General features: G+C 42.9%; 3 protein-coding genes across 6 annotated transcripts; 2 read left to right on the forward strand and 1 right to left on the reverse strand.

Moving 5' to 3' along the window:
• The first annotated feature begins 14,767 nt into the window (after positions 1-14,767).
• On the forward strand, positions 14,768-21,482 carry HSBP1L1 (heat shock factor binding protein 1 like 1). The gene is made up of 4 exons (XM_065397639.1): positions 14,768-14,812; positions 18,307-18,373; positions 19,506-19,600; positions 21,445-21,482. The coding sequence occupies exons 1-4, from the start codon at positions 14,768-14,770 to the stop codon at positions 21,448-21,450; spliced, it is 213 nt and encodes a 70-aa protein (XP_065253711.1). The 3' UTR covers positions 21,451-21,482.
• A 4,632-nt stretch (positions 21,483-26,114) lies between these two features.
• TXNL4A (thioredoxin like 4A) lies at positions 26,115-44,679 on the reverse strand. 3 transcript variants are annotated; one of them, XM_065397784.1, is made up of 4 exons: positions 44,595-44,679; positions 42,110-42,282; positions 28,583-28,686; positions 26,115-26,719 (listed from the first exon to the last, which is right to left on the reverse strand). In XM_065397784.1, the coding sequence occupies exons 2-4, from the start codon at positions 42,260-42,262 to the stop codon at positions 26,548-26,550; spliced, it is 429 nt and encodes a 142-aa protein (XP_065253856.1). In that variant the 5' UTR covers positions 42,263-42,282; positions 44,595-44,679; the 3' UTR covers positions 26,115-26,547. The 3 variants fall into 3 exon arrangements, with proteins under 3 accessions (XP_065253856.1, XP_065253855.1, XP_065253857.1); XM_065397783.1 differs by lacking the exon at positions 44,595-44,679 and adding an exon at positions 43,560-43,736; XM_065397785.1 differs by lacking the exons at positions 42,110-42,282; positions 44,595-44,679 and adding an exon at positions 40,705-40,784.
• On the forward strand, positions 43,746-58,819 carry LOC135873351 (glyoxylate/hydroxypyruvate reductase B-like). 2 transcript variants are annotated; one of them, XM_065397781.1, is made up of 6 exons: positions 43,746-43,811; positions 50,386-50,770; positions 51,883-52,054; positions 54,793-54,971; positions 57,701-57,797; positions 58,465-58,819. In XM_065397781.1, exons 2-6 carry the CDS (start codon positions 50,389-50,391, stop codon positions 58,619-58,621), a joined length of 987 nt encoding a protein of 328 aa, XP_065253853.1. In that variant the 5' UTR covers positions 43,746-43,811; positions 50,386-50,388; the 3' UTR covers positions 58,622-58,819. The 2 variants fall into 2 exon arrangements, with proteins under 2 accessions (XP_065253853.1, XP_065253852.1); XM_065397780.1 differs by lacking the exon at positions 43,746-43,811 and adding an exon at positions 44,818-44,863.
• Positions 58,820-60,948: the final 2,129 nt, after the last annotated feature.

Raw genomic sequence — 60,948 nt, forward strand, 5'->3', positions numbered from 1 at the left:
ATCTCTCTATCAGTGTTATAGAGGGCGAACAATTTATGAGTTTACCCTGTATAAGCTATATACAGGGTAAAACGGATTTATTTGGGGTTTAGACCCCATTGGGAGTTGGGCATCTGTGTGTTAAAGACAGGAACACTTCTGTAAGTTGCTTTCAGTTAAGTCTGCAGCTTTGGGACAGCAGGGACATGCTGGCCGCTGTTTCCCTCAGCTCCCACTGGCCAGGAACGGTGAACCGTGGCCACTGGGAGCTGTGGGCGGCCATGCAAATGTAAACAAAATGTCTGGCGGCCCGCCAGCAGATTACCCTGATGGGCTGCAAGGAGCCCGGGGGCCATAGGTTGCCCACCACTGCTTTGCATAGACCTTTGTTCTATAAATAGCTGTTAAAAGACATAAATTAGGCCCCAGTCCTGCAATGGGATCTAAACATACTCCTGGCAGAAGCCCATTAAAGCCAGTGAAGTACAAGAGTCAGCCCACATGAATCCAAAAGGCAAGATCAGGGCCTTAGTTAACTCATTACACTGAATTTTTATATACTTCTTATGGGACTATGCTTCAGATAGATTCTTTATAATAGCATGGATGGTAGGCTGCTGCAGGACACTGAGGGTATGTCTTCATTGTATTGTAAATCCAGGTTTGTAGGACCCACACCTATGGACTCAGTATTTCCAAGCCTGCACTTCAGTGTCCACAGTGCATTGCAAACCTGGGTTTACAGGTGCTGAAGCTAAGTCTCACAACTATGCCAACATGTCCATACTGCACTATGCAGACCCAAGTCAGACCTTCTGCCTCTGGAAGCATATCCCAGGCTTCCTAGCACCTTCACCAGCTGTAACCTCCCCAATGCCTTAGTTCAGGGTGTGTTGTGGGAAAACTTGTCTGTCCATCCCGCAGCACTTGAATGGAAGTTGTCTTAGCCCACGAAGACATCCAGCCAGCCATTTCTGGGTCTGCATACTTCCAGCAACGGGAGCCACCAACATGGATCCAGCACCACTGGAAGAACTTGTGCAGTTCGTCCCTTGAATCCTATTTCAGGAGTCAAGCAGAGCATCCCTGAGATGCTTGTGGACGTGTAGGCAGCAGTTTTTGGCTTATCAAAGGCTACGTCCTCACTACGGGGGGGGGGGGGTCAATTTAAGCTACGCAAATTCAGCTACGCGAATAGCGTAGCTGAATTCGACGTATCGGAGCCTACTTACCCCGCTGTGAGGACGGCGGCAAAATCGACCTCCGCGGCTCCCCGTCAACGGCGCTTACTCCCACCTCCGCTGGTGGAGTAAGCGCATCGATTCGGGGATCGATTGTCGCGTCCCAACGAAACGTGATAATTCGATCCCCGAGAGATCGATTTCTACCCGCCGATTCAGGCGGGTAGTGTAGACCTAGCCCATGGCACCTCTTGGAGGGTGATACAGACTTGTCAAATGTCAGCTGGTTGATGCTGCTTAAGCCTGTTTCCATAACCACATATTATGTAGACTGGCACTTTTGGAGCATGGTCACGAGCTCATCCTGGTGGGATTGCATTGTCATGTAGACCTGGGTTGAGCAGCAGTGGTTCCAGACTTTCACACTGTGAAAGTGAAATGAATGATATTAAAGAAATAGAATGAATTAAAAAATGCTGTATGTATCTTTAAATTTTGCTCTCTCTGTCCCTTTGTTTAGTTCGCACCCTTTTATCTGTATAAATAAGACTGTTTGAATCTTGCATGGGGGCTCACATTATCTGAATGTATTAGCAGAGCGCTGTGCTAATAAAACAGAGTGGTCTGACAAACTATGAGTCCTGAGTCTAACTTTGACAATTTGGAGGTTCCACCGAGATGGCAACCGTCTTCACTGGGGCCATGTGATTTCTGACCATTTTTGTAGGATGACCGTGGCAGCCGGCACCTGGGCATTTGGCCCGAGCGGTCCTCCTCCTGAACGGAAGGGCGCACGACCACTGTGAGGTCTACGCCATCGAACCTGTTGGTTCCCACTCTGTTCTGGTAGGGATCCCAGGATCTGACATCAGGAATCTGGTCAGGTAATTATTTCTGTGTTTTGTCCGGACTGAGGACTGTCCTGTCTCTGGGTCTATCCGTCCTCCTGTGGAGTGTTTGAGTCTGGGTGCCATCTCCGTCCGGGGATCGGCCGACCAAGGGGTTCCTGTCCCCGCGGTCTGAGTGAGTGAAATCTGCACAATCGCAGCCGCACCGCACCGCACCTTGGGTAAAACCCTTGGTGTGAAAGCAAGGGCGATTGAGGCAGTAGCCTGTGGGCTCCTTTTGTGTGTTGCACTGGGCATCGCTCTGACGAACCCGAATTTCCTTCTTGTATGATTGGTGTGTGTAAAGTCCTCCTGTATTGGTAACCAGACGTCTAAGTCAGGACAGTTCCCTAAAGGAACGCTGGCTCAGTTTTAGGAAGGGTCCGGACTCCTGTAAATTTCTGGAAAAATGGTCTAGGCTAACTCAGGGAGATCCCAAAACTCAGTGGCCACTGTTAAAATCTTGGAACAAGGACCGAGTGGACATATTAAAAGACAAACTCAGCCAATCTAAAACTAAATTGGAAAAGGAGAGGTTAATTGTTTCATGCAGTGGTGGGAAGAGGCAAATCGTAGGTGGACAAAATCAAAACTCACCTCTCTCAAATATTCAAATAATAAGTTAAAAGCTTTATTAAAAGCCTCCTCTCCCACCACCAGACCGAGTGCTCCCCTTTACCCCGTTCTCTGAAAAAAAAACCCAACAACCCCGGATCGATCCCAACCCCCTCCATACTCCCATCTCAATGTAAAAAGGACAAAAAAAGCCCCTTGTTCTGTTCCCCTTCATTGTCTGCCTCAGAAACTGATTCTTTAGTGTTCCACTACCAATTCAGCAAGGAGGGTGGGCTCCTCAACTAGCCCCCACCCTTCCTGGTCCCTTTCCTTAAACATTTCTTTCAAAATTGTGAAATGACCACAATATCACTCACAAAAACAGTTAATTGGAAAAAGCAGGATCAGGCCCAGACAAGCGGGCAAGCAACAGATAAAGAAACTGAAAAACAGGTTGGAAGCCCTAAGGGCATAGTGTCAGGAGTAAGTGCAAGCATGAACCCCTGGAACAATACTTAAAATGGTGAAATCTGAGTTGATAAAGGTGTCATTTTGGGAAATAAACAAGTGATTTAAGGAAAGAGAGTGATAAGTTAACTCTACAGAGGCTGAAAAGAATTAAGCAGTTAAACCTTGTAAAAGTGTTTAAAAGGACCTTGTTAAAAGAATTCTTGGTTTCTTTGCAGCCATTCTGAAGGGAAAATGGGCCCTTTTCCAAAAGAATGTCTGTAAATAATCCAGGTAAAGAGACTATCTAATTAAAATCATTTGACTATGGACAATTGAGTCAAATTTGCTAAAAGAACATGGGGGGATTCTATTGGAACTTAACTGCCCCAAATGTATAAAGGTAATGTAATCTATGTACAGCTATGTAAAAACAAAGCAGTGTAAAAGGAATGTTAAGGAAAAGAAAATGTGTATGTATCCAGGGCCGGCTCTGGCTTTTTTGCCGCCCCAGGCAAAAAAGCCTCCCGCCTCCCCCGCCCCCCCCCCCCAGAGCGCGGCAGGGGAGGGCGCCGAGCCTGGCCGCGGGTCGCTCTCCCCGACCGGCCGGAGCGCCGGGGGGAGGGTGGCGAGCCCGCCGTGGCTCCGCTCTCCCTGGCGGCCAGAGCGCCGGGGGGAGGGCGGAGTGCCCGCCGCGGCTCCGCTCTCCCCGGCAGCCGGAGCCGGAGCACCACACTGCGCCGCCCCCCTCCAGGTGCCGCCCCAAGCACAAGCTTGGTGGGCTGGTGCCTGGAGCTGGCCTTGTATGTATCCGTCTGTCTGTGGGAATATGTGAGGTTTGTAAAACTCCTGTTTTGTAGGTTTGAGATAAATTGGTTTTGTTTTGTTTATAATGCCACTAAAAATCCATTTGACTCTTTAATGCAAAGTTGCAAAACTGACAGAACTTTTTGCGAGACACAGGTAATCAGTGTTGGTTGGCTTTGAGATTTGGTATTTAACCCTTAAGGGGTAACTTGATTCTTTACAAAATTTAAATGTTTTCAAATAAAGACCAAGTCATGACTGCAGCAGGGCAGTCAAAATCAGAAGAATAGGGAGAGATTCTGGATTCTTTTTGTTTGTTTGTTTGTTTGTTTGTTTTTGTAACAAAATAGCAGATGAAAGCTGTAGTAAAAGAATAAAGACAGTGCCCCTCTGAAGCAACAGCAGGGGTGAGGTGCACAAAACAAAAAGAAGCAATGTTAGACAGGGCCAGCTCAAGCAAAAAAAAAAAAAAACGGGGCGGCCAGAACGGCAAAGCAAAAAAAAAAAAAAACCTGCGGCGCGGCCGGAGCGCGGGTCCAGGGGGACTGGCTGGGGGGGCAGGGGGAGGGAGCGGGCGGGAGAGAGAGAGAAGGGGGCAGCCAGGGCTACAGCGGGGGCGCTACCACACGGCCCCTCCCGCTGCGCTGCCTCCTGCCGCCTGCCGCGAGGGCTCCACTCCGGTCGGCGGGGAGAGAAGGAAGAGGACTGCCCTGGTTCTCCGCGCTGCCGCCCCCTACAGGGCGGCCGGAGCGGAACAAGAACAAACAAACAAACAAACAAAAAAGCAGCCGTGCCGCTCTAGGATTGGGCAGAATGCCGCCTCGAACAGTCTCCCGCCCCAAGCACCAGCTTGCTCAGCTGGTGCCTGGAGCCAGCCCTGATGTTAGAAACACTGAGCCTTAAAATGGCTCTGTGTAATCAGACTGTCACTTTGATAAGGGTACATAAAGCTCTGTAAGAACAAAAGAAACAGTTATACCTTATGTAAAAATTAATATGGCTAATGTTTTAAAAGTTAAAGTATAGAAGGAATGTGCAGACATGTGCAGTGTAAATTAAAGAGGGGGGTAAAAGAAATGCAAACGAAACATGCTACTTAATTAAAATCCTATTAGGGCTCCAAAGGAGCCACAATAGACTGTGTTTTCTTTTTCAGATCTCTGTGTCTTTTGGAAGCAAGAGTTAAAAGTAATCAAAACTCTGGTAAAAGTTAATTGTGTTCCTTTTAAGACAGAGTCTCTGAGCTCTGCTGATGGCTTTGAATCCAAAAGCCAAGCCTGTGTTGATGCAAATTACCTAACTGATAAAGGAAGTGAGAGAACTGCCAGCACAAAGAAGTTGCAGATAAAGAACATACCTGGTCAGCAAACAAATTGTCTAAATAAAAGGCACGGTATAACAAGATACCTTTAATTAAAATAAATTTAATGTTAATAAGTACCCCTGTAACAATGTATAGTGTGTATGATTTTTAAAAAAAAAATCCTTTATGGTAATGATGCTTTTCAGCTGTTACCTGTGAACAAACTTAAAGCTTAACACAGCAGGAAAGACATTGTAAACTTGGCCTGCTGTAAAGGAAAAACTGAGGTACACCACCTCATGGATTTAATGACTGAACAGTGGGATAATTTCCCCATAACTCTTAAAAGATAGAACCCATTGAAACCTGGCCTGCCTATAGAACAAAAACACAGGAAAATATGGAGGTAATTCCTCTTGTTTTGCCTGCAATCAGCAAGGGTATTTGTGAAAAAAGGAATATTTTAAGCAATAATGAATGCCACCCCAAAAGGGGTAGAAAAATGTTACTTTTTGTCTTTCAGAAAAAGCTGATACCAGCTACAGGACAACCTAATACAGAAACAAATAAAAGTGGGTATGATTATCCATGCCTGTTGCTCCAAAGCCCTGTAGTAAAGACATCTCACTAGGATCCTGTATGTGGGTAAAATGAATAATGAGACCAAAGTACTGTATAATGGGCTATGTGTATGTGTTAATTCTTGGGAAAAAGTGTTTTAAAAGAATGGAAGTGTTAGCAACCTTCCAATAGACAAATTTAAATGTAATGTAAGTACTGTGTTTGCAAAAGGTAAAAAGGTAACATAGTTCCTAAAACAAACAAAAAGGCAATGTGGGAAACCAAACCATTCATATTATACATGCAAATGGCAACATGTTAAGAATTGCCACTGCAGAAAGACATAACAGCTTACCATTGGTATAACATATTTTCTGAATGGTCTCCCACAACTAATGGCATAATAATGTTACTAACCCTAATTGTTTTTGGTTTTAAATTGTATGTGGGTTTAATTGGAATGTTTGAAATGTGTTGTTGGATAAAACAAATGTATGCAAAGCTAGAGCCACAGGCCCAAATCACCTCCCAGTATTTTCTATTACGTGGACTAAATCAGAAGTGACACTGGCGATTAATAATCTTAGTGTCAAAAGGAGGATATGTAGGAGCAGGATTTTATAATGTCCCATAAGAATTAATGTATGATTTGATTTCATCCTGTCAGCCACCCTTTTTGAATAGCAGAAAGGAATGACAGACCAGAACAATCCTTATAACTGATTATGGTCACCCTTTTGTTTTATAATGTCTACTATGGTTTCCTATATGTATTACAAAGTAGGCACTCTAGTTAAATATACATTTCTTTGTTTTAAGGTTTAGTAAGTAAGAAACAGGATTCTCTATTGTGTCCATGTTAAGTAGATTAGAGGAACATTAAAGGCCTGGATCTCAATGTAAATTGTCTTGGTTATTGATTGTAAAACTTAGCAAGGTTTTAATTTGCAATGCCTTTTTGCTCGATATAAAATACTACTGTTTGTATTCTCAATCTGTTTGTGTGAATGAGGAATGTATGCATCAGGAAAAGATAAGGTGTGAAGGCCATTGTTATAGCCAGAGTCAAGGAAGAAGAAGTAAAGAGACTTAAAGGACATCAAAGAATCATCAGGTACTGCTTACTATCCAGACGGCTGTTAAACTGTCTGGCATCACAGCGTGGATACACGCTTCGCAGTGTAAGAAGGCACCACCCCCAGCAAACCAATCATCACCTCAGGACCACGCAGAGTCAATTTTGACTCCAGAAGAAGATGTAGAGGAACAGCCGGCAATACCTTACCATCTACGCTCTCGTAAGGGTTGCCAGAAACAGACGACAACCTAAAGCAAGGCCCAAAAAGAAGCAGTAGTGAGCCTAGTGCCTGCTGCCTGGTGGATGTAAAACCGTGACTGCAGTTCCCTCAGTTGAGGTTGTCAGAAGCAGAAGGGCCTTGCCTCCAACATGCGCCTCTGGTGGCGCCTGTTCCTCGTGTCTTAAGGTCTGGGGAATCCACAATGACAATTCTTTTATCCAGCAGCAAGTGTGGATAGCTCAGACCCTTAATATTTCTAATTGCTGGATCTGCAGCCACATCCAAGCCCACTCTCAAGCTGGTGTTCCTGTCCTGGCAATCCCACTCAATTCCCCAGACCTCACTGGAGGACCTCGTCCATTTAACAAAACATGGAACAATAATGACACTTGGGAAGCAGTGGGAATAAATGTATCTAAAAGGATAAGTGTGGTGGAGGGAAAAGGTCATTGGTGTTGGGTGTGTAATGGGACAGGGCTGGATCTGGGAAAAAGCTGTTGCCTTCAGCATATTGTGGCCAATCATGTATGGGATTATTCGAACAAAACTAAAAAGTGGCGGGCTGGGTATGGGGATATGAAATTTTTTCTTGACCTGATGATCAAACAGAAAAATCAATTTTATGTTCCCCCTACAGTAACCTTATTGAAAACAATACAATCTTTCAACACCATGCAAAAAGGCTCCTGAGGTTACAAGCAGTAGTTGAAATAATGGCAAATGAAACCGGAGAGAGTTAAAAAAACCCTGGCCAAAGAAACAGAGGCGATCTGACAGATGGCCCTCCAAAACCGTCAGGCATTGGACATAGTGCTGGCGGCCAAAGGAGGGACCTGTGATCTCATTGGAAAAGAATGTTGTGTGTTCATACCTGACGACACCAATGAGGTAATAGATCGCGCTAGTCACTTAGAACAAATTGCATATCTTCCCCAGGAAGAGCCAAGTTCTTTATGGAAGTGGCTAAGTAACCTGTTCAATTTCTCTGGCATAGGAAACTGGTTGTTTCAGGGAGCCCTGACTATCCTGTTTGAAATCTTAATGATTTTTGAATGTTTTCAGCTAATCTCCTGTTGTATCCAGAATTGTGTAAGGTATGCCACCCAAGTGACTGCCCCAAAACAGAATGCTAATATGATGATTTCGAAATATCACTGATGAACGAAGAGATAAAGAATGATTAATATGTGGAACCCAGTAATTGTTGGTCTTTGCGTAAGCTTGACCAAAAGGAGGGATTGTGAAAGTGAAATGAATTATATTAAAGAAATAGAATGAATTAAAGAATGCTGTATGTACCTTTAAGTAGAAATGCTGCAAGCCAGGGGGCAGGAAAGCAGACATTAACTGCTTAATGAATTGCCCCACTTAAGGGCAATTGGTGAAGCATTAGCCTTAGATCGATAAGAGTTAATAAGGAAGCAGGATATGCATATTGTGCCCTATGCAAATTTTACAATTTTGCTCTCTCTGTCCCTTTGTTTAGTTCGCACCCTTTTATCTGTATAAATAAGACTGTTTGAATCTTGCATGGGGGCTCACATTATCTGAATGTATTAGCAGAGCACTGTGCTAATAAAACAGAGTGGTCTGACAAACTATGAGTCCTGAGTCTAACTTTGACAACATGAAGAAGCAAACGTTCTTGGAGCTTTGTGAGCAGCTTGCCTCAACCCTGTAGCATCAGGATACACGCATGAGGGAGGTCATGCTAGTTCAGAAGCAGATTGCTGTAGCCATCTGGAAGCCAGCTATCCCCCATTGTTACAGGTCCATGGCTAACTTGGTGTTGGCAAATCCACTGTTGGGATTATGGTGATGGACGCTTGTGAAGTGTGAGGATTGTGATTTACTTAAAGGTGGTGGGAATAAACAATGTCCATCAAATAACTGCTGTTTTTTGAGAGAATGGGCTTTCCAAACTGCATCAGGGCCATTGATGGGACTCATGTGTCCATGGTTGGCCTTCTGCAAGAAACTTGAGTACAAAAAACAAAAAAGCTACATACTCCATCATTATGCAAGCCCTGATCGACCAGAGTGGCAGGTTTATGGACACTAATGTGGGATGTACTAGCAAGGTGCGTGATGCCAGGGTTTTCCAAAGTTCCGGACTTCACCTTCATGGACAAGCTGGGACATTATTTCCACTGAAGGCTATTGTTATAAATGGAGTCATTGTCCCCACTGTTATTCTAGGGGACCCCACTTACCCTTTTCTGCCATGGCTTATGAAACTTAACCTTGATTTCAGAGTGTGATGGGTTGGATCACAAAAACCCCCTTGGGAGCTGCCACCTAATGTACCAAGACTACCCCTGCTCCTGTTTTCCCTGCCAGCTCAGGACTCCAGCACCCTGTCTTGCTGAGTCAGACACTCCTGTCTGGCTCCAACACAGACCCAGGGTCTCAATCACTTGTCCCAAAGCTGCAAGTTTACCTGAAAACAGCTCACAGTAGTGTGCTTGTCTTTAGCACTCAGATGCCCAACTCCCAATGGGGTCTAAACCCAGATAAATCCATTTTACCCTGCATAAAGCTTATGCAGGGCAAACTCATAAATTGTTTGCCCTCTATAACACTGATAGAGAGATATGCACAGTTGTTTGCTCCCTCAGGTATTAATACATACTCTGAGTAAATTACTAAATAAAAAGTGATTTTATTAAATACAGACAGTAGGATTTAAGTGGTTCCAAGTAGTAGCAGACAGAACAAAGTAAGTCACCAAGCAAAATAAAATAAAATGTGCAAATCTATGTCTAATCAAACTAAATACAGATAATCTCACCCTCAGAGATACTTCAGTAAGTTTTTCTCAGACTGGACACCTTCCAGGCCTGGGCACAATTCTTTCCCCGGTACAGCTCTTGTTCCAGTTCAGGTGATAGCTAGGGGATTCTTCATGATGGCTCCTCACTCCCTCTGTTCTCTTCCACCCCTTTATATATCTTTTGCATAAGGCGGGAACCCTTTGTCCCTCTGGGTTTCCATTCCCCCACTGGAAAAGCACCAGGTTAAAGATGGATTCCAGTTCAGGTGACATGATCACATGTCACTGCAAGACTTCATTACTCACTTGCCAGCACACACATATACAGGAAGACTCACAGGTAAACACAACCATCTGCAGACAATGGGAGTCATCAAGATTCCAAACCATCATTAATGGCCCACACTTTACATAATTACAATAGGCCCTCAGAGTTACATTTTATATTTCTAGTTTTAGATACAAGAGTGGTACATTTATACAAATCAGATGATCATACTCAGTAGATTATAAGCTTTGTAATGATACCTTACAAGAGACCTTTTGCATGAAGCATATCCCAGTTACGTTATATTCACTTATTACCATATTTTCTCTAAAACTATCCCAGTTACATTATATTGACTTATTATCAAGTTTTTATAAAACCATATAGACTGCACAACGTCACCTTATGAAACTTAACCTTGATTTCAGAGGACCTGGCAAAAGAAGGTTCAGCTCCACACTCAGTAGTTGTAGGATGGGGATGGAATGTGTGTGTAGCAGATTGAAATCCTGGTGGAGATGCTTACAGAACCATTTGGATGCCAGTGTCATCAGTGTCATCCACATTATTATTGCATGCTGTAGTCTGCATAGTGTCCATGAGGACAAAGGTGAGTCATTTTGCCTAGACTGGATTCAAGACACTGCTGGACTTCTAGACCAGTACACACAGTCAGAAAGTCCCCTTGTCATTACTGTTGCACAATCCATACGCACAACCAAAATCAGGGATGCTTTGTGCGCCCCCATCATGGGTTTGCATGCTACAATGGGTGTGGGGGAATTAAATAATATATGTGCGTATATGTACAGAAATATGAATGAATAGCAGTATTTGTAATTATGCCACAGTTATCCTGTGGATGTAGGCCAAATCCGGAAGGCGGTTTTTATGATTTTGTATTATGCATTTTGTATATTCAGGCCATGTACCTCATCATGCAGTTTATACTGTACTGTTATATGTATGAAAAATTTTATGCAGTTTATAAAAACTGGCCATACACAAACACACAACTTAATTGTGTGACATGTTTTGAAATTAATGTGGTGGAGGTTATGCATGTTATTTAAACTTGTCATGTACTTCAAAGCACAGCTTATGAATTACTGTGATGAAGTTCCTCTGAAATAAACGTAATAAACTGCAATTATACTTTGTGTGCACATGGAATGCTTTATTTGTAAACAATCATGTAATAGAAACTCTCAATGTTAAAAATCTGATAGGCAGACAAACTTACAACACAACAAACAAAAGTAGTGCAAAATCCAGGGAATAGTGGATGTGAGGAAACGCAATGCACACCAGTGCAAAACACTCAAGTTCTGTTCAGTGCCACCCAATAACTGTAACTATTTCTTTACGTCCACTGTCTCTTCTCCTTGCCCCTTCTAGGCTGCTGCTAGACTAGAATGGAGAACTGCAGAGGATACATCTGGAGATTCCAACTATACAGTTCTCAACCCCAGTATTGTCTAAAGAGAGCATGGTCTGCAGGACATGGTAGCATTGAGGTGACTCAGGGCGTGAGGCTGGAGGAGGTGTTGCAGCTGGAGCAGCAGGACCTGGAGCCTGCAGTCTTATTATCATGAGCACCATTATCCTCTCAAACAGTTCTTTTTGATGTACTCTATCATCCTCCCTCAACTTGTGTTCCTGCTCCAAAAGCGCTTCTACCAATCTCTCTTCACACTGTCCAGCCTCTCTCTTTCCACCTGTCCTGCATCTTTTTCTTGCTGGTATTCCAGCTGCTGGTTTGCCTTCTGTTGAATCTCACCCATTACTTCATGTCAGATCCGCTTCCTCCTTACCCACTGCATCACAGTTCACACCCTAAGGCTCCTGTTTGTCTGTGTGTGCGCTGTAGAAGTGGAAGGGCCTGGTAAGGCAAATGAAAGAACAAGCTATTGTTTGAGCATGAGAAAAAAATTACAACTGCTACACAGTGAGTGACCAACTCAAGGTCAAAAGATGCTACTTTTTATCATTGGGTTTTATGTTTTTTCACACACAACATTTCTTGGCTCAGAGTCCTGTGAGCTCTACTCAGCAGGACTTCAAACATCATGGTAAAATGCACTTTACAAATTCCCTTTAAATTATTTATAAATCCTCACTATTTTCCCCACTCACTATGTTTCACTACCGATGGTTTTACTATCTTTCAGGCAAGAGAACATTATAGTTCTGGAGATTCCTTACTGGTAGCATGAATTTCTGTTCCAAGTCATTGGAAGCCAGCCATCCGTCTATGCGAAAGACCTTTTATACGCAGTGGTGTTGTAGTCCCAGGATATTAAAAAGACAAGGTGGATGAGGAATTATCTTAGCTTCTGTTGAAGCTAGTACAATAAAATATTTTACCTCACCCATCTTGTCTCTTAAAAGACCTTTTTAGATGTTTGGGACTGACCAGCACATCTCCAAACGAAGGGGCTCGTGAGCTACAGAGGCAGACCTAATAAATATGCTCTGCACCAAAATCTCAACAGCCACCTGAAGTTCATACTATGTGAGACAAACCAGCCAGGAGTGGCTTAAAATCCATGGGAAAATCAACTGTGATTAATCTCTGAGCAAAAGTATTGCCAAGCTTAAAATTAACAAAGGTATTGTCAGTGTTAGGCCTCAAACTTCCGCTTTGCAAAGGTAAAAAGGGTACACTTTGCGGAGGTGAAGAGGGCAAGCTTTGCAGAAGTAAGCTAAGACTTGTGGTCAAAACGCGCTGAAACCAGATAACACATTCTATCTCCTATAAAAGGAGATAAGTTGTGCCCCCGGGCACAGGTACTACACATTACAGGTACATACAGGTACTACACATTACCCCCTTGGGACAGTTAGGACTGAACGCATGGACTATACACACACCCTTCTGCCTGGCAGAGTTTGGAATACTCGGGTGACTCAGGACAATCTGGCATGGCTGGTTTATACTGTGCAGCATACTGACAGGGAAGGCAATGTAAGGCATTTCATTTTATTGCCCCAGCCCATCATGTAGACATAGTCATTGATTTCATTTGGAATTGTAGTTACTCAGGACCTCAGAAAATCAAGCCCCTACTTCATTATTTGGTTATTACTCTGCTGAATGTTTTAGCCTCAGTGTGGATTACTGCAGGCATTCTCAACCTTTTTCTTTCTGAGCCCTCTCCAACATGCAATAAAAACTCCACGGCCTACCTGTGTCACAACAACTGTTTTTCTGCATATAAAAGTCAGGGCCACGTTAAGGGATAGGAAGCAGGGCAGTTGCTCAGGCCCCACATCACAGGGGGCACCGCAAAGTATTTACCTGACAGAATCTCTGAAGGCTGCAAAACCTGATGAGCCAGAGGTTTCAAATGATAAATGGGAGGAGTGCCTGAAATTCCACTGTGGAGGATAATCTCATTAATTCATTATGCTGAGCAAATAACAAAGGTAAATTCAACAGTTCAGTTACCATCTAATTAAATTCACACCCTTTTGCAATGTTCAAGCCACTTCCTACGGAGATTATCTTCTTCCTTGTTATCTCAAGTAAAATAAAATCTCTCCTTTCAAAGGCATGACCTGCCCGCCGCACAATTTTTTTTTAAACGGATTTTTTTTAAGTGTTTTGTTGTACTTCACTTTTTTATGCTGCTTTGTATTAGCAGGAAATTGATTTAATAACTCAGATGGCTGGTTTACTTGGATGTAATTCACAGATTTAAAATGACTGTAGTTTATATCCAATGCTATTTTATTTAATTTTGTAATTTTACCAGCTTCATTTTTAAAATATTGTAATAATGTCCTAAATATCCACCTCCATATTTAGAGTCTTGATTAAATAGGAGGGGGCTCTTTGCAAAATATTTTGGCCTATCTTTTTAAACATTTGAATTTAACACTGATAAAGACATAAATGAACTTCATTAGGAAATATTCCAGCTGACATCAGTAATGGAACGCAGAGTCTTTTTAACACTCATTTTTAAAGTCATTTGACATTAAAAAGTTCAGCAAGATACTTTTTCTTTTTGTGTGTGTGAGTGTGTCTGTTGGCGGTCCACTGCCAGCGTTGGTGATCAGGCAACATCTAAATCTCATGCATTGTGTTTATTCACTGTGTACGTGTGTGTCAGAGACAAAGAATTGGGCAGTGTCTCCCAGGTATTTGTCAACGTTTGCATGTTTGTCCAGGGTGTCTGACATTGTTCCTGTGTGTGGGTGAAAATGTTTGTGAGGGTGTGTCCTGTGTGTCCATTTCCCATTGGTTAGGGCCAGGGAGACCATCTGATCATCTAGTCTGACTCTGACCTCTTATGTATGTCAGTGAGCTCGTGTGTTGTTTGGTAGTGTCCCTGGGGCAAGCAGTGTACCCAGTGGTGGAGGTTGGTGTGGCAGGGTGTGTCTGGCTGCGCATAGCTAGCAGTCTGTGTCAGCAGGTGGAGTGAGAAGTGCGGGAAGGAAGGGCTTTGCGGGGGTGGCCCGCTGCGCTGCGGGCATTGCGGCGCGATGCGGGGCTGACAAGACCCCAGGTCCCTCGAGGAAGCGGTGACCTCTTTTTGCGCGCGTGTCTCTCTGCCCGGGCAGGCTCCTGCTCAGCGCCTCTTGGCGCGCTAGGGAGGCGGGAGGTGGGAGCGGGTCCGTGCTGTCTCGCAGGCCGCCGCCGAAGGAGGAGGGAGGAGTAGGACAGGGGCCGGCGCGGGGGCAAGGCGGCAGCTGGCGAAGGATGGCAGATAACGACCCGCGGAGCGCGCAGGAACTCTCGCAGTTTGTGAGTGCGGGTCCCAGCAGGGCGGGCCGGGCGCAGGGGGGGGGGGGGGGGGGATCACAGCCCGGGAGCCGCCCTGCCACACGCGGGCTGCCGCTCTCCAGCGACTCTCCCTCTCTGGGTCACGGTCAGTAACCCAGAGAAGCGGCTACAGGGAGGGAGGAGGTGCCGGTTCCTCTGCAAAGCCCCAGCACACTGCCGAGTCCGGTAACAGTAGTGGCAGCTCCTTCCTAGCGCCCCACGGCTAGGGGGCAATAGCTCTGCCCCACGCTGGATTCTCACCTTTTGGAGTCAGTGGCATAAAGCGGAGTTTCCCCAACAAGAGGAGGGTGATAGAAGAATGTTCTTTGTAAACCGCAACAGCTAGTCAGGCTAGTTCAGCTTATCACGCGTTTAAACAAGGAAACAGGTAAGGTTCTGTCCCCGTCAGCAGCTCTTACTGAGACACCACCGGAAAATGTAAAGCACTGGAAAGTTTGTTACCCAAGTTGTGTTTACACTTAAAGTTTCCTTAACTAATCTTGTTATTTGGCCCTCTGTGCCTGTTTTCCCACCTCTCAAATGAAGATAATGCTGTTTCACTTCTTCTGTAAACCCACCTTGAGATCTAGGGATGAAAAGAGCAATTACTAATATAATATAATCGTAACAAACAGTATGGTAATATTGTATTAAGGGCTGGTGTACACTGGCAGCGCTTTAAGTGGCTTGTGGGGTCACATCCCTAAAAAACCCACCTCCACGAGGGGCGCAGCTCCCAGCCCTGGTGCACTGTCTACACCAGCGCTTTACAGGGCTGAAACTTGCTTCATTCAGGGAGGTGTTTTTTCACAGCCCTGAGCGAGAAAGTTGCAGCACTGTAAATTGCCAGTGTAGACAAGCCCTTAGTGGTACTTCACATTTATAGTGCCTTCCATCCCAGGAGTTCAATATGATTTACAAACATATCGGAGGGGTAGCCGTGTTAGTCTGTATCCACAAAAACAATGAGGAGTCCAGTGGCACCTTAAAGACTAACAGATTTATTTGGGCATAAGCTTTCATGGGTAAAAAACCTCACTTCTTTAGATGCATGGAGTGAAAATTACAGATACGGACATAAATATACTAACACATGAAGAGGAGGGAGTTACCTTACAAGTGGAGAACCAGTGTTGACAAGGCCAATTCAATCAGGGTAGATGTGGTCCACTCCCAATAATTGATGAGGTGTCAATACCAAGAGAGGGAAAATTGCGTTTGTAGTGAGCCAGCCACTCCCAGTCCCTATTCAAGCCCAAATTAATGGTGTTAAGTTTGCAAATGAATTGGAGCTCTGCAGTTTCTCTTTGAAGTCTGTTTTTGAAGTTTTTTTGTTGAAGGATGGCTACTTTTAAATCTGTTATCGAGTGTCCAGGGAGATTGAAGTGCTCTCCTACTGGCTTTTGTATGTTACCATTCCTGATGTCTGATTTGGGTCCATTCTTTTAAGTAGAGACTGTCTGGGCTGGCCAACGTACATGGCAGAGGGGCATTGCTGGCACATGATGGCATATATCACATTAGTAGATGTGCAGGTGCAGGTGAATGAGCCCCCGCTGATGTGTTTGGGTCCTCTGATGGTGTCGCTAGTGTAGATATGGGGACAGAGTAGGCAATTGTGTTTGTTACAGGTATTGGTTCCTAGGTTAGTGTTTCTGTGGTGTGGTGTATAGTTGCTGGTGAATATTTGCTTCAGGTTGGGGGGTTGTCTGTAAGAGATGACTGGCCTGCCTCCCAAGGTCTGTGAGAGTGAGGGATCATTTTCCAGGATAGGTTGTCGATCGTTGATGATGTGCTGGAGAGGTTTTAGCTGTGGGGCTGTACAAGATGGCCAGTGGTGGTGTTATTTTCCTTTTTGGGCCTGTCTTGTAGAAGGTGACTTCTGGGTACCCATCTCGCTCTGTCAATCTATTTCCTCACTTCCGCAGGTGCCTGCATCTGTAATTTTCACTCCATGTATCTGAAGAAGTGGGTTTTTTAACCCACGAAAGCTTATGCTCAAATAAATCTGTTAGTCTTTAAGGTGCCACCAGACTCCTCATTGTTTTTACAAACATAGTTAGCCTCACAACACCCATGTGAGAGAGGTATCCCCATTTTGCATACAGGAAACAAACATGAGATATAATTGTGCAGAAGGCAAAGAAAATATATTCAACTTTTAATTACTTGATTCATCATCGGTTGGGAGTGGGTACCTGAGTGATACCTTCAGTCTGTGTGATTGTGTCTCAGGATGATCTTCTTACTAATTAGATTGCTAGTTACAGCTCCTCTAAGCCAATCTGGAAAAGAATAGTTGTATTTGTTCTTTCATGTGTTCATACATAGAATCATAGAATATTAGGGTTGGAAGAGACCTCAGGAGGTCATCTAGTCCAATCCCCTGCTCAAAGCAGGACCAACGCCAACTAAATCATCCCAGCCAGGACTTTGTCTAGCTGGGCCTTAAAAACCTCTAAGGATGGAGATTCCACCACCTCCCTAGGTAACCCATTCCAGTGCTTCACCATCCTCCTAGTGAAATAGTGTTTCCTAATATCCAACCTAGACCTCCCCAACTGCAACTTGAGACCATTGCTTCTAGTTCTGTCATCTGCCACCGCTGAGAACAGCCAAGCTCCATCCTCTTTGGAACCCCCCTTCAGATAGTTGAATGCTGCTATCAGATCCCCCTTCACTCTTCTCTTCTGCAGACTAAATAACCCCCGTTCCCTCAGCCTCTCCTCGTAAGTCATGTGCCCCAGCACCCTAATCATTTTCGTTGCCTTCCGCTGGACTCTCTCCAGTTTGTCCACATCGCTTCTGTAACAGGGGGACCAAAACTAGACACAATACTCCAGGTGTAGCCTCACGAGTGCCGAATAGTGGGGAATAATCACTTCCCTCGATCTGCTGGCAATGCTCCTACTAGTACAGCCCAATATGCCGTTGGCCTTCTTGGCAACAAGGGCACACTGCTGACTCATATCCAGCTTCTTGTCCACTGTAATCCCCAGGTCCTTTTCTGCAGAACTGCTGCTTAGCCAGTCGGTCCCCAGCCTGTAGTGGTGCATGGGATTCTTCCTTCCTAAGTGCAGGACTCTGCACTTGTCCTTGTTGAATCTCATCAGATTTCTTTTGGCCCAATCCTCCAATTTGTCTAGGACACTCTGGACCCTATCCCTACCCTCCAGCGTATCTACCTCTTACCCCAGCTTAGTGTCATCTGCGAACTTGCTGAGGGTGCAATTAATCCCATCATCCAGATCATTAATAAAGAGACATCAGTAAGATCCAATGAACTTCTTAGCCATGCATCTTTCACACACTGCTTTTCTAATTTGATTTTCCTTCTATTTCATCACAGTATTGTTAGTGAAATTATCACACCATGTTTTATTTTTCACAGAACAGAAAGTGCTTCTGAAGTGTCAAGACAGTATATTCTTTGCTGATTTGGGTGGATGTCTTAATTAAATAGTTATTTTTTACAGGCAGAAAACCTACTACAGCAACTGCAGGAGAACTTTCAAGCTTTGACTGAAAAGTTAACTCTGAGAAATATCCTTTTTTATTATTCTGTATGTTACTAGATTAATAGAGCAAGTTCAGTAGGATTTTAAATAAGCTTATATAAAAAACACTAACTGTTTCACCTGGTTGGTTTATCTGGTATTTTACTTTGAGAAATCAAGATCTGGATACACTTACACTTCAGTTTGGTATTCAGAAAGATCCTGAATACAATTAACCACCCATTTATACAGAAATCCAAATTGTACCATAGTTAAATATTTTACCTTTCCTAAGAAGAATGCTGATATTTTATGGTAAAGACTAGCCAGCGTACAGCAGTTCTTGCTGAGGGAAATCTATAAGAAAAGGTGGTAAGTTGTCTGCAATATCCTGAAGGCCAGGTACAATCACCTCGGCAAGAACCGTGAAAGAGGAAAAAGAGAGGTCTATAAGAACTGCTTTTTAAATTAGTGTATCATGCATAACAAATAGAAAGTACAAACTTTCTTTTAGCCTTCCATGTATAGGGAAAGGAGAATTGGACCCAAAGAGAGAGAAGCTGAGAACAAAAAGGGCTCTGAGGTCTCGCTCACTAATTAACAATACAGAAACTGGGTCACAGGTATCTGGAAACTTGTTACAGCTTATCTTGTGCAGCAACCAACCTCCTATCTTATTCCCCCCCTGCCCCCCCCACCACATTTTTGTAATTCAGCTTCTGTGTACATTTTGATTGCATATTTATGTTGTTCATGGTTGACCTTACAGGTAGCATTAGTAGATGCAGCTGTAATTCACTATGGCCTCCTAGGTAATAGGGTGTTATACAGCATAATTTCTCTCTTTCAGAGCAACTTCTTGAGGCACATTTCTCACAAAAAAAAAAACAGTCTGTTAGGAAGAAAGCTATTCTAACTCCACTGAGTAGGTAGGCATTCAAGTAAGCATTCAAAACACTCACTGAGCACGGCCCTTTTCAGATACTATAAGACTATTATTGCAATACAATTTTGTAACATTCCTTCCAGCTTCAATTTTACATGAGATAGATGAACAATGAATGGATATGATACGGAGACATCTGGAAGAGGAACTTCTGACTGGTAAACATTTCATAGAAGTGAAAGTCAGCAAAACCGTACTCTTGCTATACATAATGTTCTCTTTAACTTTTTACTGAAAGAAATGGGTGAACGTATTGATGACCTTGAAAAGCATGTCACTGACCTAATGGCACAGGCCGGGATAGAAAATACCAATGAGGATCTGATGGTGAGAGTTACTCTGTAAAACAAAGTTGTGTGTAGTTATGCTGTAAGCTGCTTCCACACTAATGGGGAGGAAGGCTTGGTGCCCACGTTCTCCATCCCTTTTAAAGGTGGGCATGTGAGTTTCAGTTTGTGACTATGAAGGTTGGAACGGAAGGAGTCTGTCCTCCCACTCTAGCATCTCTCTTATATCAAGCTCATTAAGGGTCCATTAAGAATTATCTACACTGTCTGAACCAGTTGTCAAACTTCACTAGTAGACAAAGTCCTGGTGCAGACAAGGCTTAACACAGATGAAAGATTCTCTAAATCACAGAGAGCATTATTTAGAGAAATTAAGTTTTTGGTGCTTTGTTTAACAATGAAGGCTTCCTATGCATTACATCTTTCCATTTGGTCTGGATACCTGAAGCTCCACTAAAATGCCAAAAATAAATGCTTTGGAGTGCATATATTCCCTCAATGGGAACTGCACACCCAGATCCACAATATATTCTAATAGACTATCACCTTGTAGATTCAATTTAAATGCTTAATATTAAACTGAATATCTCGTAAGTAACAGTTTGAGACTAACTCAGAAACAGAACTTATGTAAGTTTACACTACGTATTTTCAAATCCTGAACTCATTTTAGCAAATTTCTCAGGTGACATCCCAAGAACACAGAGCAAAGTTAATGCCTAAAATTGCCTTAGTTTAGGCTCCCATTATATCCTGAATTGTAGTGTATGGAGGGTAGGGGCAGAGTCAAACATTGTAATTTTGCATCCTGACAGAAGATTAGCACCTGATTTTCAAATATTGTTAAAATATTTTGCCATGTAAGTCTGCATTTATTTGGAATCTAAATTGTATTTAAAAAAGGTTGAGGTCATTTTAAATAATTTGATATGCCTGGGATTTGATTCTGCTAACAGCATGCACTATAGCAGGGATCGTCAACCTTTGGCACGTGGCCCATCAGGGAAAACCGCTGGTGGGCTGGGACGGTTTGTTTATCTGCAGCATCTGCAGGTTCGGCCGATTGCAGCTCTCACTGGCCACGGTTCGCCGTTCCAGGCTAACGGGGGCTGTGGGAAGCAGCAGCCAGCACATCCCTCGGCCCACGCCGCTTCCTGCAGCCCCCATTGGCCTGGAACGGCAAACCATGGCCAGTGGAAGTTGCGATTGGCCGAACCAGCGGACGCTGCAGGTAAACAAACCATCCCGGCCCGCCAGTGGATTTCCAACGGGCCGTGTGCCAAAGGTTGCCAATCCCTGCACTATAGCATGCTGCATTTTTAAACTATTTATTTTTCAGCTAGTTGTATATAAAATTAACAGGAAAAATTAAGACTTTATCACATACCTGAACTATCACAATGACCCTAATTTGTAACTAAAGAATTGATGAACCAATGAATGGTGCCTAGATCTCTGGACAGAAGCCAGAGAAATAAAAATAAAATTTAAAAAACTAACACCAATCAGCATACTTCATAGTTATATAGTTGTCTCACTTTAATTGTCCTGTAGTATTTGGTGATATTTTCCTTCTATTACCATGATTTTCCTTTAACCCATCTGAAAAAAAAATCCCTGAATTTGAGATAAATGAGTTGATTTTTGTGATTTAAAGGAACCCATATTAAACAGAGCAAGGAAGTGCAGTAAATCATTATGTGCACTATATTCTTCTGTCACTTCTGATGCCTAATTTCTGTGGAAAAACAAAAAATATTTCATAACATTGAAACCACCATCTCAAATCTTAAATTAAGATGTTAATTGTACAAGGATGCTCCTATTTTATTGAACCATATTCATTAATTGAATAAGCCAATAACTTTTTTTTTTTTGGCACAGCACTGAAAATGAGAACATACTGATCAAGAAATACAGACTGATTCTGTATTACATTCTATTGAAAAAGAGGAAGAATGTCATTTACAAACAGGATGTGTATTTCTACAAAATTCAAGTGAAAATACCACACATTGTAAAGGACTTCAAAGGGTAAAATTTTATTCTTGCACCATGACTGAAAACAATAACATCTATTAATATTTCAATCACAAAGAATAGCTCCAGTGAAAGAAAAGTATATAATCAAATTATGTCATACAAGATATGAAGTCTCCACTTTTTATTACTGATCCAATAAAGGAGGAAAGATGAGTTATGACCATCAGACTAATGACACATTTTACTTAAGATTGCCACAGAAGAAACACTATCTTATCAAGAGATAAGACTAAATTTGTGTACAATATTCATTGCAAAAATCCAAAAGTATATATAATGAATCTACCCAGCCATGTAATTTTTAAAATGATAAAGATTAAATAAAAAGCTATTCATTTTCAAAATAAATGTTTACATTTGTTTCAGAATTTCCTTGTTTTTGAGTTTAATAGTCCCAAAATAACTGAATCCTGTTGTGGCAATGTATTTCCACACTTGCAATAGTGTATGTGTATGAACCCACATTCTTTTGTCACTCTCTTAGATTCAGTGTGTGCACGAGCTCTCTCTCTCTCTCAGAATATGTACCCATACTATTAATGCTGAAATATAAGATTTTTATCTTTTTATCTGAGTGATATAGTCTACTTTGGTGCATAGACGATATTTACACTACAAGCTAGGGCTGTGATTCCTCTGCTTGAATATGCACGCTCTCACTAACTCTCATCAAGCTAGTGAAAATATAAGTAGCAGTGTAGCCATGTTAGCATGGGTAGAAGCACCTGTTGGTTCAGGAGGGTTTGTACTAAGCACGGCTAAGCCGTGCCTCTGCTGCCATTACCCACGCTACATGTCTATTTATACTCACACTAGTTCAGTGAGAGCTACCATGAGTATGTGTACATAAGCAGGAGAATCGCACCCCTAGCTTGTAGTGTAGACATTAGCCAAAGATGCATCTTGGAAATTCATCTGTACTTACACACCTCTGAATACAAGTTGCTTTTTCAAAGTTATACACAGAAAAGGACTGTGCACTTAAATAGAGCCCTCAGTTCTGTCTTGCTACATACCTCTTTTCAAAACCCCACCAAAATAGTGCATACCAACACTGAGGTATGCATACATCTCACCATACAATTTGTAGTAGGAAAACACAGCTCACCCACATACTTTCCCCAGCATGAGGGGTTGAGCTGAGACAGGATCCCATTTTGAATATAGGATAGGTTTTGGAACATGAGATAATGCTATCATACATGTACTTAACAAGATAGACTTGACAGAATACATTAAAGAAAACTAATGAACTTCAAGGATATAAGACTCCAAAAGGATACTATTACCAGGCAACATCTTGCTGGAAATGGAATTTAATGGCATTTGAACACATCTTTTACAGGGTACAAAAACAAAGGTATGAGTAGGTAAATAATATTGTTTAGAAAAATGCTACTTTATTTGTAATCCAGAAGCATGCACTGAGCATTGTTCACACAAGGAAAGACTGTCCCCATCCCAAAGAATTTACAGTCTAGGAAATAATTTCCCAATTAAGATATTTACAATGCAGTTTATATCTGCCTTTTCTTGAATGCACCCAAAATTAACTCTAGTAAAGGAAACAAACAGGAAAAGACCAATGAAGAGAAGCAAGTTAATCATTCTCAACAATAGTGTTTCAGGGAGGAGTGCACACTTAAAACTACTATGGATCTTGTTTCTTCACCCCACCTCCCTTCCGCTGGCTTGAGACAAAAAGCAGGAATGCAGTAGTACAGGAATCAGTCTTCCAAAAGTGGAACACTAGAATAAAGCAGTTATTTCTGAGGGCTTCTTTAAAGTAGAAAAGTTGCATCAATCTAAGAATCTATTTAAAAAAAAATCAACCTAGTTAAACAAGTTCTAATCCCTAACAGACACATGTAAACCAGTTTCATTGTCACATAAATCTGTTTGTGCTTTGGTAATACCAAAACAAGCTGAAATTATTTAAGCATGGATTACACAGGTTTAAGCAAGGTAGGAGTTTCACCTCAGTCTAACTAGATCTATTTAAAACACTATCTCACTCCTGCTATATGGACAAGAAAAGGCTAAGCTAAATAAGCATACTAAACCACTGATCAACTAAGCATCTACCCCTCTCCTGCACCAACTGGTCAAGCCAGTTTTATTTAGTGTAGCAGGAAGAACAAACAAAAATAAAATGATCAACTGCTTTTCAGCTGTTAAATTGTTAAAATTAGTTTCTCAACTATTTAGTGAAAGGCAGAGTCCAGGATGGACCCTGAGAGTCAGTGAACAGTTGACCAGGCTTTAAAAAAACCTTGTAGCCCCTACTAGTTCATGTTTATCTTTGACATTACCTGGGACACTTCTCTTTCCCTTTATAATGCAAGTGCCTCACTTCATTGTATCTAAAAAATTATAAAATTTAATGAGCAGTATCAGTTGTGAACTCTCCCACCAGCATAATCAAGTTTTGCAGATCTTTCCAACTACATGGATGCCTGAAAACCCCCGTTCTTGAAACCACTTCAGAATCTTCATACCCATGCTCCAGATTATTGGAAGCATTTCTGCTAGGTTGCTTCAGCCTTTCTGGGAGTTCCCAACAAACCTAAAAGAGCAATAAGACACCCCCATCCTGTAATGGTTTTTCCCCTAAGCCAGTGGTTTTCAAGGGTCACGGAATATAAGGCACTGGGTCGTAGCGGCTCTGGTCAGCACTGCCAACCGGGCCATTAAGTCCAGTCAGCGGTGCTGCCCGACTAAGGCAGGCTATTCCCTACCTGTTCTGACACCGCGCTGCACCCTGGAAGACAGCCAGCAGCAAGTCCAGCTCCTAGGCGCGGGGAGATATGGGACTCCGTGCGCTGCCCCCGCCCCAAGCACCAGCTCTGCACTCCCATTGGCTGGGGGGGGGGGGGACGGTGCCTGCAGGTGAGAGCCACACAGAGCTGTTTGTGCGCCTCTCTCTGCCTAGGAACCGGACCTGCTGCTGGCCGCTTCCAGAGTGCAACGCGGTCCGCAGCGCCAGGACAGGCAGGAAGCCTGCCTTAGCTCCCCCGCTGACCGGGAGCCACCTGAGGTAACCCCGTGGCCCAATCCCCTGCCCCAACCCTGAGCCCCCCCAAACCCAGAGCCCCTTTCAGCACCCCAAACTCCTCATCCCCAGCCCCAGCCCAGAGCCCTGACCCCCTCCCGCATCCCAGCCTGAGCCCCCCCAAACACTGAACCCCTCATTCCCAGCCCCACACCACACCCCAACCCTCTGCCCAAGCCCCGAGCCCGTCCCATGCCCCAACCCCCTCATCCCCAGTTCCATTGGGTTGCAGGCATCAACAATTTTCTTCAACTGGGTCGCCAGGAAAAAAGTTTGAAAACTACTGGCCTAGATAAAGTGACTCATAGTGGAATAGTGTCATATGGGAGAGATGCTCCTAAACTATATTTGGGTGAAGATGAAGTATGTTGTTCTTAGGACCCCAATGAGAAGGCACGGAATTTCTAGTTAGTACAAACAAGGTCAGAGGCAAAAGGATGGTGAACTAGAAGTGTGCCTGTGGGCTATATGCAATGGTCTAACAGAGTTTTAGTCCAATTTGAAAATGTATCTGAGGACAGGTGAATAAGGAAAAAAAGGTTTATGATGAGGGTGAAATTAGCCAGGGATATCAGGAAAAAGTTATGGATGTTTATGGAACCTGAACTATGAACTTCTTTAGTTCCAATTTTAATAAAAACAAATTTTATATTTTAAATTATTGAGATAACATGTTATATCTAAGTCTTGGGCATTTTCTTAATATAAAAGGTGGTTTGTTTTTTAAAAATAATCTTCATGTAGATGAATCACTACAATGTCAAGCACAGACAGTGTGGCGGGGACTCCTGTAGTGCTGCTTCTAAGATGCCCAATAGTCTTGGCCCTGGATCCCTGTTCCTACAGTGCTTATAAAATTAGCAGGACTTTTCATATAATTTTTAATATTTTGTATAGCACCTAGAAATACATTCTTACATAGCAAACAATCAATCATTCACCATAGTTAAGTATGTTAAGTATTCACAGCCATATGCACTAGTTCTTGAGGATAAGGGAATGCAACAAATTCAGAGTTACTAGAACAAGCAGTGGAATACCAGTTCAACCTGCATTTCTCAAAATGGCTGGTGCATTTGCCCACAAACAATAAACAAATAAAAGACCTTTTCTGGTTTAGTTAGAAGTGGTTTTCAGTCTGTTTTATAATGAAAAATGCATATAATGATGTGTCTAAACTTTAGTTGTAGAATAGTAATTCCATAATCATAACTTTATAGTGAAGAAATCACACTTAAAGCCTCTTCTTTTTTCCAAACATAGGAATTTTTTTTTTTTTTTTTTTTTTAAAAGATATGCAACAACTGTATTTCCAGAGAATTTTGCTTGCTTAGTATTTCACCCTCTCTTTTCAGTGCTAATGGTTTCTGGTATCCATTACCAGACATGAACAAAATATCATGAATATGAGGACTCTGACAAAAGTGACAAGCCAGTAACTTCAAGAGGTGTACCTTAAAAGGCAAATACTTTTATTATTACTATTATTAAAGATAATAAGCTAAAGGCAAGAACAATACAGCACTACTTTTTATCCATTAAAAGGCTACACTAAAAGTTTCTCGTGTACATTTGTTTCAACTTCTCATATTTTTTACATATTTTTCTAAGAATAGAATTGTGTTAAAAAAATATATTATACCGAGAGGTTGACATTTGCAGAGTTAAAGTCCTTTAATTCAAAAGGAATGATCCAGCTATTGCATTTCTGAAATCAAATGGTTCCAGACTTCATGTCTTCTATTTTTTCAAATGAAATTTCACAAAGTTTTTTAAATAAGAGTTCAAAACACATTCATAATAAAAAAATGTAAATCATCAACTTTTATATACAAAGGGTAATTATGTGTATGTGGAGGTGGACTAAAAGAGAGGGTAAGTGTCACAGAATGTCAATATCTGTATTTGGTAGAATAGTCTTTTGGCGACACCACGAGACCTCTACCTTTACGAGCTCCTCTATAAACTGTTTCTATAATGTCGATCATCTCTTGCTTGTCTTCCATCGCCCAGTTAATCTTGTTGTTGTTACCTGTACCTAAATCAATCATGATGTGTTTATTCCTTTAAGAGGAAAGAAAAACAAAACAAAACAGGTCAATATGCTAATCTACTCTCTTTCCTAATATTTCACAGGACTCAAGCGCCCTGCAATATGTAGCTCTACCACCATATCCTTGTAGGTCAGCAAATAAGTATTACACTAAATGGCAGAATACCAGAATGGCATTTATGGTCATGCTCAGGTTGAAAGTTGATAGACCACCTGTTTTAAAATAGTATTTTTCTGTTCTTAAAGTTACATTAAAAAGATACAAAGATGACCTGCACCAAGATTGTAACATTCAGAGATTTATGTTTATCCCTAGGAATAGCAGTCTTCATGTTTTCCTCCCACTGCCTCCCCCTACAAAAAAATAACATTTCTGAACAAAGTCCCTTGCTAAAAAGCTCTAGACGTATTTGTCCTTTAACATATTTTATCAATTAGAAGTAGACCTAGTGGTTCAAGAACTGAATAATGTGGATAGTTATCTATTATGAATATTTTATCTCTGTGTTGTTTATTTAATTGGCATGTGAACGAGATGTATTTTTTATTTCTTAGACATTCAAATTTGAAAATCCCTAGGGTGCCAAGAATTCAAATGTTGTGCTAGTCTATGAGAACAACAAAGTGAAGTGGATCAGTGTACTTTTATTTCCCCAAGAAACCAAAAAGTACAAGCACAAGTAATTTGAGGTGTTATTCGTAATTACAGTAAAGATTTAATTTTATGTTGACAGTGTCTTTAAATGTTGCCACACTTCAAAATGTGAAGCAAATACAGAGGAATGAATGCAAAAAGTTTAGCAGTTCTACCTCTCTAGGAAATGTAAGACATTTCAACTATGAGATATGGATATTGTTATAAACTTACACATTTGATATTTAAATGTAAATATTTTAATTATATTTAGGGCTTGTTTCTGTAAATCTAACTTCTACAATCAGCTACTGTGCATATTCAAACATGCAAAATTGCTGATTTCATAGGTAGTGTTGTGTGCAGCTGCGTAGCAGGAAGGAAAAAAGCTCAGAATGCTTTTTTAAAAACTCTGCTTGAGAGGTGAATGCAATAATGCTTCCTGTGTGCAGTGGGCCTCCTCCAAGTCAATGGAAATACTCCATTGACTTCAATGGAAATACTCCATTGACTTCAATGGGTCTAATGTGAGGAAAATTATCCAGACTGATTAAGCCAGATGGCATACATTAATACACAATAAGATATAAAACAATGCCATTTAACTTCCCACTGTACTTTGAGATGAAGATGGCACTAGAGTGAAAATTCAGCTCACAGTCAGGATCTTAGGGTTCATCTACATTTAAAATGCTGCAGCTGCCGCACTTCAGTGAAGACCTATGATGATGGGAGGGGTTCTTCTGTCAGGGTAGGTAATCCACCTCCCCGATGGGTGGTAGCTAGGTCAACAGGATAATTCTCCCGTCAATTTAGTGCTGTCTACCCGGGGGGTTAGGTGGGTTTAACTGGGTTGTGTAGGGGTGCAGATTTTTCACACCACTGAGTGACATAGTATTACTGACCTAACTCCCTAGTGTAGACCAGGCTTTATTTGCAGTATCATCTTGGTTCATAACAGTGCTGTTTTTAATTCTCAGGCCTGGAAGTGCTAAGTGGCAATGGGTCAGAGCATCAATATTACTGAAGAATTGGTACAAGGTGTTAAGATGTATTAGATTAATTGGGGAAGAGCTACACTGAACTTGAATGCAATTACTTGTACATAAGCACAATACCCTCTTAAATATTTTTTTTAAATACATGAGCATATATAAAATGCATACAATACACTGCCTTTAATTATAGCATGTAAGCCCCAATACACCAAATTAAATTATATAGTAGAAATAAGGCATACCTAAAGAAAAACATGACTGTACAGGGATCATACAACTCATACATCTTGTTGAAGTCTGGTACTTCTGTGATATCCACAAGATAAATAACAGCAAAATTTTTTACCTGAACAGGAGAACAAAATTAAAATGACTGTAAACAGAGCAAAATACACGAGCAAGCCTTTAATAACTATATAAAAGACTGACCTTTTTATAGAATGTTGACAGATTTTAGAAAAAATAATATGCTTAAGTTATTACAATAATAATGCTGCAAGATGTTCATTACTAAGTTAAAGTCAAGCAAATATTAATTCACTTTTGCCATTTCTAACTGGCTCTTAAAAGTTTGGAAAATAAAGATATTTTAAAATAATACAGACAAGACATTAATTTTATAGAGAAAGGGAATTCACATCCAGTAACAGAAAAATGGTATGTATTAAAATAGTGGCCAAGTCACACACTGTTGTGCCTTCCTCTCAATTATATGTCCGACCCTAAAAATATTTAAGGTGAGAGCGCTAGCAAATGCTATTATTAAGGTTGTTGAAGGGTTAGAATTTAAATGCTTAATTTTCAGTTGCTTATGACTTCCAGAATCTTTCACCCCAAAAGCTGAAATTTTCCATAATTTGTGTCCAAAGCAGAAAGTTTTTTTTAAAAAGTTTGAGCAAAGATGGATTAGCTATTATTTAATAGAACAGTAGGGGAAAACAACACTAACCTCAGAATTAAAAAACCTTCAGGCTTTTTGGACAGCTATGAAGTCCAAATGGCAGGGGTAGAAAGTTTAAATTTGGCATGTAAATATTCCTCATTGAGAAATGCTTTTGAAAGCTCTGACAAAAGTAGGATTTGATTTTGCAGTTATTATGCACTGAAGATTGCACTTTGTACATGCACAGTACATTTTGAAAGGGGTTTCCTTACTAAATTCATGGTTAATTTCTTAAGTTGATGAAGAAAGCTATGCTGCCAATTGAAAAGAAAACGTACAGTCCACAGGCACTGAGCGAATTAATAAAATAATCTTAAAAAGAAGAGAACTGATATGAACATTTAAGTCACTAAACATACTGGACAATGATAATGAAAATATCCATTTACACAAGGATTAGATACACATGTAGCATCTATAATATTTTTAAGTTGCAGAAACAACACACAGTTTTGAGAAATGTTTATATGATTATAGGTTTCAGAGTAGCAGCCGTGTTAGTCTGTATCCTCAAAAATAACAGGAGTACTTGTGGCACCTTAGAGACTAACAAATTTGTTAACCTTTCCAGCTATACTCTTAGCCCAGCAGAAGAGTCTGTCCTATCTTGGGGCCTCTCCTTTTGTCCCTCCAGACCCACGAACATGATACAGTTCTGCGGTGACCTAGAATCCTACTTTCGACGTCTCCGACTCAAAGAATATTTCCAACATACCTCTGAACAGCATACTAACCCACAGAATCCCCCCTACCAGCACTACAAACAAAAGGATTCTGCGTGGACTCCTCCGGACGGTCGAAACAACAGACTGGATTTCTACATAGATTGCTTCCGTCAACGTGCAAAGGCTGAAATTGTGGATAAGCAACATCACTTGCCCCATAACCTCAGCCATGCTGAACACAACGCCATCTACAGCCTCAGAAACAACCCTGACATCATTATCAAAAAGGCTGACAAAGGAGGTGCTGTCGTCATCATGAATAAATTGGAATATGACCAAGAGGCTGCTAGACAGCTCTCTAACACCACATTCTACAGGCCATTATCCTCTGATCCCACTGAGGATTACCTAAAGAAACTACACCATCTGCTAAAAAAACTCCCTGACAAAGCACAGGAACAAATCTGTACAGACACATGCCTAGAACCCCGACCAGGGACATTCTATTTGCTACCCAAGATCCATAAACCTGGAAATCCTGGACGCCCCATCATCTCAGGCATTGGCACCCTAACATCAGGCTTGTCTGGTTATGTGGACTCTCTCCTCAGACCCTACGCTACCAGCACTCCTAGCTATCTTCGAGATACTACTGACTTCCTGAGGAAACTAGAATCCATCGGTGATCTCCCAGAAAACACCATCCTGGCCACTATGGACGTAGAAGCCCTCTACACCAATATTCCACACACAGATGGACTACAAGCTATCAGGAACAGTATCCCCGATAATGTCACAGCTAACCTGGTGGCTGAACTCTGTGACTTTGTCCTCACCCACAACTATTTCACATTTGGGGACAATATATACCTTCAAGTCAGCGGCACTGCTATGGGTACCCGCATGGCCCCACAGTATGCCAACATTTTTATGGCTGACTTAGAACAACGCTTCCTTGGCTCTCGTCCCCTAACGCCCCTACTCTACTTGCGCTACATTGATGACATCTTCATCATCTGGACCCATGGAAAAGAAGCCCTTGAGGAATTCCACCATGATTTCAATAATTTCCATCCCACCATCAACCTCAGCCTAGATCAATCCACACAAGCGGTCCATTTCCTGGACACTACTGTGCTAATAAGCGATGGTCACATAAATACCACCCTGTACCGGAAACCTACTGACCGCTACACTTACCTACATGCCTCCAGCTTCCATCCAGGACACACCACACGATCCATTGTCTACAGCCAAGCTCTAAGATATAACCGCATTTGCTCCAATCCCTCAGATAGAGACAAGCACCTACAAGATCTCTATCAAGCATTCTTAAAACTACAATACCCACCTGCTGAAGTGAAAAAACAGATTGACAGAGCCAGACGAGTACCCAGAAGTCACCTCCTACAAGACAGGGCCAACAAAGAAAATAACAGAACACCACTAGCTGTCACCTTCAGCCCCCAACTAAAACCTCTCCAGCGCATCATCAGAGATCTACAACCTATCCTGAAAGATGATCCTTTACTCTCACAGATCTTGGGAGACAGACCTGTCCTCGCTTACAGACAACCCCCCAACCTAAAGCAAATACTCACCAGCAACCACACATCACTGAACAAAAACACTGACCCAGGAACCTATCCTTGTAACAAAGCCCGATGCCAACTCTGTCCACATATCTATTCAAGTGACACCATCATAGGGCCTAATCACATCAGCTATACCATCAGGGGCTCGTTCACCTGCACATCTACCAATGTGATATATGCCATCATGTGCCAGCAATGCCCCTCTGCCATGTACATTGGCCAAACCGGACAGTCTCTACGCAAAAGAATTAATGGACACAAATCTGACATCAGGAACCATAATACTCAAAAACCAGTGGGAGAACACTTTAACCTGTCTGGCCATTCTTTGACAGACCTGCGGGTGGCTATCTTAAAACAGAAAAACTTCAAAAACAGACTCCAACGAGAGACTGCTGAGCTGGAATTGATATGCAAACTAGACACAATCAACTCAGGGCTAAATAGGGATTGGGAATGGCTGAGCCATTACAAACATTGAATCTATCTCCCCTTGTAAGTATTCTCACACTTGCTTCTTATCAAACTGTCTGTACTGGGCTATCTTGATTATCACTTCAAAAGTTTTTTTTTTTTTTTTTTTTTCTCCTCTCTTACTTAATTGGCCTCTCAGAGTTGGTAAGACAACTCCCACCTGTTCATGCTCTCTGTATGTGTGTATATATATCTCCTCAATATATGTTTCACTCTATATGCATCCGAAGAAGTGGGTTGTAGCCCACGAAAGCTTATGCTCTAATAAATTTGTTAGTCTCTAAGGTGCCACAAGTACTCCTGTTATTTATATGATTATACTTGCTCGCTTTTGTAACACACATGTATAACAGGGAAGAGTTAATGTAGTGCAAACACCCTTATGTTTTTGTTTCCTGACTTTTCAGTGCATAACTAGGCAAATTTAGCATTCTCTAAAGGTAATACTTGTAAAATTTTAGAATGTAACAAGCTTAATATTTTTAAAGTACTTTTAACTATTTAATTTTCTGTCAAGTACAACTGAAAACAAAATATGATTAAATAGAAATGTTAACAAATAAACCAATACAGAATTATGCAGCATCAGGCAAGCACCTTTTTTGTCTAGTGTAAACAGCAATTGGTCATTTTAAAAGTCTGCAAATGCATACACAACAGTAGGGACTTTAAGAAAGTATCTTGATTTTTCATGTATTTACAAAGTGACAGAACTATTCGGTATACATCATAATCCATATGTCTGTCAAAAACGTAAATTTATGTATAGACAGTATCAAACTTCAAAATTTGTGTACATATAGTCAGTCCCAAGAACTCAGTTCACATTACCTATGAAGTTAACTGTATTATAGGATCAAATTAGATAATCTTCTGAAGTAATTGATTGCTTCCAGGTTGATTTGGCAGGAAAAGACTTCTCCAGCACAGTGAAACTAAGACAACATTATTTTCACTCTACTGCGGCTTCTGTAAGAACTACCAGGTGACTGACATGTACAATACCAACAGCTCAGGTGCAATTCTCCTGCTGGGAAATTTCTACAATGCACATTTGTGAGCAAAAACCTAAAACTCTTATGACACACTAAATTTAGTCCTTGAATAAAATATCAGTGTCTGGCTAACCTTGAGATCACATTGTCCACAATTTTTAAAATATACTTTGTTTCATGAAAGAGCATTACTGCAAAAGGAAGAATTTATTATGAATCAAAGCACAAGCACAAACATTTCTATTTTTGAAGTACAAAAGAATACCATTACAATTTTGAGAAATGTAAGTAAAATATTTTTACATACAAAAATTGTTTTTATTCAATGCAAGAAATACTAACTTAGCACCTACTATGTGAGTGGCTTAAACTTAAGTTTTTTTTATTTTCTCTATTTAAATGAACTGAGCAATTACAGCTCCTATTGAATATAACTACAGAATTTTGTATGTCATTAGCAAGGGACCCAAATAGCCTCACACTTTAGGAGAGGAAGCCACAGTGAGGGTACAAATATTAACTTTTCTTTGTTTTACAAAACTGAGAAGTTTTACATAGTTAATATTCAATAAATAACATTAGCTGAATCTCACTTTGAAAATGAGATTGTTCTGATCATGAATCAGAGGGGTAGCCATGTTAGTCTGAATCTGTAAAAAGCAACAGAGGGTCCTGTGGCACCTTTAAGACTAACAGAAGTATTGGGAGCATAAGCTTTCGTGGGTAAGAACCTCACTTCTTCAGATGCAAGTAATGGAAATCTCCAGAGGCCAGATCAAATCTGATCTGATACATACTTTGGTAGAGATCTTATCACCATAATCTAAGCACCTCCCAAACATTAATGAATTTACCTTCCCAACATTAGATTATAAAATTAGTATAACAATTTATTTCCAAATGGCAGACTGAGACACATGCATTTAGCAACTTGTCCAAAAATCACACATGAAATCTGAGGTAGTTAGGAACTAAATCCAGAACTCCTTCCTTTCCTCTTGCTTTCTCCGTGCCCTTTGTTTCAATTCTGAAAAGATTTTTAATGAGAATTCAATGCTTTACACCATTTGAACACTGGAATCACTAGCCATGTTACTTAGATGGCTCTTTGGGACATCTTTTTGTTCCGTGTTTCTACAGCACCCAGCAGAATGGGACATGGTCAACAATTGGGGCTCTTAGGCACTAATGCAATACAAACAACAAATGTTCCTATATAGAGCAATGGTGCCCAACTTTTCCTGTAGTGCCTCCTCTTTCCAGTAATGGAATCTGTCTGCGCCCCCACTCCGTTACTGGCTCAGCAGAGGAGTTTCAGCTGAAGGTGGAACTGGGGGCAGAACTGGAGATGGGGGAGGAGCTGGGGCTAGAGGAGAGCTAGCCTGGGGGCGGAGAGGGAATGAAGGCAGAGCTGGCTGGGGGTGGAGCAGAGGGTGAAGCAGAGTGGAGCTGCAGCTGGGGCTAAGGGCAGAGCAGGGAGCAGAGTGGAGCTGTGGCTGGGGTCGCAGCTGGAGGGGAGTGGAGCTGTGGCTGGGGTCGCAGCTGGTCCAAGGGCAAAGCGGGGCTGGGTGGCACCCCCTCCCCTCCCCTTGTGGGGGCTGGCCCAGACCTGCTGCACCCTCCCCCCCCCACATACACATTCCTCCAGGCCCCCCAATGGGGCATGCCACACAGTTTGGGGACCACTATTTAGGGTATAAAACTTGTTCCCTAACATTTCAGCAAAGTGGCGCCTATCTAGAAGTCAGATGTGAGAGCAAGACACTAAACACTAAATTTAACATAGGTACCTCAAACCAGAGAAGAAAATAAATATAATACTGGAAAAGCAAATCCTGATAGTACCCCGTCAGCTACAAATATACTTAAAGACAATTGCAGCTGGCACAATTCTAATTCCAGTGAAAGATACTTGAGTTTATAATCAGACACAGGTACTTACTCCTGGGGAAATTCTGTGCCACCTTGCATGCGCAGAATATATATCCCCCAATTTCTTTGCTTCCCCACAGAAAATGACTTTCTGATGGGGAAGCAAAGGAAAGCCACAACAGCGGTAATGCGACCCTCCCCAGCAGTATGTTTCGGGTGCCCAGGGCAGCTAGCAGAGAGGTAAATCACTGTGGGGCAGGACTGGGGAAGACCCAGCTGGTGGCTCCTACCCTGCGCTGGGCTCAGCTGCTAGTCCTGCCTGGGCTGGGGAGGAGGGGACTTTCTCTTCCCCTATGCAGCATCCAGGGCCGCGTCAGACCCACTCCCAGTTTTCTTCCCCAGCTGTAGGAAGCTCTGCAAACTCCCCCATCCCCGTGCTTCCTGCATGCTTCTCAGCTGCAGGGGGAGGGATCCCTGTACAGGGAGCTGCTCCCCCATCCACACAGCCCCCGTGCATCCAGACCCCCTCAAACTCAGACCTTGACACCAAGCCTCACCTCCCCCCACACCCAGAACTCCCCCTGCAGCTGGACCACCATGACGAGCCACGCAAACCAAGATCCCCACCCTACCGAGCCCCAACCAGCTGCACCTGGATCCCCGCCCCACTCCCCCAGCAACTGGACACCCCATTCTGCTGAGCCCCATCCACCTTCACTTGGACTCTCCTGCAGAGTCTCATTACTGTTGCACCCAGAACCCCCCAACAAGCCCCTGTGCATCCAGATCCCCCCGTGCCTGGATCCCACCCCCACCCCAAGCCACCTGCACCCAGATTGCCCCACACAGAACCCTCTCTCAACCCACACCTGGATCCCCCCACACTTAGATCCTCCCTTGCTGAGCATGCCTGCTGAAACCTGGTGCACCTGACACAGAGGGGCAGGGCCCTGGGCTGTTTCTTGGGCAGACCCAGCCCTTGTGCTGTGTAAGGCTTGGGTGCAGCCTCCCTGTTGAATCTGTGTCCTGAGAGGAGAGCTGCACAGTGATCTCCCACCTCTGTGCAGCCAGTGGCCTCTGCTCCCCAATGCCATGCTGGAGCCTCCATATTTATCTGAGAAATAACATTTGCAGAATTTTGCAGAATTTTTTAAACATTTACTTTTTCAAGGAAAGTAAAAAAGGATATATCTGAGACTCTTTACAGTTTAAAAGTGTTCAGTGAAGACACCTATAAAAATGTGAATGGAAATCTTTGTACACACATTCAAGTGTAGTAAGAAAAGTTTAAATACATAAAAATCCTTGCAGTAAATCAGTTATATCAATAGGGCTTTTCAAAAAATATTTCCTTTTAGCGCTTGGGAATTAAATATTGCATGACTCCAAAGTTTGAAAAAAAGAATACTACCGGACAGATTATTTGCAAGGTGTCAGACATCAAGTTCCACTTTTTGCTGCCAACTTGTCTTCCTCCACTCACCTTTTAATTTCAATCTGATTTTAGTGGCTCCTTATTAGAACTGTTAACACTAGAACCAATACTGTATACCATCTGAATACTGATTTCAAAAAGCATAGGCATTCATTCTAAGCTTTAGGAGTTAAGTGTACTGTGCACCAACATCATGCTGAAATGGAAGAAGTGGAGAATATGCAGGGAAGCACAACCATTATCTTGGTGTTTCTCAGATCAATGTTTTTGATATCTTTGTTCTTTAATAACTATATAGAACTTCAATAATCCCAGTAAGAGAGAATATGTACACATCCGCTATGTTTCCCTCTTCAAGCAAAGTCTGAGAGGCCATCCACGTCCAATACTGCTAATGTAATAGTGTCTTCTTCCATATTCAAGAAAAGCTACGACACCCAATGAAGAGTGGAGCATATGTGGACTGAGGGGGGAAAAAATGGATATTTTCTCCACTTAACTACAATGGCTCATTGAAGTTACTGTTGAATACAGCAGAAGTGTAGATTCTAAAAGCCTATCGCACCTATTGTGAGGGAACCCAGGCAGAAGTACATATAACATATACATATACAGACGCTCCCCAAGTTACGTAAACCCGACGTACGCAACTCCAAGCTTACAGAAAAAGTTCCGTAAGCTAGAAATAAGAGGTGGGGTGGGTTTTTTTGGCGTAATGTTCGGAGATATGTTTCCGACTTACGCAAAACTCAAGTTACGGAAGGCGTTCCGGAATGGAACACTTGCGTAAGTCGGGGAGCATCTGTAACAACTTTTATTTTGTGAAGCTAATATAGTTTTACATTATTCAATAAACATATCCAAAAAAGTTTATGGTTAGATGATGAACCTTAAATATGGCTAACATTTTAATACTTCTCAGGGCTAGAAATATTTGGTGGACCAGTATTAAGCCATTTCTTAGAACTGGTCCATGACCAGAGATAAGAAAAGTTGTAGGTCCCTTACATTCTACAACAGTGATCGGCAACCTTTGGCATGCGGTCCATCAGGGTAAGTCCCACAGCCCCCATTGGCCTGGGGCAGCGAACTGCAGCCAGTGGGAGCCGCAATCAGCCGAACCTGCGGACGCTGCAGGTAAACAAACTGTCCCGGCCCGCCAGGGACTTACCCTGACGGGCCGCATGCCAAAGGTTGCCGATCCCTGTTCTACAATATCAAACGTTAGTGTGATACATATATTTCTCCACTTACTTCCCCTCATATAACTCAGCAAGATCAACTTTCAGCTATACAATATTATTTCCCATTTACGGCTCAAGGCTTTACATCAGACACAAGAAAAAATGAATCCCACTTTTCCTCCAATATCTTTCTTCCTAATGCCCTTTACAATACCTTAGCAGAAAAAAACCCTTACGGCTTACAACAGCTAACACCCAGTCTACACTAAAACTTTTAGCATGAAGCTGTTTTAACACAGTTTAGGTAGCAAGTGTTAAACAACCTGACCAAAACAGCTTGCAATTAGGATCTACTCTTGAGGACAGTTTTAAAAAAAGTTTGACATTGTCCACTGTGGCCACTTAAACTGTATTAACTGGAAACTATTTTTAAAATAGCTTTAAGTTACATGGTTTTCATACAAGTATAATGGAGACCTAAAGAACTGCACTAACAAGCCAAAGCGAGGTTGAAGTTTCCGTCAGAGCTTGAGTGACAGTTAAGAGGCACACAGGGTAATTTGGGGGGGATTTAATGGGAAATTTTGTGCAGTCCTAAAAGAAAGTGGTAGAGAGCACAGGAGGAAATAAACATGAGTATCAAGGTCAAAAGGAGAAAAAAGACCAAAGGAAAGTTTTTAGGGTGAGGAATGTGCTTTTGAATTTTAACTCATAAGTATTAATATACTAATTGTGATTAATCGCGTGATAAAAAAATTAATCGTGATTAATCGCAAGGTTAAACAATAACAGAATACAATTTAAATATCTTTGGATGTTTTCTTACATTTTCAAATATATTGATTTCAATTACAACACAGAATACAACATGTACAGTGCTCACTTTATATTATTTTTATTACAAATATTTGCACTGTAAAACAAAATAAGTATTTTTCAATTCACCTAATACAAGTACTTTAGTGCAATATCTTTATCATGAAAGTTGAACTTACAAATGTAGAATTATGTACAAAAAACAAAACAATCAAAAACTTTAGAGCCTACAAGTCCACTCAGTCCTACTTCTTGTTCAGCCAATCACATACCCAAACAAGTTTGTTTACATTTGCAGGAGATAATGCTGCCCGCTTCTTGTTTACCATGTCACCTGAAAGTAAGAACAGGCATTGGCATGGCACCGTTGTAGCCAGCGTCGCAAGATATTTAAGTGCCAGCTGCATTAAAGATTCATATGTCCCTTCAGGCCGAAGCATGAAGGGGCATATGAATGTTTAGCATATCTGGCATTTAAATACCTTGAAATGTCGGCTACAAAAGTGCCATGCGAACACCTGTTCTCACTTTCAGGTGACATTATAAATAATAAGTGGGCAGCATTATCTCCCGTAAATGTAAACAAACTTGTTTGTCTGAGTGATTGGCTGAACAAGAAGTAGGATTGAGTGGACTTGTAGGCTCTAAAGCTTTACATTGTTTTGTTTTTGAGTGCAGCTATGTACAAAAATAATCTACATTTTTAAATTGCACTTTCATGATAAAGAGATTGCACTACAGTACTTGTATGAAGTGAACTGAAAAATACTATTACTTTTGTTTATCATTTTTACAGTGCAAATATTTGCAAAAAATAATAATATAAAGTGAGAACTGTACACTTTGTATTCTGTGTTGTAATTGAAATCAATATATTTGAAAATTTAGGAAAACATCCAAAATATTTAAAGAATTTCAGTAGGCATTCTATTGTTTAACAGTGTGATTAAAAGTGCCATTAATTGCGATTAATAGTTTTAATCGTGATTAATTTTTTTTTAAGTTAAGCACATGAGTTAACTGCGATTACTTGACAGCCCTAGCTAATAGACGTACAAGCTTTAAATGTATCGATATTTTCCTGGCTTTAAAATTACGAAATAATTTTAAAAGAGTATGCTTATCATAATGATTTGCAAATACCACCAGCTTTAATAGTAGCTACACTTTTCTAACCTCCCTACTCTGCCCATTAACTCTTTCTGTAGCTTTTGCCTCTGAGTAGAAACACAGGGACAAGTGGGCATTTCTTGAGTAGATGCCATTGCTAGTATGCCTTTCAACCATGGTTGGGTAGATGCAAAGCAACGGACCCAGTCATCTCAAGTCATCACTTGCCAGAGAGCAAGTGATTCTCTACCAAATGTCATGCATACAATAAAGGTTTCCGATTTGAGGTTTGTCTGATTTTTGTATTTACTTTTAGACAAGTTTTGGCTTTTACTGTAAATAGTTTAAAAATATTTGTATTTAATTATATAAAAATTTAGCACCCAAAGCTCTGTATCCCTGGGGATGAGCTTCCAGGAATCATAGGCCCCCTTTGAAACAGTGTTCTGTACGGCAAAAAATAATTTGAGATATTTCCAAGGTATTTTATAAGTACAGTATTCTTACATATTTGCTCTGGAAAAACTGGAAACCCTTCACACAACATATTATTTCTTGTTAAACTTTCTCAAGTATGCAAGTTTTTGGTATGTATTGCACTGAAACGAATGCTTATTTCAATTGTAAACAAGGATACATTTTAGTGGTAACAATCTACTTTATATTTTGGTGGTTTGCTCTAGTTTTCTTTTGCCAAAATACAAGTCAGGTCATTAAAGTTCAACTCCACATTGATTATAAAGTACAGATACATTACTACTTCCTAAAATCATGCTGCAAATTAAAAAAAAAAAATGTTCCATCTCAGTACTAAGTGTGAAATAGAGCTACATTTTCTTCAATGTAGCATGCAGCTATGTGGCATGGGAACATTTTGTACTATGCTTTAGATCAGCGGTTCTCAAACTGTGGGTCGGGACCCCAAAGTGGGTCAGGACCCCATTTTAATGGGGTCGCCAGGGCTGGCTTAGACTTGCTGGGGCCCAGGGCCCAAGCCCAAGCCGAGGGCTTCAGCCCTGGCCGGTGGGGCTATGATTACAGGCCCCCTGCCTGGGCTGAAGCCCTTCAGCTTTGGCCCCCCAGCCTGGGGCAATGGGGCTTTGGCTTTGCACACCCCCCCCCCGGGGTGGCGGGGCTTGGTCAGGCTCAGGCTTCGGTCCCCCCTCCTGGGGTCCTGTAGTAATTTTTGTTGTCACAAGGGGGTTGCGGTGCAATGAAGTTTGAGAACCCCTGCTTTAGATTATAAACACCTGTACAATCGGAACTTTTACTCACTCTTTAAAACAGCTGCGAGATCCAAACATGGCTCGTAAGCAAGAGGATGAGGAAGGATCTCCCCCTTTAACCTGCCATTTCTGCAGAGGGAGATTTTTAAATAAAAAGTTACATTGTTCTTTTTCCCTCATAAAAACTTAAATGCCAATATGTCTGCCAAATTGCCAAGAATCCTGCCAAAGATAAATACTAATAGTATTCCCGTGTATAATCCATCAATTCCCACAACATTAAAAGTAAACATAAGACAAACAAATGCAAAGAAGCTGTGCTGAAGAAATGTCAAAGCATCCTCCTAGCTTAAATCCTGTTATGGCTCAATATTTGATATGTACACAGTAGCCTTACCAGATGACTTCAACACTGAGATGAACAAGAGAAGCGCAATTTTTTAAGAATGCCATCGAGAAGAAATGACTGCCACAGAAACAGCTTCACATCAGGTTAACAGCATATAGAGAACTGTACACATGATTTTGGAAACAATTGTTGAATGCCATTTAAACGTTAATTCAGAGTAGTCTTTCTGACTAGGTTCTTGTTTTATTTGAGTTTCCCATTTCTTCTTATGAGGTTTAACCAACAAATAATTCGCTAAAATTTCTGTCTAGTTATACTACTATGCAATAACGTTATCTGAGAAGACATGAAAGGATAAGATATATCCAATCACATATTTATGTAAACAATTCTTAATTTTTCCTCATTATCTAAGATGCTTAAATGGGGGTGATCTGTTTGTTACGGGGTATCATTGCCATCTGAGAAAGCTTCAAGAGATTGGCTCAATATGTACAGATTAAAATTCATTTGAGCCCTGGTATAACCAAGTGCAAACTAAGTGAATGGAGTGGCACCCATTTCAACCAAGGCTGAGTATGTTCTATAAGTGCATTTCAAGATTTTAAATTTTTAAATTAAAAACATATGCCAAACTAAAAACACCTAAACTTTTAAAGCTATTCCAATTAATTTTCTAGTTGCTAGTCTATTAATATTTATTACACATTCTGAGTATCAAGTGACAATGCTGGCTCAATCTTAGCACTGGTATGAGCACTATAGGCATTAATGAAACTTGTTTCCCTCTGAATGGCCTAGATTATTAGATGTTAAACTATCAGCAGTCAGAAAAGAAAAATATTCTCCAGGACAGATGCTCAGTTTTAGAATGTAGTAGTACTGTTTCCATTCAATTAAGCATTAAACAACATGGTGGGTAATTATTTCAGATGGCCATGAAAGTAGATGGCTGTTTCACATTCATTCAATGTAGGCATAGCTTGTTAAGGAAACTGAACAAGTTGGATTTATTGCCTAGAAACTGCCTTAGACTAAAAAGAACAAGCAATTTCAGATGCTGAACAGAAACATACAATTATCTCAAATGACAATCCAAATTTACCTTCTCAGCAATACTATATAATACTTCATCCATTTTCATACAAGTTGGATCCCAGTCATGTCCAAACCGGATGACCACCACACGGTCTTCTTCTGAAAGAATGGCCTGATCTACTTGCCAGCCATTGTGTAAGTGAGGAAGCATATACGACATTTTTAAACTTTATGTAAGGCCTGCAAAAGGACAGAAACCATCTAAGAATTAACAATTCTTGAAATCTACTTAACATTAACCATGAAAGCCAACCCAATAAAGCTAAACTAATACCCATCTGTTAACTTGTATTTAAGATGGTGCATGTGCCCAGTCCTAACTGGTTTCCTTTATAAAAAAAACCAAAAACACGCACACACACCCAAAAAATATTGTAGGTAGTGAAATAATTCTGATAAAGACTATCTAATTTTCTTAATACTATGTATATACACTGTGCTTTTTCTTAGGATTTCCTACTGTTGCAATTTCACCAACAGATGTTCTAGCATAGACCAACAGTGAGCATTTTGACTACTGTCACCTAGTCCTAGCCTGTATCAGAACAGCCCTAAATGACATGGTGGTTACACTGTGACCTCTCTACAACCGTGTTCTCACTGGCACTAAAGTACTGGTGGGAAATATTAAGGAAATGCTCAGTATGGAGTAGGACCAGGCTTCACATGGCAACCATCGTCCAGTCAAGCAAGACGGGTCTCCAGCAAGATTCCCATCCGGGAATGGGAAGAATGGAGAGAAACCCCATCAGCCCTCACCATCTCCATTCCTTTATTTTCAGTCTTTTACCAACAGGCCCGGCAATACAACAGCAGTCAGGTCGGATGTGCCATGTTCAGAGGCTTGACAGATTTGCTCCCAAACTTACCATTTTTAAATGAGTTATTACTACCAGGCTGCTGGAACAATTATTATAGTAAGGGTGCTGAGAGCCATAGAATCAAACTGTAAACCCAGCATAGAATGGAAACCACTGCAAGGCAGGGGGTGCAGTAGCCCCCTAGCTCCAGCAGTTATGATTACTACAAACCCCTCTGTGGTGAGGGTGGCACAATGTGGGGGTTGCCCCCACTGAGGGCGAACCAGGTGTGCAAATGGGGGCAATGACATGGGGCCACTGAAATCCAAAAACAGTTTTGACACCCCGTCCCACAGTGCCCCCCCCAGCCCCTCCCCCACTGCCCCCCGCATCACCCCGAAGGCCCCTCCCACACTGCCCCCCCGCCCTTCCCCCACACCGCCTGCCGGCCCCTCCCACAGTGCCTCCCCACCCCCAAGGGCCCCTCCCACAGTGCCTCCCCACCCCCAAGGGCCCCTCCACAATGCCCCTCCCTACACCCCATTCAAGCTGTCCTCCCCCGCCCCTGGCCGCAGCGGCATGGGCCGGCTCCCGCTATCAGAGGCCCCTTCCAGAACATTCCACGTGGAGCCCGCCCAGCGGCCCCGAGACACCAACCTCCCCCGGGCGCGCACACAGAGAAACCGCCGCCGCTGCAGCTGCTGACACCACGCTCCACAACGGCCCCCGACCGCGCCGCGAGCCCTGAGGGGACCTGAGGGGACCAGAGGAGGGCGCGCGCCCACGCGCAACACTTTATGGGCGCGCTGAGACAGGGCCGGAAGTGACGCAGTGCATATTCCGGGCAGAACACCGCCACGACAGGAAGCGGTAGTTTCGTCATCTTGCTTGTGGGCTTCCCTTTAATAGGTAGGGTGACCAGATCACTGACGGGCAATATCGGGAGGAGGGGGGATATCGGGACGCGCGGGGCGGAGCAAAAAAAAAGGAAAAAAAAAAAAAAAAACTGTTTTGCAAGTGTGGCCGCAGCCCCCCCCGCCCCCAAGGCAAGGAGCCGCTGGAGCGAGAGGCGCGGGGCTCCGGACCCCGGCAGCGGTGTGGGAGAGCAGCTCAGGGCCGCGCGAGTGGGCACATAAAGTTTATCGGCTGGGGGGGGGGACCCCGGCCGGCCGGCTCCTGGCCCTGCCCTGCAGGGGGGTAGCGTCCCCGCCCCAGCATGTTTCGCCGGCCGCCGCAGGCCAGGTAAGGAACCGAGTCCCCCCTCCCCCCGGCTCCTCAGCTGAGCGGCATTCCTCCTCCCTCCCAGGCTTGCAGCTGGAATGCCGGCGCAAGCCTGGAGGAAGGGGGTGGTGGCCGGCTTCCAGTTCCTGCGGCTAGTGAGGGCGGGCTGGGGGGCTGGCAAGGGGGCTGCTCCACCAGGAGAGTGACGGGGGGGGCTTAGCTGAGGAGCCAGGACGAGGAGGGAGGGGGCGACTCGGCTCCTTACCTGGCCTGTGGCGGCCGGTGTAACATGCTGGCGCGGGGCGGGGAGCCGGCCGGGGTCCCCCCCCAAGCCGATAAACTTTATATGGCCACTCGTGCGGCCCCGAGCCGCCTCCCCCGCCGTTGCTGGGGTCCGGAGCCCCCCCGTCTACCTCCTGGGGGAGCAGCCCCCTTGCCAGCCCCCCTTGCCCGCCCAGTGCCCCTACTCACCAGCTCCAGGAACTGGAAGCCGGCCACCACCCCCTCCCTCCAGGCTTGCCCCACCATTACAGCAGCAAGCCTGGGAGGGAGGAGGAATGCCACATGCATGGGGAAGAGGCGGGGCCAGGGCGGGGATTTGGGGAGGGAGCCAATGGGGGATGGAGGGGGCGGAGTCGGGGGGGGGGCAAGAGCCCTTCTGGGAGGGCAAAATTGCTTGTTTGTCCAGTGTCCCGGGACAAACAAGCAAATATCGGGACGTCTGGTCACCCTATCAATAGGTGAGTTTTTACCATCTGACCCCTGTAAGGGGAAAAGGAGAGCTGGAGCATACCAACTCCCTAAAACGGCAGAGGGTAATAGGCTGTACCAATTCACCCCAAAAAAGGGGGCGTGGGAAACATTGATATATTACCAGCCCCCACAAAGGGGAGGCAAGGAGGTGTCAAAAGCCCCGCCGTTTGCCTTGGGGGCTGGAGATTGCTATGCCAGGCAGGGAGGGGCCCAGCCCTGGGGAGCGGTGCCAGGGTGACTGATGCGTGCCGGGGCATCGAGCCTCACACTTCAGGGCAGGAGCCAATGCTGGCTGCCACTAGCCTCCGGACAAGGCGTCTCCAGGGCCAGGCAATGCCATTAGTGTCATGCCCACTTCGGGGTGCCCTACACCTTTCTCTGAAGCAGCTGCTGCTGGCCGCAGCCAGAGACTGGCTCCTGGCCGAGCTGGGCCCCTGGCTTGAGAGCAGGGCACCATGCACGTCCTCACTTCCTGCGAGGCTGGCTCCCGCTTCGATACAGCAGCCAACCTGTCCTGCTGCGGTCAAGCCTTAATGGGTAGAAAATTCACAGCAATGAGGGATCATTGCCAAGTGGGGTCCGTCCGGATGTGTCGAGCTTACCCTCCCACAGAGCGGTTCCGCTGAGCCAGACTTTTGCAGATGTGATGATGTACTAGAAAAATCACTCACCAAGTCCCTGCCACAGCCAAGTTTAGGGACATCAAAAACTGCTCTTAGCAGGCGGTTTTGGTCAAGGACAAGACATGAGTCATTGGTCAAGGACACTAGTTTGACTGTACTCTAACCATGACAAGAATGTAATTACCACACTTCCTATGTCGATTCTCAAATTATGTGCTTTCACATAACTCAGACTAGAAGCCATATGAGATACAATCATGGTTAGTGTAAGAGCCAAAAATAACGAAATAGTCATCATCATCATGGTGCAATAAGCAGAAAACTAACTGGGTGAATCCAAAACCAGTACAGGCATTATATCAACGAGTATGGTCAGGAATCCTGTGGATTAGTAGGACAGTCTTTACATTACCAAAATTCCCAAATTAATGAAGGCTGAACACAACCAGTCAAATCCAGCCTTAAAATTGGACACAGTAGGATGCAAAGAGCACACCCACTCTCCCTTTCCTCCCGTTCTAGTCTCATATTGAACCAAGTCCTGAACCAGAGAAAGCTACACCAGTAGAGAACAATCTGAATTATTTTGCTGTTTTTTTTAATAACAAGCAAAAAAGAGGGCCTTATCCATAATTAAATCATGGATGACTTTATTGGTCATTGACCTTGCATTGCAAACCATGAGCCCCAGGATAAACTTATTAGTAGCTGATGCCCTCGTCTACAAAAAGTTATAAAACCCTATGTGAAAATCATGGGGCACGTACAGATTTCAACCAGCTGGATTGCAGATGAATATCAGTCTCCTCCCTTGTCTCCCAGTGCTTATCGCAACAGCAATCAAGAAGCCCACATACCCAGAACAAATCCTTCCACAGAACTCCCTCATGCCCAGCTCCTGACAGAGTTGCTCCACTTTCTTGGACATCATCAAAGTGTACTTGTCAGCAAACAACATAAATTCTGCTGCAAAACCCACTGGTTTCTGCTTCATTCTAGTCCTAAATTCTGCATGAGCGCTAAGTAAATTAAAACAGCGAGGATTTTACTGAATGGAATGTGAAAATGTTAATGAATGGCAATGAATAATACAACCAGTCTACTATTATGTGTATTATATATTTTAATAGTAAATTCAATTTATTTTATGCTACTCCAAAATTTTCAGTTTTAGCAGCAGACATTAAGGTGACTTGAACTTCAGGAATGGAGCCGGTTTAAACTCCTAGTTTCTCATGTTAGCTGTAACAAGCTACCTCACTGCCTGATGCCCCAATATCTGTGATTACACAAAGGTTAGATAAACACCTTGGGTAGATATTTTTATTAAAATAATCAGCAATTAAATTATTAGCAATGTTGACATATAAATTGACATCACTAGGTTTCAGAGTTAACACAATCATTGCTATACCTAGGACAGCCCACATCTGTCTTAGAGCTATTCTTTCATTTTGTCTCTCTGCACACTCACACAGATATCACTACATTAGTTTACACTAGGTTCATAGAAGGTTATCTTTGCAACCATTAGAGCTAGAAGCATATTTTTAAAAAACGTAGATTTTGGAGCACAGTTCTAAAATAGCGGATGGATTCTGAATCAGATTCCATTGCCACAAGAATGTGTGTAGCCTCTCACAGAGAACTAAAAACATTCTAACAACAACCTCTGCTATTCGCCTCCCCATAGAATTCAGTTTCAGAAGGAGGGAGGAGGAAGATGACATCGTTTAGGAAGGCTGCACAGAAAGCCAAAGACAATGAGGTAGAGACTGGCAGATACTGTCACTCATCACTCTATGTGTCAGTTCCTGCTGAAGTGTCCAGAGACTCTCTGATAGAGGGTGGACCTGGCAGAGATGACTGGCAGTGCTCACAGTCCTGTGAGTGTACTCAGCTGCTGCCAACTGAAGTTTACACAGGAAGAATATATACTATAATGCATTAGCTATGTGGGGTTGGAGTCAGGCAGAGTAAGGACAGCTATGGGACCTTGTATTAAGGATTACATCATATAATTGTGTATCCGTTTGTGTGCTGCAGAGATCTGGAAGTAGCTGTATAACGGGATTTTGTGTTTAAGCTATTGCCACTGCCAGAAGTGGTACAACACAATTACATCAAGATCAGAGTCAGGAAGAAAGCAATAGCAACTACCAGGTTATTTATTAGTAATATAGTCAGTTTTCGTTTAAAGAATGTCAGTGAAAGAGATTTGTTCTGGATAACTTTACTTACTTCAGCAGAAAGCAGAGCCTGTAGAAATTCTGCAGGTTTACGTCACTGAATACAAAAGATTATTTTAAAAACAATGAAATACATTTTTGATTATTTTGATTTGCATTGTGGTGCTCCAGCTTTTAGGGGTCATGTTTTCAAACTTTTCTCTGTAGCTATGAGGGCTAGAAACTTACTTTAATTTTTCACATAATCAAGTGATTTGAGGAGCTGGGGCTTTAAGAAAAATACCAATTATTGCAAGTCTCATGATAAAATAATGAGGGTTGGCGACACAGCAGATGATACTAGTCCAAAATTAAAATAGCCATATCCTTGACAAGTTTACCTTTAACACACTGGAGTGGACATCTGAAAGATTCTGTTTAGCGTTAAAGCATTCGGTTTGCTAGAAGCTATTCACTTGGCCACTGGCTGCCCAAGGTTGGCTGGTAGACTTATTCATCCAGCTGTTTGTCATGTGCATCACTGGACAAAGAGGAGTATGGATGCCAGGTGGAGCTACAGGACTGGCCCAAACAGCACTGGCGAAGCAGGAGTAAGTGCTCCCCAAACCAAGGTTAGTACCAAGGGGACCCTTCTACCCTGCACAAACTGCCCCTAAATATTTTTAATTTGTTGACATTAATATTATTTAAGTGCTCAATGTGCTAACAAAAGAGAGAGAGACAGTCCTTGCTCCAGGGTTATAGTCAGGCAACAGTTTAGACATATAATAACTCAGATGATGGCTGATATTGTATACTATTGCTCATAGTATTTATTTGACGTTTTAAAAACTTTTCCTTTATTGGTATTTAGCATATATCTCAGTGTCTCATCCATCTGTCTATCACAAACAGAAAGCAAAGAAGTTGTTTACTATCTCAGTATATCTGTCTCCATTCTGCCACTAATTTACCTCAAAATATTCTCAAGTAGCCCCACAATAAGTGACTTTGATCCAGCAAATAATTTATGCACAAGCTTAACTTTATGTACTTTGAGTTGCCCCATTCAGTATTTCTTCAATTCTTGTGGAGCTCTTTATACACCAGTACGAAGTGGTTGTAAGGCACTGCCAAATCAGAAAGGGGAAGCATTTTGCACCCACTTTGCTCTTGTGTAAATGACTCCTCAAAGTGCAGGGGAACAGTGAACTGGACCATTGTGGGTATATGTCTACACTGCAATCAGGAGGTGCAATTGCAGCACTTGTAGGCATACCGGAGCTAGCTTTGATCAAGCTAGCTTGCTAAAAATAGTAGTGGAACTGCAGCAGCACAGGCATCAGAATGGGACCATAGGTACGTACTCCTGGGACCATAAGTATGTACTTGGGCAGCTAGCTTGTTACATGCCTGGATTCTGGATAATCCCTGCATGGATGTGCAAGAGGGGAAATCCACAAGGAATGTCCCCTTACCCCTTGTGCTTCTGGCATGGACTGGTCAGAATCCTGTTGAGGATTACAGGCTCTGATCCTTTTTAGCATACTTCTCAATCTGCTAGGATCCAAATCTAGATGTAATGTGTGATAGAGACCTGAAATGAGGGACACACAGACAACTTAAAATGACTTTTTAAAATAATCTGTCTTCCTGATCCTTTATTACTGAGATAAATAATTTTCAAAAATAAAAGTGAGGGTCTGCCAAATTGTGTGGAATGGAAGTAACTTTGGGACTAAAATGAGTGATGACTCTGGAAATGAGGGACAATTCAGAGTTATACCTCTTAGCACCCCTACAGACACTAGGCCTGATGGGGTCTGCTCTGTCATGGCCTAATCCTGTACTCATTGAAGTCACTGGAATGATTCCCATTGAGTTCACTGATGGCTGGATCAGGCCTTCATGCCAGTGTAAACCCAGAGTAACTCCACTGACTTGAAGTTAGTAACTCTGGATTTACATTGTGTAGTTAAGGGAAGTATGTAGCTACACTAAGTACAGATTTACAAATGTGGGTTTAAATTATCCCTACTGTCACGGGGTAGGTACACCCCATCACAGGGTGTCGGATTGCAGGGGGTTATCCAAGTGGATATTTGACAGCCCAAGTGGCCTGGGTGTATGTCGTGGCCCTGAAGCTCAGGGCAGTATTGCCCAATGGCCAGAATCAGTAAGGCTGTCTTTCTGTGGCAAAGTTCACCCCTCTGGGCATCGGCTGCCCCCGATGGCAGGACAACCAGGGTAGGGGGACCCGGGCCCACCCTTCTCCACTGAGTCCTGACCCACGGCCCTAGGGAACCGGCACTTCTATTATCAGTCTTGGTCACCCATTAATACAGTTCTGTTCTCTGGGCCACTTCATAGCCTCATGGCTTCTGCTGTCTCTCCGCTGCTTCGGCGGCGGGTGTGTTGGAGTCTCAACACAACTGGCTTCTGTGTCCTAGAGCTCTGGCAGCCTCCCAGCTGGAGCCTTCAACACACATCTGCTCTCATCGGTGGCCAGACGAGACTCAGCTGAACTACTCCCTTTTATACTTTGGTTCTAGTTAGAGCATGCCCAGCAGAGGTGAAGGGGTGTGGTTTCCTCAGCCCCCAGCTTGTGGGTAACCCCTGCTGGACCGGTGTGGGATAGGTATACCTACTGAATGGTATTTTTACAAAAATGTTCTTTTCTCATATTCAAGGGCATATTTCTCTTAATCCTTTTCGCAGGTCATGGCAAAGCAAGAGCAGCCTGGTCTTTTGATCCTTGAAATAGGAGGTGTATGTGGTGTGCTGGAAGGCCATGTGGAGCTCTTGAAGAAACACTTTCACCTTATCACCATGAAGGAATTTCTTAAAAACAAAGAAAGATTGAGTGAAAAGATCAAATCTGTTTTCATATATGCGGGCAGACCAGTTGTTGACCGGGAGCTCCTCCAGAGTCTACCTCACTTAAAGGTGATTGCAAACTCTGGGGTAGGAGTGAATCACTTGGACTTAAAATTGATTTCGAGCTTTGGAGTTAAAGTGACCAATACTCCACACGCTGTTTCTGACTCCACAGCAGACATTGGGATGGCCTTGATGCTGGCATCTGCCAGAAGGCTAGTGGAAGGTAACTTTTTTAATTCCTTTGCTGCTATTTCCATAAATCATGTCAGCTACATTTCTGGCATATTTTATTTTCATTCTGCCACAGATTATCTGGTTGAAATAATGTTTAAGAATCTTTACAGGAAGGAAAGCTGCAAAGATTCAGTTTTTCAAGTGGTCCTGCTTTTTCTATATTGTTTTTGATATTCTGAGCCCAATCCAGCTTCTACTGAAGGCAATGGCAACAGAATTAAGGCGTCTGTCTAAATTAGGTGCTTAAAACTGCCTATGATTTGATTTATGTACAGTACAAGGCTTACTGTTTGGACTAGAATTTGCACTCTAATTCTCCACTGCCTGCACCTTATGTAGTTATTTACAACTATGCAAAGTGCAAGCAAATTAAAATTCTTCACTCATTAATACCCTCTTTGCATCAATGTAAAAGACTACACAAGGGTGCAAGGCAGTGGACATCAGGCCTTGGGTCTCCATCACCAGAGAAGATGATTTGCTATGAAATCCACTGAATAATTTTGCTTTGCTACAGCAAATAACTCAAATTAATAAACCCTGTTCCCAGAATAATGTTAGAATCGCTGATGATGCTAACTGTGTTGCCTTTGTTAGCTTGTGCTCTAAGGGGCAACTTTTTGGCACAGTGCATAGCTGAAGCAGCAAGCTGTGCCCTAGTGGAGGGGAGAGTGCCTGTGGAGTCTGAAAAGAAGGAATCCCACGGAAACACAGCAGTTCTCCCATACCCTGGGCACTGTCCCACTCTTCCCTCATCCCACCTTGCCCCAAGTCCCCATCACAACAGTTTGCAGAGAGTCCCTGTTGAGCTGGCCTCTGCAATGCACAAGATTCTGTCCTGTTACCTAATCTCCTAATCTGTTTCAAAATCACGCACCACCCGCCCTGTAAAAAAAACTACATTACTTCAGCTATGTCTTGGTACCTCCCTGAGGAGAATAGTGGGATATACCCTGATAGAAAATCAAGATTTGTCTAATGGAAAATGTCTGAACTGGCAGGGAAAGAGAAGTTATTTTCAAGCTTCAAAGAGGATATTACAAACAGGGAAGAATTCATCCACCAAGAATCCATTTCTCACTCAGCATTTTTTATTCTTAGGTTGTCAGATTGCAGTTTCTCCACAGACTGAGCATTTTGCTGCTGACTGGCTGGGAACTGAAGTCACTGGGGCTACTCTCGGTATCATCGGCATGGGCAGCATTGGGTATAAGGTGGCCAAGAGGGCCAAAGCTTTTGAAATGAAAATTCTGTACCACAGCAGGAACCAGAGGTGAAAGTGCATGTGATGCGAACTAGAGCAGATTATATTTTTGATTCTTTTAAAAGTTATACATAGATCTTTTTGTTACAAAACCTGCCCAAAGAACCTCTTTCCCAGTTTATGCCAAATCCTCCTTGCCTCATTCCAATGAGAATTCCCTTCATTGTCAGGGGTCAGAATTTTCAAATTTGGCTGCCACAAGTTAGGTGCCTAAATCCATCTTTAGATACTTAAATGAGCACTCTGATTTTCAAACGTCCTGAGCAACCACAGTTCCTGTTGATTTCAGAGGGAGCTGTGAGTAGTCAGCACTTTTGAAAATCAGGTCACTTATTTATTTACATGCTTAAATATGAATTTAAGTGCCTAACTTTTGGCAGCCAAGTTTGAAAATTTTGGCCAAGAACAATGGAACAGGTTAGTATCATATATTCAACATGATTTTTAAGCACTATTTAAATATCTATATCAGGAGAGAAAGGGTCAGCAATACATAGTTCCTTTACAAAGTGGGTTCCCCTCACCTCCACCCCCGCCCATTCTGGTGGGGGTTGCCCCAATTTTGTTAAAAGAAATGAAAACTTGCAAACTTCCTTGCTGTTTTTATGGATAAATAAACTTTCATTGTTACTCCCATGTTGCAGCAGCAGAAAGTGGATTTAATGAGCAAAATGCATGTTAGAACCAGAAAATGTGATATAAAAAGTGACATTGAAATTCTTTGAGCTACAGCAGTCTTCAACTCCAGAGGCTAATGTTCTTGTCTGCAGTGACCTCTCAAATTGTCTTCGTTCAGTGTCTGTTTTACCACCTGTAATGAATCCTAGACCATAAAAAGACCTCATGGTTGAACTGCACACAGGCAGCATCAGAAAGAACTGAAGAGTTTCAGCTCCATGAACACAGCACTCCCATTTCAGCTAAAGGAGGATCTTCACAAGCTGTAGAGTTTAAACCTTCTAATCAGCCACTAGAATCTTAGAAACGTAGGGCTTGAAGAGACCTCAAGGCATCATCTAGTATTCTACTCCAGCCCCCTGCACTAAAGCAGGATCAAGTATACGTAGAGGGTGATAATCCTGTCTATTTGAGAAGTTCTGACTTTCCATTCAGAGAAGGCAGTGGCACATACACATGCTAGCCAGTATATATTGCATATCACTTGTATATTGTATACTAGGGTTACCATATTTAAAAAATAAAAAAAGAGGACACTCCACGGGCCCTGGCCCCGCCCCTTTCCCACCCCCGGCCCCACCCAACTCCGCCCATTCCCCGCCCCTTTCCCAAAGTCCCCACCCTAACTCCCCCTCCTCCCTCCCAGCCACGCGAAAAGGGCTGCCCGAGCGCTACCGGCTTCACGGTTTGCCGGCCAGCCCTCAGACCCTGCGCCCCCGGCCGGCGCTTCCCCAGTGCAGCTGGAGCCCGGGAGGGGAAGCGCCCAGCTGGGAGCGCAGGGTCTAGAGGCTGCCCGGCAAACCGTGAAGCCAGTAGCGCTCGGGCTTTGCGCAGCCCCCATGCCTCCGGACCCTGCGCCCCCGGCCGGGCACTTCCCCTCCCGGGCTCCGGCTGCTGTGCTCCTCCCCTGACTCTTCGGCTCTGTTTAAGAGCCGAGCTGCCCGAGCGCTCCGGCTTCGGGCAGCCCCCTTGCCTCTGGACCCTGCGCCCCCGGAGCCCGGGAGGGGAAGTGCCCGGCCGGCGGCTCAGGGTCCGGAGGCATGGGGGCTGCCCGAAGCCGGTAGCCCTCGGGTAGCTTGGCTCTTAAACAGAGCCGAAGAGTCAGGGGAGGAGCAGAGCAGCCGCAGGAGGGGAAGTGCCCGGCCGGTATTTTCCCGGACATGTTCGGCTTTTTGACAATTCCTCCCAGACGGGGGTTTGATTACCAAAAAGCCGGACATGTCCGGGAAAAACCGTACGTATGGTAACCCTATTGTATACCCTGCAGCTATTTCCAATCTGTGTGCCAAATCCTGAACTCCTTACTCAGCGTGTACTTACACAGGCAAAATTCCCATTAACAAGGCCCATGTATAAACTGAGTAAGGAGCTCTGTTTTTTGCCTTATAGCTGGGTAATGAGAGAGAAAATGATTGATGGTCATAGCATAGTTCAAATAATTCTTGATGTTAAAATATATAAATTAAAAGCATGTTTATTTGTGTGTCACTTAATTGAGTTTTGAGCACACTTTAACATGGTAAGTTCTTATAGCACCACTGAACAGTTCTAATCGTTTCAAAAAATGGCTCATCTGCTATCCTCTCACATGGCATTATACACTCTCCCTTGAGAGGCCACATAAGTCCTCATGAGAACATGGTCATGAACAAAGCATATTTTCCACTAACAAACACAGAAGGGGTCACTGAGATGCTTCTATTCCTGTTTTTTCACTGAAATTCTACTAGGAAATAAGTATAATCAATATCAACATGCTTAGTATTGCTCTCAATGAAATGTCATTTCTTTTCATTCCTCCCTCAACGCCCCTAGGATTAATGTATTCACTTCTCTCACTCCCACTCCCCACCAGAGTCCTCACTGAAGGCCAATCCAAATAGGATTGTAGGAATCACCCAGTTCTTTCTATGCCACTGTTCCCTATTTTATATTTCTGTAACAGCAGAGACATTGGTTCATAGCAACTATGCACTCTTTCCATCCTCCATGGGGGTGGAGTAGTAGCAGCAGCAGCAAGTGGTTTTCTTTTTTACCAATTCAAGATAATTCTGGTCTTTTTGCCTCAGAAAAGAAGAGGAGGAACAGGCTGTTGGTGCCCGCTACTGTGAAAAGATGGAAGACTTGCTCCAGCAATCTGACTTTGTGATACTGGTCGTGAACCTGACACCTCAGACACACAAATTGTTTGGGAAAAGGGAGTTAGAGCTGATGAAACCCACTGCTACTCTCATTAACATCAGCAGAGGTAGGGTGTTATGGAAGCACTGGTTGCGGTTTTATAGTTAAGGTGGAGTTGAATGTTGTCTATTTGCATCAAGAAGCTCTCTCAGCCCAGGTCTGTGACTTCCTCCATGTTATGTTCAGGATACAGGATAGCTGGCACTTAACTAATAATAAATAATGAATTATAGACCAAATGCTGATTAGTGCTGAACATCCACAGCTCCCCTTGACCTCTTATCACAGGGTTGGCTGCCTCCTGAGCACTCCTTCATGGCCAGACGCCACCCGCAATACCCTGCTTCTGTTTCCTGCCCTTCAGGTCCCCTGAAGGACTGCACACAGGCTTCTCTCTGAGTTACCATCACCCCTGCCTGGGGTCAGTTTAATCACACAAATAGTGTGTATGGAACCTTAGGGTCCCATATACAGTCCATCACCATACAAGAGTCCCTACTTAGCTTTGGTGTCTTTTCTAACAGCCAGAGCTCTTCTTCTGTCCCAGTATGCTCTCACAACCCACCTTCCAGCTCTTCCTAGCTAGAGCTCAGCCTTCTGTCACTGGCCTTTAGGCCCAAACCCCATCCAGGTTTCCTCACAAGAGCTTCCAGCTCCCTTGCTTCTAGCCTCCAAACTTCCATAGTGTTAGAGTTTTCCCCTGCAGCAACCTTTCTCACTCTCTCCACTTTCCTGAACTTCCCCTCTTTGCAGCTTCCTACTGCCCTTTATAAAAGACTGAGCTCAAGGGCACCGGAACTTTTGTAAAGTGCCCCCTGTCTCTCCATGGCTGGCTGCTCCAGGGGTGAGCCAGCAGCCCTTTCTTGTGGCTGAGCCTCTGGTGGGCAAACAGTGTAATTGCAGCGTCTCCCCAGCAGAATCTATTATTTTGTGGAGGGAAAAAATCTGCGGGGGACATAAATTCTGTGCTTATGTTTCTTTTGTTAAAAAGTGGGGGTCCTGGCCCTCCCAGTTTTAAAAGTGGAGGGCCATGGTCCCTTTGCTCCCCCAGTTCCAGTGACTCAGCTGTCTGCCATCAGGCCCCATCAAGGCTGTCAATGCTGCACAGATGGGCTACAGCATTTCTTTTAGTAATCAGGATTAGCTGGCCTCAGGCCTCCAGGCCTTAAGGGGCAACCCATGCTGTTATGCCTCTCAACTAGGGTTGCCAATTTTGGTTGGACCTATTCCTGGAGGTTTCAACACAAGACATAATCTTTTATTAAAGATTAATTTTTAATTCCTGGAGACTCCAGGACAATCCTGAAGGGTTGGCAACCCTACTCTCAACAGGAGTTGTGGGGGCTCAGTGAGTGTCCAGCACCTCTGATTTTAACTCAGGGTTATTTCATCTAAGGAAAATGTACAAATATCTTCATGATGAACTGAACGCCAGAGCAGCCCACTGCCCACTGAGAGTGTTATCTAGTACAGTAGAATTTCTGTACTAAATTGTGTCATTATAATTTGTATTACAGTAACGTGTAGCGCCCTAACTGAGGCTGGAGCCCCTTTGGCACCACACAAATTCATAAGAGAGTGACCCCTTCGCTCTCACAGCTTCTGTGCAAGAGCCGCAGGGAAAGGGGACTGTGGGATGCAGAGAAGAAAACCCAGAGAGTTTAGACTGGGTCAGGGAAAGGTGCCTTCAGCACCTTTGGTTGGGGCAATTGTGGAGATGTAGAGTGCGGCAGATCCCATGTGTGGAGAACTCTGATTCTCTTACATGGGCTTAGCCCCATGCACATGAGCTCCCTGTGCCACTCTGTGGCAGAAGGGCTAATGTGATCCTAGAGACCTAAACGGGAAGCTCCAGGAGGAGTAGAGAGGTTACTTTATCTCTGTATTGACGCAACCGCTGCTGGAATACTGTGTCCAGTTCTGGTATCCACAATTCAAGAAGGAAGTTGATAAATTGGAGAGGTTTCAGAGAAGAGCCATGAGAATGATTAAAGGATTAGAAAACATGCCTTATAGTGATAGACTCAAGTAGCTCAACCTGTTTACCTTAACAAAGAGAAGGTAAAGAGGTGGCTTGATTACACTCTATAAATACCTACATGAGGGAAAAAAATGTGATAATGAGCTCTTCAAACTAGCAGAGAATGGAATGGCTGGAAGTGAAGCTAGACAAATTCAGACTTGGAAATAAGGTGGAAAATTTTAACAATGAGGGTAATTAACCAATGGAACAACTTACCAAGGGTTGTGCTGGCAATTTTTAAATCACGATTGGATGTTTTTCTAAAAGATCCACTCTATTTCAAACAGGAATTAATTCAGGGACGTGCTATGGCCTGTATTATGTGGGAGGTCAGACCAGATGATCCCTGTGGTCCCTTCTGGTCTTCAAAGCTATATAAATCTGTAAGAGACAGTTCCTGTCCCAAAGAGATTTCAGTCTCAATAGACAACTAGGTAAAGGAGTGAAAAAGATATAGAGGCGCAGAGAGGTAAAGTGACTCACCTAAGATCACAGAGCAGGTCAATGGCATAACCAGGAATAGAACCAAGTCTCCCGAATCCCAATCCAGTGCTCTGTCCACTGGACCATGCTGTCTTGCTAATAAAAAAAATTTCATTCTTTGCTTTGTTTGGTTAACCATTACTAGAAGGCGGCCTTGTTTTTATAATGAGATATAAATCCATAGTATTTTAAATTGCATTATGAGACCTTTTCCTCTCAGTTAAAGATACTGAATTTACCTGGAGATTAGTTTTCCTCTGTACCAATAAGACACTATCATTTTACTGCAGGTGCAGTAGTTGATCATGATGCATTGGTGGAAGCTCTCCAAAATGGGATTATTAAGGCTGCAGCTTTGGATGTGACATACCCTGAACCTCTGCCAAGGTAGAAAACTGTTTTCTATTTATCAGAAATTGTTTGCATTACAAATTAATACTGGAAAACATTCTTAAATTCTTCAGCATCTCTTCAAAATTCTGGGAATATGTTAGACACGATCTTCAAATCCAAATCACATTTTACATAGGTGTTTGCATATTTTTGTGGGAGAGATGTGTTCTGGTTTACTGGGTACAAGACTAGGCGCCAGGAACTCCTGAGTTCCAATCCTGGTTCTGTTCCTGACTCTCTCAGGGGCCATGGGCCAGTTGCTTATGTCCAAATTTTTAAAGTCTGTGTGCATGCGCATTAGAAAGAGCAAAAATATGCTTGTAATGTCAATATCTGTCATCTACAAATTCCTGTAAGCTGCTTGAGGTCAAATCTTCAGGCTGTTATGCGCAAGCAACTGACAAATTAGCCCCTTATTCTCATGTATTGCAGCTCTGTAGCAGGCTGACTGACATGAAGACCCATGCAGGAGAAGTGGTGGGCAATTTTGTTCCCCGCTGCTCTGTGCAACCCTCTGTGCATCATGGTACCCCTTCCTCACTTGCAAGACTTTGCCAGAGTTACTGCTGCCCTAGGGCTTGGCCCTTTTCTGTTAGAGTGAACATGGCAGTAGCAATGTAAAATTCACCTCTAATTATTCTGTCCTTTCTTTTTCTTGCAGAGATCATCCATTATTAAAATTAAAGAACATTATCATAACTCCTCACATTGGAACTGCTACAGTCCAAGCCACCCGTATGATGACAGAAGAAGCAGTAGCAAATATACAGGCTGTTCTCAATGGTCTCCCCATTCCTAGTGAAGTGATCCCTCAGTGACATGTCAGAGAACATAAATACACAGTGTCATGTCCGTGAAAGGACTTTATTCTACTGAATCATACAGTAACTTTGCAGTGCAATGGTTAATAATGACAAGTGAACATGTTCCTACACTGCTGTCACATTTATGCTGCCACCCCTAGTGGCTATTTTGTATAATTGCACTCCAGTCATGTGATAATTTGACTAATAAAGTCAGTTGTTCAAAGGCTCTTAGCTGAGCAGTTGCAGATAAATCTCTGACGTTTTCAAGCTACTCTTTCACCAAATACACACTGCATACTTATCCTAACACTTACTGCATCCTAATGCAGGGGAGGGGGGCACACTAGCTGCTCCTTATGGTCTTCAGAATAACATAAGAAAATCAGAGATAATATTGACCAAAAGAGGAGTTTTATATTTTTCATTATATCAACGTAAAATTCAACACTAGGTATGATCATTAAAAGTAAATATAGTTCCTGAGGATTTAATGAGACGCTCTTGGGCATTGTGACGGGTTGGACCCCCCCACCTCTGGGATGCCACCAGATGTACTAGGATTTCACTAGCTCCACTAGCCTGTTTTGCTGAATTAGGCTCTCTGGTCCCTGGCAGCGCGCGCGCGCACACACACACACACACACGTAAGGCCACACTCAACTGCAGATACAGACTGAAGTCGGCTCTATGTGAGAGGATTCACCCAGCACTCACGTGCACACCCTCTTTGGGGAATAAACCTAAAATAATATCGTCTTGTGCTGAATAGAAAAATCTGCACAGCACAAGCTCATAAAAATTTGCCCTCTCCCTCAATGTGAAGCGAAATATACACAGCTTCTTGCCCCCTCCCCAGATATGAATTGCACAAACTGGGTTAGGTTATAAACAAGAAATAAGTTTATTAACTACAAAAGGTAAATTTTAAGTGATAGCAAACAGAACAAAGCGGATTACTGAACAAATAAAACAAAACACGCAAACTAGGCTTAATTCACTAAAGAAACAGGTTACAAAATGTAATTTCTCACCCTAAATGTTATCTTAGGAAGAAAGCAGAGTTTCTGTAGCTTAGAGTTCCAGTTATTTCTCTTTACAGACTAGACTCCTTTGTCTCAGTCTGGACTCGGCCCTTGCCTTCCCCTTATCTTAGTTCCTTTGTCCCTTCAGGTATTTTCAGCAGTCTTTCTTCTTGGGTGAGAAGGGAGACTCCTGTTTGTCTTACTCCCCAGCCTTAAATAAGCTTTACATAAGGCAGGAATCTTGTTTCCCAGTCTTGACCTCCCCCTCCTTTTAGTGGAAAATTACTACAGGTCCAAGATGGTGTTTAGTACCAGGCGACAGGACCACCTGATCTAGTAGTGTCACAGCCATGTCCCAGGACACCTCTCAGGAAGGAGAGAGATTAGTAACTCTGAAGTCTTACTGTTTCTTCCTAATTGCCCATCAAAGCTGATGGCCTGTTGTCTGGTGGGCGTCTCCCAAATATACACACAATTGTAATTGTTGCATAGTCGATATTCTTAACTTTAGATACAGAAATGATACATACATACAAATTGGATAATCACAATCAGTAAATTATATATTTCCGATGACACCTTACAAGACCCATCTTGCATAAAATATATCAATTATGCAATATCCATATCATAAGCATATTTCCATAAAGATTATGGGGTGTAATGTCACAGGCATGTCAAGGATGGATTGAGCATGAATTCTCTGCAGAAATTTGACTTCACTCCAAAATACTTTTGGGCCAGCACAGCAGCATTGCATCTTGATATCAAGACACCCAACAAGGCTGACTCCTTCACGTTGATTCTTGATCTGAAATTTCACACCGTATCTCGTTTCATCCTGAGAACTTTGCATTCTCAACATTGGTAAACCAAAGCAGATCCAATAATTCAAACATTATGTTCTATTTTTCTAAGGGGTCTTAAATGTGAAAGTGATAGTGTTCTCACAGCAGCTTGTACACAAAAAAGGGTACTTTTATCTTGACAGAGCCAAGAAACAAAACTATATCTGCCACTGAAATCAGTGGCAGCCACAGCTTGCCACAACTTGAAGTAAAAATCTAATTGAGCACTGAGGCCAACCCAAAGTCCAACCCCTTCTTAGAATCCATTTCCTGAGTAGGAACAAAGAACACATGCAGAGAAGGCAAGAAATGTCTTATTGCCTCCATGTGCTTAGTTAAGCCAGGAGTCCTTCCCATTACTGAGCAACATGAGCAGGGCAGGAGAACTAAGGTTTTCCAAGGCTTCTTGGAAGGATTGTAAAATAAAGATTTAGCATAGTACACAGATTATCTAGTAGCTAATGAGTTA

This window comes from Emys orbicularis, chromosome 2, assembly GCF_028017835.1.
Source record: "Emys orbicularis isolate rEmyOrb1 chromosome 2, rEmyOrb1.hap1, whole genome shotgun sequence".
In the NCBI taxonomy this organism is placed as follows: domain Eukaryota; kingdom Metazoa; phylum Chordata; order Testudines; family Emydidae; genus Emys; species Emys orbicularis.

Excerpts from the sequence above, each read along its gene's own strand:
- HSBP1L1 (XM_065397639.1), top strand. The coding sequence starts at position 14,768 with ATGGCAGATAACGACCCGCGGAGCGCGCAGGAACTCTCGCAGTTT. Across the intron at positions 14,813-18,306 it reads CGCAGGAACTCTCGCAGTTT|GCAGAAAACCTACTACAGCA; the intron begins GTGAGTGCGGGT and ends TATTTTTTACAG. Across the intron at positions 18,374-19,505 it reads TGAAAAGTTAACTCTGAGAA|TGAAAGAAATGGGTGAACGT; the intron begins ATATCCTTTTTT and ends TTAACTTTTTAC.
- TXNL4A (XM_065397784.1), bottom strand. The coding sequence starts at position 42,262 with ATGTCGTATATGCTTCCTCACTTACACAATGGCTGGCAAGTAGATCAG. Across the intron at positions 28,687-42,109 it reads TATATAGTATTGCTGAGAAG|GTAAAAAATTTTGCTGTTAT; the intron begins GTAAATTTGGAT and ends TCTCCTGTTCAG. Across the intron at positions 26,720-28,582 it reads ACAGTCATGTTTTTCTTTAG|GAATAAACACATCATGATTG; the intron begins GTATGCCTTATT and ends TTCCTCTTAAAG.
- LOC135873351 (XM_065397781.1), top strand. The coding sequence starts at position 50,389 with ATGGCAAAGCAAGAGCAGCCTGGTCTTTTGATCCTTGAAATAGGAGGT. Across the intron at positions 50,771-51,882 it reads TGCCAGAAGGCTAGTGGAAG|GTTGTCAGATTGCAGTTTCT; the intron begins GTAACTTTTTTA and ends TTTTATTCTTAG. Across the intron at positions 52,055-54,792 it reads TACCACAGCAGGAACCAGAG|AAAAGAAGAGGAGGAACAGG; the intron begins GTGAAAGTGCAT and ends TTTTTGCCTCAG.